This window comes from Hermetia illucens, chromosome 4 (genome assembly GCF_905115235.1).
Source record: "Hermetia illucens chromosome 4, iHerIll2.2.curated.20191125, whole genome shotgun sequence".
In the NCBI taxonomy this organism is placed as follows: domain Eukaryota; kingdom Metazoa; phylum Arthropoda; class Insecta; order Diptera; family Stratiomyidae; genus Hermetia; species Hermetia illucens.
In genome coordinates, this window is record NC_051852.1 from 126,116,172 (window position 1) to 126,188,260 (window position 72,089).

The window sequence follows — 72,089 nt, forward strand, 5'->3', positions numbered from 1 at the left end:
CCGCGGACGAGTTGAACAGAAGGAGGAAATGGCAGCGAATATTTCACATTAGTTTAGTTTACTGGGGGGAGCCGCAGCTCCGAGCACTCAGGCTCTTGTTAGGCCCATTGTACTGTCCCCGTACGGTGTTCGCAGGCTTTAACGAATCTGAGAACATTCTCCAGAGGCAGAGAGTGTGCAGATTCTTCATTGAAGAAAACCTTGCAAAGGTGTCTTCGTCTGAGATCTGAGGATGTCGGGCAGCTGCATAAAAACTGCAGGGCCGTCTCCTCCTCCTCCTCACATGGGCTGCACATAGCCGAAACCACTACCCCAATCTTTTCCATATGGTAGTTTAAGGAGCAGTGTCCTGTTAAAAGCCCTACTAGGGTTTTCATGTCCCACTTCTTAAAGGACAACAAAAATGCCGCTCTAGTGGCCCTAGGTTTTTTCACAAGGATTTTCGCCTGCCGACAAGAGTCCAGATTTCTCCATTCGGCTGCGTGAATCCTTGCAATTTCACTCTTCAGAGTAGACTTGACAGTAGATGGTCGGATTCTAGAGCTGGTTCTGACCCCACCATTGTGGATCCAGACCATCGGCGAGCCAGCCTCCTTATTACCAGCGATGTTGGAGTGCCCCAGCACCCACATCAGGAATGTTTCGTTCAGTCGGCCAAGTTTCAGCAGCACCTGATGACAACTCCACACCAACTGGCTTGATATGTCGTTGCTATTCAGTGCTGATAATGCCGCCCGACTGTCGGAACATACTCGAATGGTGCGACCCCACCATTTTTGTCGCAGACATTCTTCTGCTGCCAATAAAATGGCATATATCTCCGCCTGGAATATGGTCGTCATTTTTCCGAGGGGTTGGGCCAGTTCTATAATCGGATTCTCCGAGAACATCCCTGCACCCGATTCATCCTCCATGACTGACCCGTCGGTGAAGTTTATTAAGTCTGTAATCTGAAAATACTCATGGCCATTTGTCGACCATTCTTCTCTTTCGGTGATTACGACAGTGTATGTCTTTTCAAAGACGAATCTGGAAACCATATGATCGGTCGTCGTCAGGGCTACCGGATGTTTGTCAATGAATTTCCAGATAGACGCATGACCGTGTGATTGGCCGCCTTTCCACGCCCCAATGGTATCGAGCCTATATGCGTCACATTAAGCAGGAGTAATAATTCCATTACTGGCTACGTCATGCGTCCAGTTTTCTAAGATGACCGGCGAGTGGACCGCCAAAAGAGCACTTGAAGAGTGAAGCAGGAATGCAAGTGCTTTAGGAACGAATGTGTAGCTGTAGTAGATCGTTCTATATATATGTGGATGTATTTGTAAAACGGATTGAGCGCGGTGAAGGTTGCTTAATAACACTTTAATTAACACATGATTTAAAGCTGAGAATGTTCAGAAATACCTCCTGAATGAAAGAACAACACTGTCCCTCTGGTTTTTGTTCTCCATATATTTAAGAATAAAATTACTTTAAATAATGTATATACTTCGAACTTGTACATATCGTATGTTAGATCTATAACTTTTTTCTTCATTAATTGGTATTAAAAATAGTGTCATTAAATTAAATCGATTATATTCCAATTATTTATAATATTAACAAAAATTTAAAAATATCACTTGTAAAAGATAGAGATAGAAATCATTTTTACATAAAATTTGGGAATTTGCTTAACCTGTCAGCTATAGCTAGAGATAATTCTTTTTCTTATTGTATCGAAATGAAAAGTAGATAAGCATTTTGTCGCAGGGGTAAGGTGTTGGAATGGGATAAAATACTATACATAAACTCAATTAAAATATATCAGTGTACTCGGATAAATGTGGGAATTCAGAAAACTGAGCGTAACTGCCCAGGTTAATATTGGCGTTAGTGCTGTTTGCCATGGATTTCCGCCAATGAAGCAATAAACTCGCATTGTCAAACCAAGTGCCTGCTATTCTAGCTAGTGGGCGGGTTTTTTTGTATTTTCATCAACTTTGGTTAATTTTCAATGGTTGATAAGAATCGAATCTGCTTTCATAAATGAGCTAACATAGATTGTCTTCTCAAACCCAAGCCAATTTTTCGCGCATCTACTCCGAAACTTGAATCATATTCATACGGCACACTTGGGTCATTGGAAAAAATGCATGGATTATTGGCCCAACGTGTGTTAGAGATTACTTGATTCGTGTTCAGTTCGGGAAGGTACACGGACGATTGGATTTTCATTTCGAAATTTAAAACTCCAATATCTTTGCGTTTTAAAAATATGTTTCACGCAAATATTACTTCAACTTATGCTCGGTAATTGTTACTTTTTCTGATCCTTCTCTTCGTTCATGTAGTTAAAAATGATTATTGGATTATATCTTTGTTTTGGGGTTGAAATTCCGAAAAAAAGAGTTAAACTTAATAAACTGCCAAGTCTAATTAGAAAATAAATATAAGTTTTATCGTTAACAACTACAAGATGTCTCCTTGGCAAACATATTTCATAATTGCCTGGCGGAGATTTTAAACCCGACATCCACAGTCTGGCTGCTGTGCTTTTCTTTGTTTATTTTGTAGACCCCGTAAAGCCGAATCACCGTACTGAATTCCACTTCCAATACGCTCAGGATCCAATTCTCCTGTCTCGATTTTCGCCAAAATCGTTTTCGAACATTTCAAAAAAGCCTCTTCGACATTTTCTCCAGTCTTAGCACTTGTTTCGAGAAATATTAATTCTAACAAAGAAAAAAAAACAAAATATAACAACTTGTTCAGACATATTACATCTCCTATAAATACCATTTTCCTGTGCAAAAGTACTAGCTTCCAAGAACGTAATTTCTCGTGACTCCTCCAAATCCTTTTTGTTACCAACGAGGAGGATGACGATATTTGGGCTGGCTAGAGTTCGGGCATCGTTTAACCAATTTGTAAGGGCGTTGAAAGACTCACGTGATGTTGTGTCGTAAACCAATAAAGCCCCGGCGGCTCCACGATAATATGATCGTGTAACTGATCGGAATCGCTCTTGTCCAGCTGTATCCCAAATTTGAAGTTTAACTGATTTGCCGCCCACATTTACAATACGAGATCCAAATTCAACGCCAATTGTGTGCGAACTGTCGTCTTTGACTACAAAATGGAAAGAAAATTCTTGTTTAGTCTTACATAACACCAATGGAGGATTATTTATAATAAATAGCGAGACAAGACCTCACTTATCCTTGCGTCTATTACTATGCTATTATATGTAAATAGGAAGATTCCTGCGCATCTAATTCCTACGCTAGAATTGTAAATGTAAAAAATTCCAGGGTAAAAATCTAAACATCAAAGCAATTTTCGTTCTTATTCACTTTAACAACCGATTCGATTATTAAAATTGGAATTAGTAACGATATTTTCATTTAAGTGTGTCATAAAACTAAATGGCAACTTTTATTATTTTACAATATTTGTTGAGGTATGCACAACTCTCTTCAATATGTATTTATCTGATTTTAGTTTGCCTCATGTAAATTTACTTTAGATTATTTATACTTTGGATATTAGCAGCTGCAGTTGAACTTTGTTCGGGAAATTAAACAAGTAGGAGACCGGCAATTGCGCCCACGTAAAAACAACATTCTACACTATTCTATTTTCCCAATGTTCGGTGATTTAGGGGTGGGAAGTTTGGCAACCCAACGTTCCATAACAACGCAGATCCGCCCGCATTTAAATGCAACTCCATTAAAGAGTCTATTGACACTTGGTTATCATTTTGTAGTCAGTTTGACAGAGGGAATCCTTGGCATTTCAGCCTTAGCACATCAGAAATTACGTAGGGGTGCTTATAGGTGTGCACACAGGTGTCTTCGGAATATCGTCGGGAGCGACAGGGATTTGGTGATACGCCTTGACTAGATCAAAGGTCGTACAAACACGGCAGTTCGTTAGCGAGTGCGCAAAATCATGTACGAGTGGAATGGGATATCGGTCTGCAACTGTCTAAGCATTCAGACGCCTACAATCTCCACATCTCCATTCACCGTTTGGCTTAGGGACCAAATGAAGTCTTCAAACTCTCTCACAACAGCAAGCTTTTGGGGCGAAAGTGGATACACATTCTGAAAGGATTGGAGAGTCGGGAGGGTTGATGTGGTGCACACCGTGCTTAACCGCCTTGGAGAAACTACTTTCCGTAGTAATGTTGCGATACTTTCTGAGAAGTGCGCGGATGCGGTGGTCGGCAACGGCATTGAAAATTATCTAAAGAATGTTATTTTGGCAGGTAGAAATTTTCCCTGCCATCTGTAATGAGTTTGCGGGGTCTATCAAAGCCTTGTTCTGCAAATCCACCAGCAGCCAAATGGCGCGAGTGCTCTCCGGGAGTCGCAACCGGAGACTTCAGCAGCAATGAGGTAATCTTACCCCAGCCCAACTGCCTCATTTCACGGGGTACGGGGGTACAATCCCTTAAGCGCTTTCAACAAGAGATTCAATTTGCTTCCTCATACACTTAAAGGCACCGAATCAGCTGCTCCTTCAAGCGGGGCTACGAGCATTCCTCAAGTACGTTGGATACAGGCCCGATGGTCTCCTCGTCGAGACCGATCAGGGCGTGGTTGAACGGGGTGTCCGTCAGCTGTTTCTGCGGCCATTGAATGCAGCGGCGAAGACGAATTCATAATGGCGCCTAGGTCCGCACCTCCGATGTGCCACCACAAGGTTTTACTATTTTTCAAATTACGAATTATTATTTTTTTGCGATACATATGAGTAAATGTGACCTGAACAAATGGTTTTACAAAGAAATGCCATCATTTTAACTGCAGAATGTTGCAGTATGCTTTTGGTGAATCGAACATATTACAGAAAATGTTTACAAATGGTACAAAGACTCCAAAGAAGGCAAAGAACCTTTTGATGACTTCAAACGCCCCGGACAACCACCAACGTATACTGATGACCAACACGTCAAGAAAATCAAGAATTGGTACGCGAAAATTGACTGTCAATTGACATTTAGAGACCTTGTAAATGTGGTATGTATTTCAATTGCCCCGGTGAAGGTAATTTTGAAGAATTACATAGGCCTCAGAACAGTGAAATTTCATTCAATTTCTTCGAAAAAAAAGCACGTCACCTTAAAATTTGTGAGTAGATGATTTCTGACTATCATGACGTGTATGAAATAAAACCTTATTAAAATCAAATCAATGCATGTCTGTCCGCCTGTCACAACCAATTTACTCAGAGACAGCTGAAGTCTGTGTCTGAAATGGGTTGTATCACTTTAATAATAATAATCGTTGGAACAACAATCCATATTGGATCAGGGCCGCCTTGAAGTGTGTTAGAGCACTTCATTCAAGACCGTAACGGTACACTACAGAACACTGTAGGAGGCAATGTGATCAGCATTACACTCGCCCGAGTTTATTACCCTGATTTGCGTCAGGTACTCATTCACAGCTGAATCGACTGGTATCCGACGTCAAAGCACGATACAAATCCCACTGCCGCCAGCGAGATTTGAACCGCGACCTTCCGTACGACAGCCTTGTGCTCTAACCACTCAGCTATCCGGACACCCACTTGTATCACTTTGCTCCGTATAAATGTGAAAGTGTAATTTTTTTTTCACAGAATATGGTCCTGTGGTCATCATTAATTGAAAGGGCTCGATTAGTGCTTTTCAAAACTTATGTTATTTCTGATATTGGACTTGGAAGGATTAGGCCCTACATCTTCATAAATAAGGTGCAATTGGTACAGGAATTAAAGCCAACAAATTATTTTCAGTGTCGGTAATTCGTCGAACAAATCCTTGAGGAGAGTACTGCTTTTTTTGAAAAAATCTTAATCCGAAGCTTCCTCTCACAAGGGTAGACTGATGACAATAAAACGAAGATTTTTTGAGCGAGAGCCACATTGAACAACATTTGCAATGGGCTGCAGAGAATATTGATTGCGACGTTTTGAACGTCGTTTTTACTGATTTTAACTTTATTGCGTCTTTGGGCACGCATTATTGGAAAGCGAGCGTGTTCAATACACAGGGAATTGCACCCCCAGCGCACCGTCAAACATCCAGTTGAGGTTCACGTTTAAAGGTGCTTCAGCAAACAAAGGTTCGGTACCATTTATCTGATTACTTCCAATCTAAACACAGGAAAAATGAAGGAAATTTATCAAAAGTGTCCACTGAAGTCCACCGGTAAGTGGTTTGCCACAGACCCGAGTGCATGCATTCTTCTAAAGGATAACTATCCGAAGAACCGCAGCAGACTTTGCACAGAAAAAAAAACACAAAAATGGTGGTATACCTGGATATGAAATAAGTTAATAAAATAAATTGTTTTGTTATAATAGCTTGTTTTTCTTCCCCAACATACACGCTCTTTTCGTAATAACTGTTCAAACCTTTTCAAATCTATCTCGAGTTGAAATTTGAACCTCATTTCAGATATTATTACTTTATATACAAACTATGCAGACTACATTTCTGTACTCCAAAAATCCTAGACATATCTCATCCAATTTATCTTTTATAGCGTGTTAAAAAATCGACTAATCATTTTTCTGAAAGGCTAAAACCCAGGCCTTCCCCCAGAGTAGTGCAATATACCAAGGAGACCTTTAATTTCTTTTACCAATCTCATTCACAAATCTTTGATCACTATAGTTAGCCGCTCTGATTTCAATTTCATTGTTGAATGTTAACTTTAGAGTATCGATTTCTAACGAAATATTAGGAGTATTTTTCGGCCTCGGAATTTTCATTATATTATTGGCATGAAATTTAGAATGATTAGGAGCTAGTAATAACTTTCTGTGACCGTTTTTACCTTTAACGGAATTCAAGGCGGATGGTAATACTTCATTGTCATCAGGAAATTCATTTTGTGTTTCTCTAGCCGCAATCTGACAGTATCAACAAAATTTGGATCATCTGAATCTGGTTCTTCGCATCTCACACTGTTCTCTTTATTGTGTTACATCAACATACATATGCCATCTGACCCAATAAACAGGACTAGTCAAGTAAACCGAATCGGAAATTTTTTTCCTAGGTTGGTACAACCCTCTTTATATTCATATGAATTTCGCGCGAGATACGACCAGCCATTAATCGTTGACGCGACAATCCAACTGGATCAGGTCCTTGAAGTGTGTCAGAGCACTTCATTCAAGATCGTAACGGTACGCTGCAGTACACTGTAGGAGGCAATGTTCTCAGCATTGAGCTCACCCAAGAATATTACCCAGATTTGACTCAGGTACTTATTGACAGCTGAGTCGACTGGTATCCGACATCCAGTAATAATACAAATCCCACTGCCACTAGTGAGGTTTGAATCGCGACCGTCTGCTACGAGAGCCTAGCGCTCTAACCACTGAGACATCCGGACATCAATGTTTACCATTAAAAAAAATGAATTAGTTTGCTTGAAATTTTCCGTTGATAATGCAATTGCGGCTACATCATTGAAAATGTTGCGGAGAGCCTACTCCATCGAGAAAGCAAATATTTAAGTGTCATAAAGTATTCATTGAGAACTCCGCCATGCTATTAACATAGTATGCTGGTCCCAAGCCCAGGAGAAGGGTTTGAGGCAACGTACTCTGTACTATCCTCAGTAAAAAACAAAAATAAAATGCTGAGATCAGGGAAAGAGATAAATAGAGTATAGTTGGAGTTATTCTACTATGCGAAATCCTACCTGATCTCTCTTGGTGACAGGCCCCGCGACAGGTCGACCAAGAAAATGCATAGAATGTCGTTACAAACATGATGATCGGATTGAGTCACAAGCCTCGGAGAAATGCTAGGGCGTCCACCGCAGTCGACGTGGCAGGACGGGCCCCGGTCCTGTCGAGAAATGGGCAAGGGTTCTTGACGCATGGACGGCGTCAGGACGTAAGCAAGTTAGTCCGCACACAACGAACAAAACAAATACGTGACTGCACGCTAAATGTTGGTACCCTAACTGGAAAGACGGAGGAACTCGCAAGAGCCCTTCGGAAAAGGTGCATTGACATCTGCACTCTGCAAGAAACCCGATGGTCTGGTGCCAAAAGCTGCGACATTGAACGCGAACGCGGTAAAAATGGCTATAAACTTCTCTATTTTGGTAACCCACACACTCAATATGGTGTTGGCATTGCCATCTCAGAGGGTTTCCGTGATGCCATTAAAGAAGTCGAACGATTTGATGATCGGCTGATGAAGCTCACCATTATATCAGCTAATCGCACTATTCACTTCTTCACCGCGTATGCACCACAGACAGGTCGACCTGATGCCGAGAAAGATGCCTTCTGGCAACTTCTCGATGAAAAGTCTTGTCACGTGCCTGCTGACGATTATATAATCATTGCCGGCGACCTTAATGGTCATGTGGGTGAAAAGGCAGACGGTAACAGGTGCCATTGGGGAAAGGGGTTCGGAGCGCGCAATGAAGGTGGCGAGCGTATAATTGATTTTGCAGACACCCATGACCTTGTACTTATGAATACATGGTTCATCAAACGATTGTCTCATCTGCCCACATTTTAGAGTCGGAATAATAAAACGCAAATCGACTATATTCTCATAAGACGCCAACATGTTACCACAGTCACTGATTGCAAAGTCGTTCCCTATGAGACCATCGCACCTCAACATCGGCCGTTGATTGCCGTCCTGCGAATTAAGCCACCGATAAAACAGCATGAGGAACGCACTGGCCTGCCGCGCATTAAATGGTGGCGATTTGGTGAGAAGAAAGAAGAAACGGTCTCACTCATACGGTTGCCAACCATTACGAATGTGGAAGAATCATGGAACCAAATGAGAGACACGATCCACAAAGCGGCCTCTGCAACCCTCGGGGTCACCAAGCCGGGTAAGCGGTACATCAACCGAGATACTTGGCTGTGGAATGATGATGTTGAAATGAAGGTCCGTGAAAAGAAACGCCTCTACCACAAATTTATCGACGATAAAACGCCTGCTAATTGGCAAATTTATAAGAATGCCAACCGGGAAGCAAAGAAAGCGGTCGCTGTCACCCGAGCGAACCATTTCAAAAATCTTTACGATAAACTGGACACTCGGGATGGCGAGAGAGATCTGTATCGACTTGCTAAAAGCCGTGATGAACGCACACAGGATATCGAACACTTCTTTTGTGTTAATGACAAGAACGGTACTTTGCTTACCAACCGTCGAACCGCAACGGATAGATGGCGAGAATACTTCGAGCAGATTTCAACTGAAGAATTTGCTCATTCTCCACTTCCACAATCATTGCCGACATTGGGAGCAGTTCCACCAGTCAGCGCAACTGAACTCGAGGAGGCAATAAAACAAATGAAATCGGGAAAAGCAACAGGACCTGACAACACCGCATCTGAGCTCTGGAAAGCGAAGAGCTGGGACCCAACACTGTGGCACAGTGAATTCTTTAACCGAGTTATTCAGGAAGGAAGAACACCATCTGATTGGCAAGAAAGTACCACTGTTCCAATATGGAAAAAGAAAGGTAGCCCAGCAGAATGTTCAAATTACCGTCCGATCCGGTTACTTTCCCATACCATGAAGATTTTTGAACGCATTCTTGACAACCGTATTCGCGAAATCGTTGAAATAACCGTGAATCAAACCGGATTTGTCAAGAACTGCGAAACTACTGAGGCAATACACGCTGCGCGGTTACTCATGGAGAAACACCGTGAGAAGCATCGCCCTCTAGCCTTTCTGGATCTAGAGAAAGCGTTTGACCGTGTACCACACGAACTCATCTGGTATGCTTTACGACAACACCTCGTGCCAGAAGAACTCGTGCGCTGGGTTCAATTGCTCTACCACGATCCGAAAAGTAAAGTTCGAAGTATGGCGGGTGTATCAAAACCGCTTCGTGTATCTGTTGGAGTTCATCAAGGAAGTGCCCTCTCACCACTCCTCTTTGTCCTTGTTATGGACACCGTCACACGGGATATCCAACGTCCAGCGCTCTACACACTACTTTATGCAGATGATGTTTTCCTAGCATCTGATAGCAAAAATGATCTCGAGCAACTTGTTCAAAAATGGAATGATCGCCTCATGCAACACGGTCTCAGATTGAATTTAAACAAAACTGAATTTTTGACGACCGATCCCCATGAAACAGGCACAATCACTGTCAGCGGGAGTGATCTGCCCAGAACTGAGCGATTTAAATACCTCGGGTCAACGCTATCAGCCAATGGAGAACTGCGTTATGAAATTGCTTCACGCATTAACGCAACCTGGATGAGGTGGCGTTCCACAACTGGTGTTCTTTGTGATCGACGTATCAACGAACGTGTCAAATCTAAAATTTACCGCAATGTCGTCCGTCCAGTCGCTCTCTATGGTTCTGAGTGTTGGCCGACCATAAAAGACAATGAACGGCGTCTTGCGGTAATGGAGACGAAGATGCTACGTTGGACTAGTGGCGTCACACGTTCAGATCACATCCGAAATGAGGATATCCGCGATCGTTATGGGGTTGCACCAATCGTGGAAAAATTGCGAGAGAGGCGTCTTCGATGGTATGGTCACGCAATTCGTGCAAACGAGAATTCACTTGCCAAGATTGGTCTGAACATCGAAGTCGATGGTAAACGAACAAAAGGCAGACCTAAGCAACGGTGGCTTGATACGCTGGATGGGGATTTGAAAGCCTCGAGATTGCACCCAGATCAGGCATTCGATAGAGCCAAATGGCGATCACGACGAGCCGACCCCGCTTGTGAACGGGACAAAGGCTGAAGAAAAAGAAGAAAGAAAGATAAAGTATTCATTGAGTCTTTCATTCACCACGGTTAACAAAAACAACAATGAAAAATTGAAGAAAGGAGGCTATCAGCATTTGTTATGGATCAACTCGACACGTTTTGGATATCAAATGCGTCGACGTCAAATTCAAACCAAAAGACCTGAACTCTTTTTTCATGCGAAAATTAAACCAAACCGTAAGAAATCACATTGAACGAGACTGAACTTAGGAGAGAAAAGATAAAAGCACGTCGCCGCCGTTCAGTTTACCAGCATAATGAAACACGATTTCTCTTAGTCATTTGACGCATACCATCCCCCTGTAACCAACAAAATTCCACCACCTTAAAGAATTTCTAGTACCACTCAAGAAGACACTTAAATAGTAATTTTCTTTTTCCTGGTTGCGCCCAGGACGAGGAATGCTTGTAGCTGGTGGGGTTCGGTCTACTCAGTTTAATCTGTGAAACTTCCAAAGTGCCTTCTTTTGTTTGGTAGTCAATCTGGAGCTCTGCAGCTATATTTGAACTGGTTACGGGTCGCTATTTTTTAACGTTTTTCACGTTTTCATTGATTTTTGCACTGAAAGATCCACCAGAGCAAGGTACACATTTCTTGTTAAAATTTTTAGGACGAAAGCGAGTGGACAATCTTTTAGCTTTAGATAAAGTACAAGTAATTGTTTTCACACGATTGCTCCACATTCTTCATTTATCGTTGTAGAGTTGGTCACTCTAGGGGCTACGTGGCACAGAACAGTAGGGGAGTAGTATAGGAGTAGAAGTACCGGGGGCAACTAAAGCACATTGCCAGGAACCGATAGCGATGACACGTGGATGTGGTTGGCGTGCTATGACTCGTATGTCAGTTTGCCGCAAGCAAATACGAAATACAAAAAATCGATGATCAGCTGATCCGTCAACTGTTAAAGATAAAAAAAGATTTGGGAGACAACTAATAACTCACTTCAATGTCAAAAAAAAGGTGCAAAATTGTTATCTCAATTTCGCCTCTACACGATCAGGGAGGCCTGGACAGTCCACAATCCATCGGACTGAAAATCACATACACGTATCGGCCGGCCAGCACCATCAGTTTGATTCTGGCCGTGAAAGGTGTTGAGATGCAAATTTAAGATATTTTTATGTTTGCACATTCATAAAATATGTTTCCTAGCGATGAAGATGCACATGCAACCCTCGCTCAGTGCCTAAACGGCTTGTGTGATACCGGTTTGCCTAACCTACTTTCCAGTCAGAATCGTTTTTCAATTGATTTATTGGCCGCCTGTACAGTCTAAACTGATAGGCCAGCCTCATCCCACACACGTTCTGGCTGCCGGTTAACTGGGGACTGTTCAGACGTAACTGACACGCCGGTCTGATAGTGTATGGCAGCCATAAGGCCTCTTTTATTTCCAAAAATTTTATGCAGTAAGCTATACAGAACTAAATAAACAATTGAAAAGTAGAACAAGAGAAATTCATGAAGATTGAGGAATCTGATATCAGTAGATGTAAAACAAGTCGGAATACCGGAAGCTCGCGCTTCGGGTATAAAGGTTTTGTGTTCATCTTATGTAAGAAATTTCAACGCACATTTTTCTATCCGTATATAGCTAAAAATCCAACATAATCCTTCATATTTTTCCAAACTACGAGACATACGTACATATTACAGCCATAGATATTACGCTCACCCTAAACAAACAAACTGCCTATTTCCGAATACTGTACACATATATGCACGTATATAAATTGATCATACCCATATTTCGGATTTACTTCTTATATCTATTTGAATTAGGGACTACCCGCAAAGTTCATTAGCATATATTATATACCTAGATACACATATGTCTGGTTCACAAATAACTAAAAAACTAAAACAAAATAATTCTCTCCGACCCAATTCATAAGAACTCATTTCGTTGTAGTATTGACGAATTGATATGTGATGATGACGTCATGCAGGTTATAGAGTGCACAAAATTCAGGAAAAATTGTGAAGTTTCACCCCCTATAACTTTGTTAATAATAGTTGGGTTTTCTTCAAACTTGACCAAACTGTGCATTATGTTCTTTATTACACGCATGCCAAATTTTGTACTCCGGAAATGAATATAAGGGGGGTGCCGGGTAAATTTCTAAAATGAGGAAATATACTATTATTAACTTTATTTGTGCAAATATCGCAACCGGATATATTTTGAGGCCTAGATTTCGTAGAGATGCACCACTGTGATTTTTTTCAGATTTTTCGGTTGGCTAGGTTCTGAAAACGAGACCTGTTACACTTTCTGGGGGTCATATTTTGAGCCCTCACTCCCCTATGTTTCACCCAATAACAAATATTGAACCAGTTTCGAAAAGTGCTAATTGAGGCCTTTCATTTGATTTTCCCACATGGCTACATTCTGTGAAAAAAAAATTTGCACCCTTCATTCACACGTATGGGGAGCCCTCCCTTAAACTCAATACAAGATGGCGCCACTTACTGCATGTAAAGGGAACATCAGATTACATACTCTCACCGATTTTCGTGACAATCGGTCTAGCCGTTTCCGAATAAATCGGGTGTGACAGACAGACGGACAGACAGACACCGTCTCGATTCTAATAAGGTTTTGTTTCACACAAAACCTTAAAAAGATTAAAGTTTGCTACTCAATATTCTCTTCATCACCGGATAGGATATTTTACAGAATGAGAATTTCTCCATTGCGCACAAGCTTGTTGTAAATATTAAATCAGTTCAGCTTTTCAACCTAAATATCATAGCGATCGTTATCTGAAATGACAGTTCTGTTTACTTCACTTATGGAATACTTCATTTAAATTTTAATGCAAGCAATACGTTAAGTAAACAAAGAATGCAAACAAATGCCTCAAAGATAATTGAGTCGTGAGATGCGTCCCATATGTGTAAATACAATAGTTACTAGTATATTCCTTGGGATATTGTATAGAATGTATCTTCCCACCTTTTTGATAACTGGTAAATAGGAAAAAATATTTTTAACTAAAAATATACAAAACACATTTCGAAGAAGAATGATATGAATAAGGCGTTTTGCCGAATTGAATTCAATAGAAAAATAAGCTCAAGGCAACCATACCTTTGCGTTCAGGGACATTAGATCTATTGCAATTGTAGATATATACGATTGACAAAAATCAATATCAATAAGATCTTAATATAAAATAGAGGTTGACCTCATTCCTCTAAGTTTACTCGCTGAGTTGGGAATAAGGTTTTCACGAACGAAGAGGGAGAGATGATATTCAAATGATTGTTCAGCTTGAAGGCCGGCAACAGTTACATTTGATTTGACACTGCAAATATTTTGAATATTAGGAAATAAAATCTTCATGGAAGCCGAGGAAATTATTAAAAGTTGGCCAAACATTTGAACAAAGTAATACTAACCATATAATATAAATGAATCGCAAATATGTGAATGGTGATATGAATCTGTACCAACCTGAACAAGTCACCGAACACGAGCTTCAAATCTGCTAATTAACAACTCTATGTGATCGCCACTAACATTTTGTACACAAACGGGACCAAAATGACTTGAAAAACTCGGTTAGCCGCTTTGTTTGCTCTCTGATTAACTTTTCTAAACCATTTCAAAGATTATACTATGAAAACATAGTTACATTGTGATTTATTATACTGAAAACGATCGGCATTTCGTTGACTTGTCATGACGAGAGTCAGACGTTGCATCACCTTGGCACCAACATGATCACCAAGGCTGTCAACCAACCAGACTCTCCTGACAGGTTTGTCAGTCGTGAACACCGACTAGGCGAGATGATATATGGAACCGGACGGACGTGCTGGAGCTAACCCGATTGTTAGAAGTTCGGCGAGATGGCTGGGGTTCTTGGTTCTCAAATATTACCTGCCACACAGAGATTTTGTCACGTTTAGTAAAAAAAAAACTAAACCCAGCTGGGATAAACTACTCTAATAGAGACGTATAGTCTTGAGGCAGGTTGATACCACCGAAAATTTCTTCGCAGAAGGAGTTAAACTGTCAAAAGGCCTAATAAGAGAGGGAACTAAATCACAAAAACCTAACGCGCGCGGGATGGACGGGGAAGAACTAGTCCTGAGCCGATTCAGTCATTTACGCAACAAGTGGTCCCCTTCTTCCTTTCCTCTTCATGGGAGGCCAGATGACATGTTGGCCCTGGGGCTGTATTTTCCACTCTCTGCTGTTATCGGCTTTGGAAACATAAGCAAACGGCTATGCACTCTGCGCTTGTGAGGCAAATTTAGAAATATAAGTCTTATTAACACTCATGCCCCTATAGAGGATACTGCAGAGTCGGAGAAAGATACCTTCTACGAGACAGTAGAACGAACCCTCGAAGCCTGTCCCAGGTATGATATCGGAGGGAGCCCGTATTCATGCGATACGTTGGCTCCCATAGCTCATAAAAATACCAATGATAACGGAATGTGGATTATTCAATTAGCAGAGTCGCACGAAATGGTTGTTGCAAATATCTGGTTTGCGTGGAAAGCGGTGAAAAAACAAACCTGGGCGTCTCCAGACGGTACCACTTTCCACCAAATTGACCACATGTTGATCGAGCCCCGCCACCCCTCAGCCTTGATGAATGTCAGAACATATAGGGGGCCAATATAGACTCGGATTACTATCTCGTTGGCATGATGCTCCGGGCTCGAATAACAACTCCACCTAGAATCCCCTTTGACAATCAGATGAGAGTTAACACTGAAACCATCCACACTACAAAGTTTTACCACCTCGATGTTCATCCTGCCGAGACAAAGCGGAAAATCTGATTTCCGACAAAATGGGCATATTTGAGCGATGGGTTTGAATACTTTGATGAACTACAGAACAACCAGGACATCGGCGAGTTGGAGGTCCCGCCAACTGAAAGCGACGGATAAATACTGCCACCACCAAGTATAGAAGAAACAGTCCGTGCAATTCACCAGCTTAAAAATCATAAGTCGCCAGGAGCCGATGGAGTTACAGCCAAATTGGTTAAATATAGAGGCGACCAATTACACCAAGTGGTTCATCAACTTGTGCTCAAGGTGTGGGATGAAGTGGTGTTCAGGCGGCGCCATAAGTGCGCGAAGGACTTTCAATCAACCAGCGTGGTCTTAAACATCCATTTAAGGACGAGTATGGAAGAGTGGCCCTCCTCCAAATCTCAACAAGCCTACCTCAAAGGCAAATCCAGAAACCGCCTTCCACGAGAAAATAGCTCCGTTTAGCGTAACACCACAAACAACATATCCTAGCTGCCTTCCTGGATATGAAATGAGCATCCAATAAGGTTCGTGCCAAAGCCATTAAGGAGACTAACCAGAAGAGAATTGGAGGGATGTTTTACGCTTTGCTGTACTGTTGCATGATTTTAGAAATGTTCTCATTACTTAAAATACACAAACTGTATTTAGCACCAAGACAAAAATAGTTGCTGCGGCTAAAAGGCGATGTTTGGCAGTTGCTCCAATGTAAGGTATGTAGGGGTGATCCTGGATCCTAATTTAAATTGTAGACTAAGGATAGAAATGAAAGCAAAGGAGTCCTGTTCTACGCGTACAAGAGAAAGATGTTAATGGGTTCTCCGGTCAAGTATAGCCGTGGTTCGTCCAATCCTATTGTGTGGGAGTCGACGTTCAATAAGAAATACGATGGAACCCAGCTTAATAGGATTCAAAATTTGCTAACGATGCTGGAAGTATGTCGATGGCTCTAGAATGATCCAAGTTCCATACGTAATCCAGTGATTCTGACCTGGTCGGCGGCCAATAAGGCGACATCCTCCAGGCAATCGTGGACTTCTTTTGTACGTGTGTTAGATTGTGATTTTAATCATAAAAATAAAGAAAAGGTCTAATCAATATTTCTACACGTTTTCGTTATCCATTTGGTCACATCGACCAATGCCAATACGACATAGACGCAGCAGAAACTATTACTTCAGCGGCGCTACCAAGAATTACATCGACGTAGGTGCCCAACTTAGGGAACCCCATAGATACAATTCTAATTATTAAACCTAATTGTCTTAAAGTAGAAAGAGATCTTTTTTGAGTCAAATTCAAAATTAGCTCCCAGCCCTGATATAAATATTGTAAGTCCCCCAATTAATAGAAGAACAGTTGCTATTTACGTTCCATCAATTAATATATTAAACCGAATCAATAAATAAACTCCGGCAGTTATTGATGAGAAATATCGAGGCAACGTAGTAGTGGTCCTGTTCAATCATTCCAATAAGGATTTCAAGGTGAAAAGTAGGACGCGGGCTTAGAATGCAATAACAGTTAAAACCAAAAGTGACATTCGCCTCCGCGGGAGTTTGTGCGGCGGAACATCGGAAATATTTGTGGAAGCACAAAAGTCCCTCGGTGGACCAATCAGTGTCCCACAAGCAACTGTGAAGAATGGAATCTATTCGCACTATTTAACAGCCGTCGACTTTAGATGGCGAAGACTCACCACCTCCGCTCTATTAAAGATGATTTGCTCCTCTTTAACAAGAGTCGATTTTGGATCAGACGCGTGCAAATGCTTACAGGATTACGGCGGTTAGCCCCTGGGAATTGTCTATAAAGCATCACGCCGCTATATTCGGCAGACCCTACAGTTCGGGGACTTCAAAGAGATATCTGAATATAAAGTTTTGGAGCTTCTATTTTTTGTTAACGTTACCAACTGACTTTGGAGATTCGAGCCTTCCATGTCCTTTCGACGGCAGCCAAGGTCTTAGAAGTGTATGGTATCAAAACGGCGCTAATTGCACTCCTCGGAGTGGCCGCTAATGCCTATCACCCCAGAGTTTGAAAGAGCAAGGGAGTCACAATTGCCAAAGGGAGATCAAATTACAGAACAAAATCCAAGGATGTTTCTAACGAGAAAGTTGAAAGGTTTTAAGGAGAATTGGATTGAGATGAAATCAGAAGAGGGACGTAGGATAAGACTAGATAGTAGAAATTAAAATGAAGCTTATCGTGGAATATTACAGCGAGGTCCTGAAGAAAACTCATAAGTTATAGCCGTCCAGGGTTGGAAATACACCGAATGGCATCTGCTTCACCAATGCACCAAAGTGTCTAAATTGGATTGCAAGAAAGCACAGTGTGGTGGAAATGAAAAAAGCATGGCCGATGAAGATAAAAGCGAGACAATTAATAAATAATATAAATAATAGGGGGCCTAGGCAATCATTAAAAGGAGCGCTGTAGAATCTGTTAGAAAGATAGCCATATAATTATTGACGGAGGGAAGTTAACCAAAGGGAATTTGTAAGGGTCTATACTGTGATTGGCATGATGGAAGGTATATGAACCTCGTGCAGTAAATTAAGAGGTTTAGGAGCAAAATTGTCGAAATATTTTTAAACAGTGTTGCTTATTCGCTATAAAGTAACCAAATTGGGCGGTCAACCAATCGATGGCATATCTCTCGGAAATTTCGGAATGAAAGGAGAGGAGTCCGTGCGGAAGGGCCACCGCTTTGGGAATTGAGACAAGAGAATATCTTACTTTGACGCTTTTTTGAAAATTATACAAAAGCGATAGAAGCATTCTTCTCCTTTTTCTTCATGATCCGTTCCGCCATTTAGCTCTATCGAATGCCTGATCTGGGTGCAACCTCGAGGCTTTTAAATCACCATCCAGCGTATCAAGCCACCGTTGTTTCGGCCTGCCTTTTGGTCGTTTACCATCGACTTCGATGTTCAGACCAATCTTGGCAAGTGAATTCTTGTTAGCACGAATTGTGTGACCATAGCATCGAAGACGCCTCTCTCGCAATTTTTCCACGATCGGTGCAACGCCATAACGATCGCGAATATCCTCATTTCGAATGTGATCAAACCGTGTCACGCCACTAGTCCAAAGCAACATCTTCGTCTCCATTACCGCAAGATGCCGTTCATTGTCTTTTATAGTCACCCAACACTCAGAACCATAGAGAGCGGCAGGACGGACTATATTCCGGTAAATTTTAGATTTGAGACGTTCGTTGATACACCAGTTGTGGAACGCCACTTCATCCAAGTTGCATTGATGCGTGAAACAATTTCATAACGCAGTTCTCCATTGGCTGATAGCGATGTCCCGAGGTATTTAAATCGCTCAGTTCTGGGCAGATCACTGCGCGTGACGGTGAGTGTGCCTGAGGGTTTCATGGGGACGGTCGTCGAAAATTCAGTTTTGTTTAGATTCTATTTTTGCTATCAGATGTTAGGAAAACATCATCTGAATAAAGCAGTGTGTAAGGCGCTAGACGTTGGATAAACCGTGTGACGGTGTCCATAACAAGAACCAAGAGGAGTGGTGAGAGGGCGCTTCCTTGATGAACAGAGACAACAGAGATAAGAAGCGGTTTTGATACACCCGCTATACTTCGAACTTTACTTTTGGGATCGTGGTAGAGCAATTGAAGCCAGTGCACGAGTTCTCCTGGTACTAAGTGCTGTAAAACATACCAGATGAGTTCGTGTGGCACACGCTCAAACGCTTTCTCTAGATCCAGAAATGCAATGTAAAGAGGGCGGGTGTCAGCGACTAAATTTGCCAATTGGCCGGTGTTTTATCATCGAGAAATTTGTGGTAGAGGCGTTTCTTTTCTCGGGCCTTCATTTCAACATCATCATCCCAAAGGCAAGTATCTCAGTTGATGTACCGCTTACCCGGCTTGGTGACTCCAAGGGTTTCAGAGGCCGTTTTGTGGATCGTGTCTTTCATTTGATTTCACGATTCTTCCATATTCGTAACGGTCGGTAATCGTGTGAATGAGATCGTTTCTTCTCACCAAATCTCACCATTTAATGCGCCGCGGGCTAGTGCGTTCCTCACGCTGTTTTATCGGTGACTTAATTCGCAGGACGGCAATCAATGGCCGATGTTGAGGTGTGATGATCTCATAGAACGGCTTTGCTATCAGTGACAATGGTAAAATGTCAGCGTCTTATGAGAATTGCGTCGATTTGCGTTTCACTGTTCCCACCATCAAATGTAGGAAGATGAGACACTTATAAGTACAAGGTTATGGGTGTCCGCAAAATCGATTATACGCTCGCAACCCTCATTGCGCGCTCCGAACCCCTTCCCCACATGATCAATAAGGTCGCCAGCAATGATAATCGAAAAGTTGCCAGAAGGCATCCTTCTCGACGTCAAATCGACCTGTGTGTGGTGCATACGCGGTGAAAAAGCGAATATTGCGATCAGCTGATAGAATGGTAAGCTTCATCAGCCGGTCTTCAATTCGTTCGACTTCTTTAATGGCATCACGGAAACTCTCTGAGATGGCAATGCCAACACCCTATTGAGTGTGTAAGTTACTAAACTAGAGAAGTTTATAGCCATTTTTACCGCGTTCAATGTCGCAGCATTTGGCACCAGACCATCGGGTTTCTTGCAGAGCAGAGATATCAATACGCCTTTTTCGAAAGGCTTTTGAGAGTTCCTCGGTCTTTCAAGTTAGGGTGCCAACATTTAGCGTACAGACACGTATTTGTTTTGTTCGGACTAACTTGGTTACGTCCTGACGCCGTCCATGCATCAACCTGCTGCGTCGACTGTAGTGGACGTCCTAGCATTTCTCCGAGGCTTGTGACTCAATCCGATCATCATGTTTGTAACGACATTGTAGGCATTTTCTTGGTCGGCCTGTCACATGACCTGTCACCAAGAGAGATCAGGTAGCATTTAGCATAGTGAAATAACTCCAACTATACTCTATTTATCTCTTTCCCTGATCTCAGCATTTTATTTTTGTTTTATTGAGGATAGTACAAAGTAAGTTGCCTTAAACCCTCCTCCTTTACCTGGGCTTGGGACCAGCATACTATGTTGATAGCGATAGAAGCATTGTTTGTAATTAATTAAGAAAAGGTTAGAATGCCCATTGGGACAAGGCCCGATATTGATGTCAAATGTGTCCCTCCTTGGTTAAGGGAAGGAATATTCAGGACAGGCCTGCAGGAGGCGAAGAGCAGCAAAATTGACGGCTTGTAGTCTCTGCGAGACTTTTTAATTATTGATTGCACGGAGGTGCGCATAGCCTTGGAATGAGCAAAGTCGGTAACGAATATTGTCTTTGAAGTAAAACGTTCCTATTTGACTTAATTAAGAATGGTTGAATAGAGTTACTTTGCATTAACGCATTTATCTATATTTGGGCACCACTGTTAAAATCGGAAGAAGACGACTACCTGGAAAGCCCGAATAAAAATGCCAGAGTGCATTGGAAGCTACAGTTTGGTTCTACCAGGTTTTAAAATAACCAACATTTGAAATCTTGCCTTAGCATCACAGGAGAGAAAGAATTTAGCGTGATTCATGTCTAATAATAAATAACTCGATAAGAATATGTAGATTCTCAACTGTATTATTCATTATCGAGACCAAGATAACCCACATTTCTCTGTAAAATATTAACCATGAAGAAATGTGAACGCCCTGTCGACGCAATCAGATATTAACGAATTTGAAACGGCTCATTCTATGTTTATTTACGTATTTTGCGGCTCGCAACTGCACCAATATCTCGGCCATATCAGCGAGATATCAACACTTGCTTTGTTTACACATTTGCAACTGTATGTGGTGGATATACTCCCAACAGTCTCGGCGTTTGGCGTTCCTGACACTGACGCGATACCAAATAAATTGATTTTTGCCCGAATAACATATGACAAAACACCATTTTCATATACATGCAAATTTGTGGAGTAAATATTTCATTTCTTGCAAGCGATACTGAAATTTCGCATCCAGAATTTTGCGCTGTAGTTCTCGTTCTTTCCCCTAATATCCAGCTAATTGCCCGATAAACATCAAATGCGACTCTCCCGCACCGCACCGCGCCGTGTGCACATTTGTTGACTATTATTAATTTCACATACGAAGGAAATGCTATCACGGCATGTACGGGTGTAATTTACAAGCATGTGCAATTATCCGATATCGCCTCAAAGCCGATTAACTCCCACTGCGCCGGCAGAATTGTATCAAATGAATTACCCAATTGGGCGATTTTGGCAAAAGAAAAAAACGCCAGCGAAAGGCAATCAATGAATTAAATCGAAACGGCCTTAGACGATTATAGATTACGCGGCTTCTGCTGACGAAACGCCATCGCCTCTCTCCTCACCATCCAACCGACCAAGGTGCGGGGACGGCGTGAAGCGTTTTTGGTGCGTATCGCCCGCTATTGAAATCTTTTGCTGCACCTGCCACTCAATCGCCACCCTCGCAAAACACTACTTACACTTGCTCTCGATGAAATGATGCAATAGACAACTCTTCCCGCTGCCTGCACTTCCGATGATCAAGAATTTGAAAAGGTAATCTGAAAAACACGAAAGGGAAAAACACAAGTAAATACTGGTGCGGCCATTAGGCGAGAAACTTCTTTTCTTCGCTACGAAAACAATGGTTTTCCCGTACCGTACGATTCCGACATTTTCCTTTTGACTTTCCAACAATGTTTCACTCTTAAAAATGTAGGTAAATGCACTTAATTAAAATCACATAACAAAGAGTAGACGGCAGATTACGGTTTTCGGAAATTGCACACTCAACGCGATTGCCCCGTCCCGGAAATGTGTGAAAGAAAACTCCGCAGCTGTGAAAAATGACAATCGACAGCAGAAGAGAGATGCGCCGTGCTTTCTGTAATGTTTTGACGTTTTATCTTTTTTGTGTGTTGACATAACCCAACAGAAATTTAGATGGCCTGCCATGTGTGAGTATTTGCTGAATTAGAAGGCAGTGGTGTCGTTGGATGGTGTTGAATAGGGGGGGGGCGTCTCAACATTCAACGGACTTTATTCTAATTTGGGGGGGAATCTGAAAAAAGTTACACATTGCTGAGAAAGTATTCATATTAATAAACCCTTACTACAATTTACTCAAAATTTAACGATAACTAGACCACTTCTATCGCGGATAGTTTTACCATCTGTAATGACTTATTGGGATTGCGATGATCTTGAAAGGTTGGAGACGACCAAGAGGGGAGAGCTATCTAAAATTTTAAGTAGATAGCAAAATTGGCCGTGATAACAGCTCGACCGCGTGCGTGGAATGCGCGAGTCCCGCAACCGGAAACGGGGATCCACGACGGAGGACATCCCCGATCGATATTCCCCTGCCTCAGATGTATTGTGAGGCGCGGTCTTTGAGGTTCCCATCCTGCCTTGACATCCTCACGGAATTATATTGGAGGAGGGAGTTTTGTGGGATTAGAGATGAATGAAGTCCTCAAATTAAAAAGATTTAGCTGAAATTTATTCTCTATTTGACAAAAAAAAGCCAGGAGCATAATAAAATAAAATCAAAAAGTAGATAACAATTCATGAAAAAAATAAAATAAATTCGAGAATAAAAGAAAATTTTAAAAAAATATGAATAAAATAAGAGGAAAAATCAAAGAAACATAAAAAAATAATGCAAGAAATAAACTCAATTCTAATGAACAGACCCAAAAAACGAAGAAGAGGGAAAAGAGAAAAAAATTTCGAAGTATCTTCACCTAGGTATCCAAGATGACAATTTTTCACTCCACCAAGGCAAAATTATGTATGTGCATCATGTTTACGGAGTTAATGCTTTGTAGTTACCTGACATCTCAACCCAAGTTTACATTGCTCCCCTTTACGACTTACTTCTCCAGTAGCCTCGCGGTTTTCCTTCTGGTTATATTGCTCCTCTGAAAAATCGAAATTTCGACGGATTCAGCAAACAGTTGGAAATTATCGATGATGAAAAAATGCATTCCATCTTCAATTGGGAACGATCCTACTAATGTTATCATTTTTGTCTAGTTTACAAACGAGATTGTCCCCATTATAAAGTTCTGCCTGCATTGTTGCGGCGCATCCTCCTCCTCCTTCTCAATATTTCAAGTTTGTTCCTGAAGTCCGCAACGCTTATGTGTTTCGCGAACTTTCTCTCGAAAATAACACTATCCGCTGTCGAGTTATTTATGTTCACTTTGATAAAATCCAAAGTACTCCCTGTAATTTGATCACCTAAGTTTTGTTTTAAAATTCAGACTTCAGTAAGAAACCACCGGCCAACTGTCCATACACTTTCCAAGCACAAAAGGAACCCTCAACTACCAGAAAGAATCTACCTTCTAATTCCTACTAATTACGATTCAATACATCTAGCTTTCATTCGGTTCCTCCTTTGTTTTGCATTCAAACACCGTTACTGAATAATCCGTGGTCTTTGCAACAGTGCAAAAATGACGGCCATTATCCTCTGGCGAGGAGAATTGACACGACAAAAAAAGTTCTCCCGCTGTCGATGTTGTCTTTCCATTTTCTGCTGACTAGCTCTCTCAACGCAATCGTATCAAAGCGGGATCCTTCGTCGACTCCCACTCGCACTCCCAACTTTCGTGCATCTTCAGCAACGGCAAGAATTCTATCTCAAATCAATGATGAGATTGTGGCTTGACGTTGTGCTGACATGTTGCTGCTCCAATTGTAGTCGCTTGCGTATTACGGTGCAGTTGCTACTATCAGGATGCACGGCCAGAAAATCTACTTATGTATTATTAGTTTGAGTAGCCGAAGAGATCCACTATGAAAAAATCGTTTGGAACATTGGCACGAGCTATTGAGGCAGCAGTCGAGCGAAAAATAAAGTGCAAAGAGTTTACCGGAACTAAGCCATTCCCGGAAAAATCCTAATTGTTAAAACTCTGAACAAATTCAAAAAACCCTATGTTCTATGCGGCCAATTGCGAGGGTGGTGAAAGTTACTTTAGACATGTTCAGGATGCAACACATGCGAGCAAGCGGCGGAATTTTTTTTTCACATCACTCAATGAATCCTAGCGGAGCGCCCAGACAGTGCAGCTTTCAGTAAGGGAACAAAAGAGCATTGGGGTGGACTTTGGGACTACTCGTCCAGCATGCTGAGTAGATTACCATCGAAGGCACCCGTGAGTTTGCGGATATTAGCGAAAAGTTTGACGAGCCATAAACAGTTCGAAGAATAAGAGGCGCCTTGATCTTTAAAAAAAAGATATTTCAAATAATTAAGACTTGCTTTTTGCTATTTGCCAGCGATATTTATTATGATTGCAAATACCGATATTTCGAGAATCACTTGTTATTAATCGACCTAAATAATTTCCATCCTTCCTTACTATAGAGATTACCTACCTTGTTCCTAAAAATTCCAAGATGCAGGATCCCGCAGACATAACACCGATTGTTTGCTTGTCAATTCTTCACAAATTCATAACATCCGTTATTAGTGAGAGGATCAGAGCGGGCCATAAGACTAACGACATTTTGTCTGAGGAACAAAAAAACTGCCTATCAAGGGCCTGTAAACAGCAGTTTATTCTCCATTCTGCTGTTGTAGGACAGGCAACTAAGAGCAGAACAACTCTATTTAGGTGCAGTATTAATTACATCAAGGCTAGTAAAGTTTCTGGCGACGGTCATGCAGGATGTGGACTTATCAGAGGCTACCAGCAGTTCAGAACCTATCTGCATACGGAAAGGTATTTTGCAAAGGGACTTATTCACTCTTCTCTGGTTTTGTAAGGCACTGAACCAACTTTCATCGCTACTAGATGATGCGAGAGGGCATGATTTTATAATTAAATATGGTCTACATGCTAAGCGCGAGCTGGCAGACTAAATGTGCTTAGATAATATCACATTGTATGTTGATACGGATGATCATCTTAAAAGCCTGTTACGCATAGTTGAAATGTTCAGCTGTAATAGTTGGGTAGAATTTCGTTTAGACAAGTATTGGGTCCGAGCTATTAGCAAATGCCATCACAAGCCACATGCGCACAAAGGATTGTTGACTTACAAACAGAAGCTATGACCGAGAAGACTTTTACAAGTACTTAGGAATTCTGCCAGGACCCAATTCTCGAGTTGTTGATTTGAAGGATGTTCTGCTGTCCGAATTTCTGTGAAGTGTAAAGTTAGTGCTGAAATTGTTTCTTCCGGGAAAGAATAAAACGAATAAACGAGCTGAATATGTTTCTTAATCTTTTTGCTGCATATGCATTCGGAATATTGCCAAGGACGAAAAACGATCTGGGAAGCGTCCAGCGGTGGATATGGATTATTATGCTGAAATTCCAAATGAACCATCCAAATTTTGCCGCAGAGAGGATGAACCTGCCTCGTCACATCCGAGGTAGGGGTTTAGTTCACGTTGCGCACAACATCAGGACTTATTTTTATAGCAAAGAGCAGGCGAGTCCTTTGCAAGCGGCTGTTTGTAAAACAGATTGACTTCACTTAACATAAGAAAAAACAGATTGAGTCCACTTAACTTAAAGGATCGATTTTTTGTGTCGTGACTGGCGCATTTATAGTTTGTTTAATCGCAGTGAGAGTTTTACTTTTATTTTACATCATGGTCTTTCTTATTTCAACAGCGGATGATGCAAAATAAATTTTCAAACTTTTGTTTTCACGCAGATGATCTTGTGTTTTCTAAATGTAGAATTTATTTTGCATGTTGGCGTTTTAAGATATTACCGTTTAGAGTTCAAAAATAGCTTTATTTATTGTTTATATTCCCGCTAGTGTATGGTGAAAGTTTCGTCTTTCATACGCGAGTGAAGTGGGATTTGTATCGTGATTTGACGTCGGATATCAGTCGAGCTTTGAATGAGTACCTGAGTCAAATTTGGGTAATAATCTCGGGCGAGCGCAATGCTGAACACATTGCCTCACACATTGTACTGTAGTGTACCGTTTCGGTCTTGAATGCAGTGCTCTAACACACTTCAAGGCCCTGATCCAAAATGGATTGTTGCGCCAACGATTATTATTATATTATTATTATTAAAGAGTTAATATAGTAGAAAACAGCGGCTAGTTATTTAGCACTGTTACTACACGAAAGAGCTAGGCAAAATAGTACAACAAAGCTTTAATTTAATTTAACCTAGTCGTAGATTAAAATGAGGTCCTTTAAGAGGGAAGGAAGAGAAAATGAATTACTCTACGCACAGTTAAAATAGAAAGACCTCAATAAAATTTTATTAATTATGCAATTTTTTGGAGTTTAGTTAGTTAGTTGGTTAGTTTTCACTCCCGGCTCTGATTTTTTCCTAGGACCCTGCCTAAAATGATGTGATATCTCTAATTTTCCCACAGAATAACCAAAAATAAAATAATTCACTCGGGTTACCAATATCTTATTTAAAATAAATATTACTGACACCTTTAATATGTGGATCGGTGAGCAATTGGTACTGAAAGATTAACAATATGACGCCTCTTTCACAATTTCATTTCATACATTCAGGAAGCTAAAATATTGACTACCTTCGGTAAATTAACATCTACTCCATCGGGAATACAACAACATTTTGGCGATCCTGCTACGATTAGCTGCTTTCAAATTGTGAAAACTTCAATGAATATATAACGCAATTATGTGGATAGAACCTTTGGGCACCAAAACTGCACTTTGCATTAAAATCAATTTTATTTTTGTTTTTTTTGTTTCATCTTAACCTACAGCTTATGCAAATTACTATACTATACTATACGAAATTTATAGGGGTCTATTTAAGAAGTTCCTTTTCGAATACAATTCCTCCCTCTTTTCGTCTAAAAAAGTTATTGTTTTTTATTTAAAGTAAATTTTTCTTTATTCTTTCTTTTGCCTATTCTCTGTCGCATATTCATTTTCACAACTTTCATTTCCAAGCATTTATTCATTACGATTCAACAATAAAATTTCTAATTAACTTCCATCGCCTTTACTCCGGCTCTGCGCTATCACAATGCATATTCAGCACTGCGTAAACAGCATCTGACATTTTTCGCATAATGCCAAGCGAGATGTCAGTTGCCGGTTCCTATTTTGGTAAATTTTTCTTAAAATTCCGCAGTGGATCGATCCTGGAAAAATCCTATTAGTGGAAATCATCTTTAGGGATGCTAATCACACATTTTCGACTCCACACAACTTTCAAGTCCGCTCAACTGAACAATGTGCGGAACCTATGGACATATGTGGCGCGGGCGTTCAACTTGGTAGACTCTGCCCGCCTTCAGCAAGTTGGACCTGATCGGCTGTGCGCCGAGTGGGTCCTGAAGAACTCAGGAGCTGTGGCCTTCACAATTGCACCTGGCCAATATCTTCGTGACTACAATGCTCTTCCTCCGGAGAATATTCGCCTGCAGGTGAAGGAAATCGACGCTACTGACGCGACCATCATGAAAGTTGGCTTCGATCATTTGAAAGGTTGCAAGAAAGTCGACAAGATCATTTTGCACAGATGTAAACACTTGGAGGATAGTGGGTTGGAAGGACTAGCATACGCGACGGAACCGTTACGCCATTTGGAAGTTATAAATTGCCCGAATCTGACGGATAATTGCTTGATGGCCCTCAAATGTCTTAAGAACTTGGAGTACTTGAAAATCGCAAACATGCAATTTGTTAAAAATATACAAAATGTGAAGAGCGAACTGAGCAAAGCTCTTCCAAATTGTAAAATAGATATTTCATAGTTTTACTGACTAATCTTATTAAACTCGCAACTGGTTGGCATTTGTAATTGTTTGAATTCTTTCTTAATAATTCTGGAAGGAAGACTTTTAATGCAAAGAAGAACTGGTCATTTCTTTTTGCCCCATCGCTCAATCACAGACAGGGTCTGCCTCGTCTTCTATTTCTACTATAGGGTTGGATCATCCTCACCCATATGGATTAGGTGACCCGCCCACCGTAACCTATTGAGCCGGATTTTATCCACAAGCTGACGATCATGGTATTGCTCAGGGATTTCGTCCATCCTCATGTAGGGGGCCAAAAATTCTTCGGAGGATCCTTCTTTCGAACGCGGCCAACAGTTCGCGATTTTTCTTACCAAGTCTCCGAGGAATATATGAGGACTGGCAAGATTATTGTCTTGTACAATAAGAGCTTTGACCCTATGGTGAGACCTTCTGGGCAGAACAGTTTTTGTAAGCCGAAAAAGGCTCTGTTAGCTGCCAACAACCATGCGCGTATTTCATCGTCGTAGCTGTTATTCGGTTGTGAGTTTCGACGCTAGATAGGAGAAATTAACGGTCTCAGAGTTGTAGTCTCCTATCTTTATTCTTCCCGTTTGGTTGATCGACGCCTTCCGCGCCTGGTGCGGGTGCTCCCTGCATTTTCGAGCTCACAGACCTGTTCATTCTCCTAGGCTTCGTCTTTGAAGTCGCTTCTTCCATCGACGGAGTTTGTGATAAGTCTCCGCGCGTGCCCGCGTTCTTTGAGAATGCAACATTACTCAGTATGTAGCATTCTTCCGTTCCGTTGCTAGCTTACATTTATCGTCTTACCAGCCATTCCGACTTTTTTTGCGATTAGGACCAAGTATGTTTATGGCCATATCATAAGCACAAACACACCAGTGTAATGATAACGTTCTTCAGGTGATTGTGAAGACCATTTGTTGATGCTTCATCTCCAGGATCTCTGTTGGCTGCGGTTATTGCGGCATTGACTATTGACTAAAAAACCTACTCCGAGCACATGATTTACTGGATGGCCACTGTAATATATGGTATACTGCCTCTTCTCCAGGAAACCGTTTCTTGTCCAACGCATCTCCTGCGACGCTATTACATTAGCCTTATATTGGGGCAGTGTATCAGTTAGCTGTTTGGCATCTCCTTCTCTGTACAGAGAGCGCACGTTCCATGACAAAATGCGCAAATCATTATTCCGTTTTCGTTGCAGGGTTCGTTGTTGTGTTGTCAGTCCAGTCCGAGGCTTCTTTTGTGGCTTCTTAAAAAGTTGTTTTCCGTGTAGGGTTTTTAGCCTTACCCAACCCCTAACCTGGAGGACTAGTCGAGTTGTCGCGTTGGTAGTAGAGCTGTTGGTGTTGGTTCAGCAGGCGTTTCCCAGGTTTTATTCTCTATCGTGGAATCCAACCCACATTTCGTCCTGGCGCTTATACTACCCTTTGACCACGGCTTTATTAAATATTCAAACAATGTACTTATTTGCTGGGTGGAATATACCAATTGGTGGTTTTCGGAGGAATTGTTATCTTCATTATTGGAACAAATTGGAGAATTGCATTTGGTAAAAGGAGGGAGAAATTTTGTAAAGCTTTTGTGTGGTGTAATAACATTTTAAGCGAAAAACAGGAACATTTGAAAAGGACATGAAGGGAGAAGTAGTTGTTGAGATCAAACGATTTTATTTGAAAATACAAATATAAAAATGTGAATAATTTTGAATAAGAAGGTGCGTCTTCACAAACAAAATTGTAGTGCAAAAGCAGCAAATGTTGTACGAACCCCCTCCTTTCATGAAATTTCGAATCAATTTCCAAGCGTTTTAGGATGCGGTCCGGTTTAGAGTTAATACCGCTGCTCTCATAAGGATATTCGGATTCTTAGAGCACTTCATTGAAGACCGGAACGGAACATTACTAGACTTCAGTACCTTATAGGAGACAATGCGCTTAATTCGCTTGTGATTTATTACCCCGATTTGACTCAGCTAGTCATTCACAACTGAGTCAAAGGTAGGCAGGCACTTCGAGAATCCCACCTAGTACTTTGGTGCACCGTTTTATGTCACAAACACAAGTAAAAGAAGCAGAAAAGCAGAATTCAACTGGCTCCAGGAATCAGAGACCTCTTTGAAGTTCCCAAAAAATGCTTACTTTGTGTTCCTGGCCTGATTCTTTTTAGAGCTGGGGAATCGCAAAGGAAGTGTTCCTTCCTCCTATATGCAACTTCGGCAATGGAAAAATTTGTAATTCTGCACGATGCAAGTAAAATAGTAACCTTTGTCACATCAAGCCTATTTTATACGACAAGAGAGAAACGTTGAAAATCAGTCGAAAAATTGTCCACTTCCACATAAAGAAACTTGGATATCTAAGCAATATTTGGATTTCTCATGAACTCATAGAAGTTCATTTGACGGCTCGTACGGACATCTGCGTTTGATGCTGAAAAGTGAAGAAAACAATCGTTTTTGAAAAAAAATTGGTAATGAAAAATGGATTGTTTTAAATGTGCAATGCAAAACATTTTCAACCCGACATGATAATGATTACAACGGCAAAATTTCATCAAAGGAACGTTATGTTCTCAGTGTGGTGAGACTTTAGTGTGTCGTATTATTTGAGCTTAAACAAAGGAACCGAACAATCAATATGGAGGAGTACTGTCGACAATTGAACAAATCTGACATCCAGAAACGGCCAGGACGACAATGTAAGACCACACACATCTTTGGAGACTTGTAAAAAAATATTGGATCCTGGATGTGATGTGTTGCCCCATTGAGCCTATTCGTCTGACCTTTCGTTGGCAGAGTTACACTTGTTATCATCATCATCAACGGGCCAACTACCAGTATTCGGTCTAGATATGCCTTAGTAAGAAACTCTAGATATCCCGGTTTTGCGCCGAGGTCCACCAGTCAATATACCTACAAGTTGTCCTGGCCTACGATATCATTCCATCTCAGGCAAGATTTGCCACATCTTCTTTTTATTGCTCATACATTTCGACGTTGTGTAGACTACGGAATCGTTAATCTTCCTGTAGGGGTCTGAAAGTTTTTCGAATGATTCTTCTCTCGAAAGCGGCTAAGAGTTTCCAATTTTTCCTGCTAAGAGCCCCAGTCTCCCAGAGGGCTGAAAGCATGATTGCTTACTACAGTAAAAACTTTGATCCTATGGACAGACGTTTCGACCGGAATAGTTTTTATAATCTGAAAGAGACTCTCTTGGCTGCCACAAATCGTACACGGATTTCATTGTCAAAGCAGTTATCGGTTGGGATTTTTGACCGTAGATAAGAGAAATTATCTACAAAATTGTATTCTCCTATTAACAACAATAACTGTTTCCAGTTGAGCAGTGGCATCTTTGGTGGGGTTGGGCATTTTTGGTGCTGATGTTACCATCATGTATTTCGTTTTGTCTTCATTAATGGGCAGCCCAAGATATCACATAGATCACCGCCTGCTCGATTTGGATGAATGCCAAGCGCAACTCGTTATGTTCTTCCCGTAATACTGATATCGTCAGTACGGGCCAGTAGTTGGATTGACTTGAAAAGGATGGTGGGTCTCGCATATACATTAGCATCACGATCAGATTAAAAACGATGCTTGATACGGAATTTTTGTCTTAGACGATGGTGTCGAGAGTGAGTGATCCTGTTGTTTATATTGGGCCTCACATAGTGGTCAGGGTCAGTCTTATAAATTTAGTCGGCGCGCAGAATTCCTCACGGTTATATACAGCTTTACTCTGGCTATACCTGGCCTTGAAGTGGATGAAAAGATGATGGTATAACTGATGGCCATATTCCAACAGATTTTCTATCACTTGCACTATTACTGATTCGCGTGCAATGAAGCTTCTTTGGTATGGGCGGATAACATATCCCCCGTTGTCATCCAGGGGGCATTGATGCGCTGCCCCAAATCTTGAACATAAGTTGATGAGCCGCCTAGTGTAGCTGGTGTTCTTAATATTAAATAAGTTTGAATGTGATCCCATCGGCCGATGATGTGCACTGACCGTTTCTTCCATGCTTGGCGGTGGTAGCTTTTGTCCGTCATCGTCAGTTGGCGGGACCTCCAACTCGCCGATATCCTGGTTTTTGAGCAGTTCTTCAAAATATTCAACCCATCCCTCCAATATACCCATTATTTTGTTAAGGGAAGTTGCACTGCGCGTCTCATACCGTCAGAAAATATATTTCGCTTTTTATTTGAATGATGAATGTATAACTTAATCTTACTGACTTGTAGGTAAAACTTGTTCACAGTTCACAGATCTTTTGATTGTCTTAGACTTTCTTTTTCTGTCTGCAAAATCATCTCTTCGCTTAATGGAATTCGTGATGCGTGCCCGCGTTTTTTGAGATTGTTGCATTGATCGATATGCTAGCTTGAAATTATCGTCGAACTGAGGCCAAATGTGTTTGTGCCTGGATTAATGATAACGTCCTTCGGGTGCTTTTGAGGATCATTTGTCAAGACTTTTGTCAGCGGCGATTATTGCGACATCCATTTCTCTTTTACAAGCATTGCGGAGAACTTTGCTATGGATAGCTTCAGTGTATACTCTCATCTGATTGCTATAGGAGATTCGGAGTGGTGTTGTTACATGAGCTTGGAGATTCATGCCAATAAGATAGTGGTCCTCCCCGCATATGTTCTGACATTCGTCAAGGCTGACAGGCGGCGTAAACCTAATTCCTGCTATTGGATGGCTGCTGAAATATTTTTTCCTCATAGGACGCAAAACAAAAGCTTGTATGCAAATTCCTGCATCGATTTTTGCTCTGTCAGACCCGTCGGACAGTCCTACAACAGAGCAAAATTGCAATGGCCATCACCAAAGTCAGGCAAGTATCTAAAGAAGGACTGTTGGAATATAGTGGATTATCGACTAATTTCTCTGAAAACAAACAAAAATCATCATTATCGACAAAACCAATCTATATTTGATATCATTTTAACTTTTATTTAATGAATATGTATCCATTTTACATATATTTCGTACATAATATTACAGTGCAATATAAATTCTAAATATAGATTACAAACTATGTATTATTCCTCCCTCAAAAAAGCTGAGGTTTCCAAATAATCTCAACATTTACAACTACAGTTTCCAATCACATCTATGACTAACCACTGTTCACTATTGGCTTTCGTTATTAGTAGCGGCGTCATTACTTCCACTACTACTGGTGCTCGTCACACTCGCTGCTGCTGTACTCGTGCTCACTGCACTTGATGCCGCCACAATTTGACCGGTTGCTGACGATACAACGATGGTCTTTGCAATTTCGCCACTTTGTCCAGTTGCCGGCGAAATTGTTGCTGTTATTGTGGGTTTGCCTTGAACGAGATTCACAACTTTTCTGACCGTCACATTGCGATTTAGGATTCCTGGTTTCAGCACGGGTATTGACTTCAGACCACCCGGTTTAAGGAGAATTGTGGGCTTCATCTGACTCGTGGAGTCACCCACTTTTATCATGTTTTTAATTGTCGTTTTGTCTGAATCCACATTGATGATTATCGGTTGGAATTGCTTGTTGAGATTTTGCATGGTGCCGATGACTGTTTGTTGGGCTGGTGATTGATTGGAAGTTGTTATCTGGCCGGAACTTGTTTTAATGATGTTCGCAAGGCCAGGTTTTTGAATGGTTACGGTGGTCATGGGTTTGTCAACAACTGCATCGCCACTGCCGTGTGGACCTGCCGGTCGTGTTACCAAACTTGGCGTTGATGTTTTGGGATTGGTGACAACTACTTTAGCGTACTTGAGAGGCGGAACGCTTTTTGAAATTATATTTGGACACGGTTTCATTGTATTTCTATTAATGAACACGACCTTATTTGCTTTTGGTTTCTGAAGGGTTCCAGCTGTGTTTAGGATGAAGCTCTTCGCTTGTGAAACATTTGGAGTTTGCTCGGATCCAGTGACTTGGTGGGGTTGCGAAGTGATTATGATTTGAGAGGCAGAAGGCGTTGATGACGTCGACGGGAGCGTACTGGCTGTATTTGATCCAGATCCAGATAGGGAAGTGTCATGAATATTTCCGTCGTTATCAGCGAATATAATTGGAATATCGAAGATGTTAGTATTTGAGAGATCACTTGTAGTTTTTTGCACATCACTTTCATTGCTGACGATTGTAGACGATCCTGTTGCTGACTTTAGAACTGTGTACTTTGTCGGGCTTATGACTAAGGGACTTGTCGTTGGCCCCTGTAAATATTGTTGTCCAGAAGGCGTAGATTTGACCGTAAATATCTGTCCTTGACCTCTTAAAGTATCACTTCCAAGCCCAGATGATGTTTTGATCGTATAGATTTTTTGCGTATTTGCTTGCGGCGGTTTTATCTGCACGAATTGATTCGAAGGTATCATTTTGACTTTCTGTACAGTTCCTGTTGCACTTCCAGCAGGCCGTTGCATCATTGGAACCACCATTGGAGAGCTACGAATATTTGAAATGGCCCCAGTCGATGTCTGACGGATTTCAAGTTTCGGTTGCGAGATAATTTCATATTGCATCATCTGGCCGTCGTCTCCGATTTCTTCTATTTGTGATGTATTTTTATCGTCATCGGGAAGAATGCTTTGGATAGCCATGTTCAGAACTTCAGGCGAAGGCTGGGAAATTAACTTTTGTTTCGCTGAGACGGCGGACGCCGTTGTTATAAGAGGACGAGTGCGCGGCCGACCGACTGTGATAAGGAAAGTAATGGGTTAGAAAGTGTCATGCATAGAAAATAACTTAAAAAATCAAAATATATCAAGTTCTAAACTAGTGCAATAGCAAAATACCGTAACTGGCTGGAAATATGAACTTTCAAAATTCTGGCCAATTTTCAAAATCATAGTAATATGCTAGAATATTTTGAAGCTTGGACACTGTGTAGGCGCAATTTCATGGTTTTTTCTTTGAGGTTTTCCGATTGTGTATTTACTGAGAATGAATCCGGTCCCTGCACTCTCCATCTTTCAACAGAGGTCGAAATTGAGACCAACTTCGGAAAGTCCTAATCGAGAACTTCGATGAAAAACATTGCATACCATCCCTTTTGCATGTTGGTGACCCTCCCCAAGTTTTTCAAAAAAGGTTGACTGACGGTTTCGTCCAGGACAGAACAATACATCAGGCTTTGTCTCTGCCCTAGGAGTAGCGTGACCGAAAGTGGCGACGGATGGTAATCACCCCATTTTTATATAATCATAAATACAACATGAGTGTGAATTATATTGAAGTGAAATCCGTCATATGTTCAGACTTAAACTAAACCGAAGTGAAATGTTTGTTGAGAATGCAGCGAGTCCTAAGTCCGCATCCACTTGATGACAAACCGGGCCACTTGGGAGCAACTTATTTCCTACTGGTCAACGTACCTCTCTTTTTGAGTGAAACACCCAATTTTTTTGTAGAAAAGGTTGATTGACGGTTTCCGGGTCCGTCATAAATTGCATGCGGGCTCAAGATTCCCTGCATTCTAAAATACGTCCCCGTGTATAACCATTTCTGAAGCAAGTGCGTGTGACAACCCGAGAGACCTGTCCTTAGTTTGCCAGATCTCCGGTGGATGCATATGATATATTCATTTGATGGTGTGCATGCATGGGCATGTTTATGCACAGGTCGGGTAGGTGGGAGGAAAACGCGCATCCGTCAGCAAAAATGGTTAGGGGAGGTCACCCAGAATAATAAACCAATGTACAAAGAAAGAAGGTGTAAAGCTACGGTGCAGTGAGTTTTGAGAGTGGGCAAGCAGGCTCCCGGTCGTCGATATCCTTCGACTGCAGTGCCTCGGTGGTGGGCACCTTGTCTACCGTGGCATCCAATGTTATAAGCAGCTTAGAGAAGGATGTGTTTAAACCGAGCACGTCGCTTCTAAGAACACGTATGACAAAAGCGCAGAAGGATGCGCAATCCGAGCGTAAAAGGTCACAGGCGGCTCCTCAGGATCGAGAGCGGCACTAATTACTTTTACACCGTGTACGCATCACAGGCAGGTTGACCTAATGCCGAGAAAGATGCCAGAAGGCAACTTCTCGATGCAAAGACCTGTAACGTGCCTGCTGATGACTACATCATTGCAGGCGGCCTTAATGGTCATGTGGGTAAAAACGCAGACGGCAACAGGGGTCACGGAGGAAAAGGCTTTAGAGCGCGCAATGAGGATGGCGAGCGGACACCCATTACGTCATTGTAAATATGAACACATGGTTCATCAAACGATTGTCTCATCTTCCTACATTTTATAGTGGGAACAGTAGATTCAAATCGACTATATTCTCATAAGACGCCATTTTACCACCGTCACTGTCTGCAAAGCCGTTCCGTATGAGATAATCGCACCTCAATATCGGCCGTTGATTGCTGTCTTGCACCGAGAAAACAGCATATCAGTGCGGCTCAAGTTGAAGAAGCAATAAAACCAATAAAATCGGGGGAAGTAACAGGATCTGACGACATCGCATCTAAGCTTTGGAAAGCGAAGAGTAGGGACCTAACACTGGGTTATTAAGGATAATAAACTACAGTTCCAATAAGAAAAAAGAAAGGTAGTCCAGCCCTCTTTACATTGCATTCTGGAACTGAAAAAAGCGTTTGATCGTGGGCTGCATGAACTCGTCTGGTATGCTCTATGACAATATCTAATGCCAGAAGAACTTTTCCACTGGGTTCAGTTGATGCAAAAGGTAGAGTTCGAAGTGTGGCGGGTGTATCAAAACCGCTTCGTGTCTCTGTTGATGTTCATCAAGGAAGCGCCCTCTCACTATTCCATTTTGTTCTTATTACGGACACAGTCACACGGGACATATAACATCTAGCACCCTATTCACTGCTTTATGCAGATGTTGTTTTCCTTGCTTTTCCTAAAAATGGAATGATCGCTTCATGCAACACGGTCTCAAATGTAATCTGAATAAAACAGAATTTTTGACTACCGCTCCCCATGACATAGGCGTATCATTGTCAATGGCAGTGATCTGCCCAAAACCCAGCTATTTAAATATCTCCGGTGAAAGCTATTAGCCAATGGAGAACTATGTTGTGAAATTGCTTCTCGTATTAACGCAACATGGATGAAGTGGCATTTCACAACTGGTGTTCATTGTGATCGGCGTATTAACGAACGTCTCGTCTAAAATTTACTCTAATGTCTTCTGTCCTTTATGGTCCTGAGTGTTGGCCGACTATGAAAAGACAATGACGGCGTCTCGCGATAATGGAGACGAATTCAGGCCTTTGATAGTACAAAATGGCGCAACCGATCAGGACTAACCGAGCCCGCTTGTGAATGGGACAAAGGCTAAAAAAAAAAGAAAGGTAAGGGACCTGGACCATAGTAGTTCCTTAAACATACCAAAATGTATAGAAACAAGAATGGCAATCACTCTGGAGAAAATGGCTGTGGAATAGAAGTGCAGTATGGAAGAGTTTCACCATTTATTTTACTTGGCGTGAAAATTATTGAGCTGTAGGAATTTATTAAAGAACCAAGTAATCAAGCATATGATTAGAGTAATGAGGATTCTATACAACAAATCGTAGGAACATGAGAAAGAATCGAAGGAGATCTCTAAAATTACTCCTTCGATCGTAACAGAGTCAACGTGAAATCCAGCCGTATACTGGGCCGAAACAAGGGGATTCATGAAAAAGGGAGGCGAACACCCAGGAAACTAGCAGTTTCCCAAAAACAATGCGTGTTACCCACTTTGAGGAAGGGTCCTAAAATCTCGGTAGGTAGGAAAATAGTGCCTAAAATATACTAGAGTCGCCAAGGGAGCTGAAGTAAAATGCAATCCAAGTCCGTGACGGTTGGGTCAAAAACTGTAAAAAGAAGGAGAGAATGAGAATCCGTCCCAAGGCGATCATCATTTCGAGCACGGGTTGTATGTCTTACGGAGACATACTAAGAAAGATGAAAGCTCAATCTGATCTCAAAAACCTGGAGGGAAATTTAAGTAGAAACCGGAGGAACCAAAAGGCGATCTCATGTTCAGCTGAAAAAGTCCAAAGAGAGCAATTCCGAAGGCTTCTGTAACCAGGTCAAGAATTTAATTTGGTAAAATTCTGCGGTGCGTGTTCAAAATGACGAGCTCGCTATACAGTGTAGGACTAGATGAGATCATTTCTAAGGCAACAATCTGCAAGTTATAAAACTTGTTTTAAGCATTGTAAGCCTCAGCTTATGGAGATACACAGACGGCGATCAACCGGTTACTAGCAGAGGCAGTGTGCAAGCTGCTGAATGTCAAGAAGGTTCGTATCAGTTGATCGGTTTGACTGATGTGGAGAAAAGAGTCATATTGCCCGGAGATGTAACAAGAATCCCAAACGCAAGCTGTATGATGAAAAGCAGGGTCTGGACAGAGAGCATATTGTTGAAACCGTCAAGTGTTCTGAGTTCGAAAATGCGATCAATGCGGTAGGAAAATGAATTTGATCCAAATCAATCCCAATCACTGTGAGGTCGCTAAGGGCCTGTTCCCGCAAACCACCTACGAATCGGAGTTGCAAGCGGCTATAATAAGCCAACCTTTTAGAAATCCTAAAAATGTCTCGGAATGGAGAGTCCGATTCGATTGTGGATCTAACTTTTCTTAGTCCTTCACATACGTTGTCCTGGGACGTCAGCGTACACTACAATGCACAATGACCATCAGAAAATCGTCTTTGATCTGAAGAACAGTTCGTTCAACAATGAGAACCCCAAGCTGGTCTATGCTTTCAATTGATGAGCAAACATTTATAGATGTATGGTTGGACTAGGACCTATACAAAGCACATCTTTGGAAAAAGGTGACGACACGCGTTGCTTAGATGCCGAAACGCTTTGGTCTCCATAGAAGAACATCCAATTGTTGGTGGAATAGTGAACTTCGGTCGCCGTGCCATCGGACCAAGCTGCCCAGAGAGTAATGGGCGGGATGGAGCAGTGTGTCTACAAGAAGAAACTTCAGCTTTATAGCGAAGCAAGAGAGTCTACTTCAAAGAACTCTTTGCAGAGGCGGACATAAATCCATGGGGAAGCACCTACAGGGTTGCAATGTAGTGATTTAAAGGTCAGACGGCTCCGCAAATTAGATGTACTCATCTTCTACTGAAAATTATTTAGGGTTTGTTTCCTCAGGAGAGCCAGGGCGGTAACGGTCTCCAAAGATTTTTAGATATGGCTGTAATACGAAACAAGTACTGGAAGTACTGGAAATTTGCAGTAGGTTGAAAAACAACAAAGCACCGGGCCTTGGCGGTATACGAAACAAAGCCCTTAAGCTGGCTACTACTCGGCTAGGTGGATTTTTATACTCAATGCGCAACTAAGTTCCCAGGTTTCACACATAGACTACTTTAAATATTTAAAGTTCTTATTTTTTACTGCTTAGACATTTGTCAATAATAAATTGCCATAATACCAACACATGGCAACGCATTTGAGAAAATCGATCTGCAAGCGTTATTGGATGAACACCATACGCAAGCCCAAAACCAACTTGCGGAGGCATTAGACATAACTCGCCAAGGCATCAACAAATCGCTGAGGAAAGACAATGCTCTGCGTGAATAGTGTATCATGAGGTGCTGAAATCGCACGTCAAGGAAGATCCCTATCGACAACAACTCATCAATTTGAACCATGCATTGCTCGAAAAATGGCCACAATGTAATACGAGGCACGAATGTGTGATATTTCAGCACGACAACGTTCCGTGGCATCACACTCCCATCGTTCCCCCTCTGATTATCATTTATTTCGGTCGAGAGCGGCTTGGCTGAGCTACACTTCACTAATTTCGAAGAAGTTCAGAATAGATTGGTTGAATGGTTTCGATTCAAAGACACTTCATTTTATCGTCGCGGTGTATATGTATTGCCGGAGAAATGATTAAAACAACTTGAAATTTAGTTGTGCACCTAGTAAGCTTTGCCGTTGATTGCCGCACCCAATTACTTACTCCGCTTGTAGACAGCGATTTAATAGGCAGAAAGCTCTTTAACAAGCCACACAATGGACCCAGGGAATACATTGTCTTCACGGCTGTTCCAGGGGGGCCTGTGCTAGGATCACTATTGTGGAACATCTTATATAATAATGTCCTCAAAGTCCCAGTTGCTAGCGAAGCCATAATCGTGGGTTACATTGATGACATAGGGATGATTGTTGTTGCAAAATATCTCGCGGACGTGGAGTTGTATTCATCCGAAGCAACCGCTGTTATAAAGTGGCAGAAAGATGCAGGTTTTGCATTCGCCGTGAATGAAACAGAGGCGGTGCTTATTACCAAGTGGCGGCTGGAAACAGCCGCTCACACCAGAATGGGGAACTACATGATTACTTCAAAACCAGCAATCAAATACTTTAACGTGATAATTCCGAGATTGAACTTCAAGCAGCATTTACAACATGCTTGCAATGGCCACAATGCACCCGTTAGCTGCTTATAGCTAGAGTGATGATCTCTGCATACCACATGAAATGCTGAAAAGAAGAACGCGGTTTATAGACTGCCTTAAGGGTGCGCTTTGGTTTTATAACAATCACGGACGAGGCAGCCTACGCAGTAGCTGGAATGATGCTGATCGACATTTACAACAAGCGGACCCGATTCTTCCTCTCCTCAGTGGCAACAACGGTTGGAACTGGCTGAAAAAGGTCGATGGACTCCCAGCATCAAGGTGTTGACGCAGAGAGCGCATGGTAATAAAAATTATGATCTGACGCAATTTATCACTGGATATGGCGGATGCTGTATAGGTTTGAATTGAACAGAGGACCCGAAGCATGTCCTCTTCTATTGCCCTAAATTCGCAGAGAAAAGGAAGAATAATCGAGAAATGCTTGCGTACCAGAAGAATTGGAATGCAGTTAACCACTTGGTGGGACGGATTCACTACAGGCTGAGCGATTCAGAGGAACCGAGAGAGACGCGATTGCGAATACAATTGACGGGCAGAGGGAGAGGCTACAGGTAAAACCTTGCGGTGGTTCTGAGGGGAAGAGGACCAGAGTGAGGGAGTAGTTCTCGTGAATAAGACTCATACACGGTGGTATATTTCTGTATCTTTTAAGAATTTTCACTTCTGAAAAAGACATACATCGACCAAATTTTGATAAGATTTTGTTTTATACAAAACCTTAGGCGAATAATCCTTAAAAGTTTGTTTCCTTGTTCTTACTATTCCAGCCAATTAGAATCAAATAACGAACAACACAAAAGTAATTAAAAATTGATACCTTTTCGTTTAACTTGAAAGGGATCGTCATTTTTCAATTTTTTAGGAGGTTCTTGATTAATATGCGATTAGAAATTAATGAAATGAAATGGACACGACATAAAGACATGCATTAAATTCTTAAGTAACTTACTGATGGTGGTTTGACGATTGGCAATAAATTTGCCACTCTTTGCCGGTGTAAGAGCTTCTGTATCGGATCCTTGACTCTGTTTTCGCTTTCGAATTGCTGGATTTCGAACTCCACCTGCTATAACCCTCGTCTGTTGGGCATCATGCGTATTCACGTAGCTTATATTGTTCGTTGGCTGTCGGGGACCAGGTGGATTTGTGATACAATTCCGGATGAATTCATAAATTTCGTCCTAAATTAAGTTTGGTGCAATTAATATTTCAGATTTCAAGAAGGACTTTTCTTAGCTTACCGTCACCATGTTGTCAACCATTGATTGGGTGACATTGTCGATCCTTCTTTTATTCTTGGGAACACGAAGCGCATCGTCGGCTGATCCAACAACGACCAAGGAAGTTTGTGATTGCATCTTTTCACGTAATGATTCGATCTCTTCTTGGCTGAAAATGGACAAGCAAATCCATATTATTTTGAAATAGTTGCATTATTTCTTTTTGTTTGGATTGTGCTGGATAGGATTTTACCTCGATCTCGCTGAATTCTGTCCAATAACAAACATAATTGGAGTTGTTATATCGAGGATGTGATCATCAGGAGCACCTCGCACTCCATTTACTGTGTTGTATGCAAAACCCATGCACACGATGCTGTTTACATTTTCAGCTAATGCGATTTGCAAAGCTAGAGCAGCGCCAGCATTGAATCCAATCAAAATGATGTGGCGACTGGGTTGTTCTGTGCGAAGTTCCTGGATTTTGGCTCGCGATATCGACACTATGTGCTCGGCCACTTGATCAATTGGTTGTTTGTGTAAAGCGTTTGCTGCAAGATATAGGGATCAGAGGTTGAAATCGAATGTTGAAGGTACAGTTTTTCCAAATTTACGGTTAACATAAGAGGATACAGCCTAAATTTAAGAATTTCAGTCCTAGCTTTGTAATTCTACGAAAAAAACAACTTCAAAAACGCACTAAACTACTTACCAACTGTTTGAGGATTGATTTGGACTATTGGTGCAATAGTTGAGAATAACTGGTACCACTTTTGCAGCCTTGAAGGCAATGGACCAGTTAAAGCTGTTGAAGGAACTATCACAATAACACAATTAGCGGGGATTTTTCTATTCTGAAAAGAAAGCAACATTTCTATTCAAAGCAAATGTATTTCAAGACAATATGAAACTTACTTTTTGTGAAACAATTGGATCCCATTGTTTCTTCATCACAGGCGTGAGCAATTCTTGGTTCACATTCATAGGACGACCGAAAAGCATTTTATCCATTAGAGTAGGGAGTTTTGTTTTAAGCGTTTGCAATATATCAAGATATGAAGCCATATATGTTGGCGGCAGATTGTCCATCAGTATTCCGTGGATCCACTGTGTAAGTTTTGGCTCCCATGATACGGACGCCAACGCCTGACGTACTCTGTCCACTGATCTGTCAATTATAACACGACGTTGAACAGGTTCATGTTGTCGTCCGTTTGTCGCGAGTCGAGCTAAGTGATCCATGTCAAGTACACGAGCTATGCGTGCGAATAAACGCTCTTGTACTAATGTCCATCCGGTTCTAGAATGAAATAGGTGGAGTGCTATACTCACTTTCAAAAAGAATGTTTACTGAATAGAAATTTGACCAGAAATTAAGTTAAGTGGCAAATAGTGAGTAGTGAGATCACTATCGAGTCCAAGCCGACGGTAAAATACTTTGGTATAATGAGAGACTCGAAACTGAATCTATTCAAGCAGATTAGGAATTATGTGTCCGACTAATGGCCAATGGCGGGGATTACGTTGTGTGCCAGTGTGGCTTAGTCCGTTTTTAAGGTTTTGTTTGTAAAACAAAACCTTATTAAAATCGGTTTACTGTCTGTCTGTCTGTCCGTCGCACGCATTTTTCTCGGAGACGGTTGTAGCGATTGGCACCAAATTTGGTAGAAAGGTGGGAACTGTGAACGCTCACGTATATAGTGAGTTACATCCTTTTACGTCGAATTTAAGGGGGGGTCCCCATACATGCAAAAGGAGGGTGTAAATTTTTTTTTCATCAAATATAGTCATGTGGGGTATCAAATTAAAGGTCTCGATTAGTACTTTTCGAAGCCAGTCTTAATTTTGACATTTGTTGAAAAGGTGGGGGGTGTGGGGAGTTGAAAGTGGTCATTTTTTTAACGAACCCATTCTCAGAAACTACCCAACCGAAAAATCTGGAAAAAATCAGGGGGCTGTCACTATATGGTGCCTAGGCTCTGAAATACCCTCCAGACCGATACCTATTCAAATAAAGTTAATAATAGTACATTACTATAATTTTTAGTAATTGACAGGAAAACCCCCCTTAAGTTCAACCTAGAATCGCAAAATTTTGCAACAATATAGGCTACAGTATAGAGCATGATCCTGCCAAATTTGGTGAAAATCGCACTATTACTAACAAGGTAATACTAAGTCAAAGCTGTCGCTTCTCTGCAAATTCGAGACTATGAATGTCAATATCACTTGAAAGTGGCTATTTTCACATAATATATGCATATTTTACGTGTTACATGCTAATGGGACAAATGCATACCCAAATCTCTTTATAAAAGAAATACACAAAACCTTTCATACCTGAAGCGTCTAGCTTCCGGTTTCCCGACTTGTTCTTTGTAGCTGCGAAGTAAACAGATGTATTTTAATTACCTAGCGCATATTCAATAGTGAGAGACGTTGCGAATAGCGTTCGTCTACCGCACTGATTGCAAGCCGATAGCAGGAGTAATTCTGATTAGTCTACATGCCACGGAATAGGTAAGAAAGCCTTCGTTCGTGATGGCTCGTACTTTCAGCAATCTTGGGAGAGCGAATCGAGAGTAGATGACTGCGAAACTCGTTAGAGTGGGAATAATTATTAGCTAATGCAGCTGGTCAACGGGGCGGGTATTTTTTATCGTACCTGCACAAAATGGAGAAATGACAATGCTTGCCACTCTTTCTTTTCTGCAGAGGGCGGGATCCCTATTGATTAATGCCGTATTGCGAAGTGAAGGACATATGGAGTAGAGCGGCGCGAAAACAATGGAGATAGATGTGTGAGATGGCAGGATAACTGAACTATAAATTCTGCCCTGAGTAATCCTAGCTCGAAGTAATATGACAAACGATCCCGTTGTTTTAGCCGGAAATCTGCTGCTATAAATGTCGCTCTTCACCTCCCTATTTTAAAAATTAGAAGTGAATTCTTAGAATTGGAGTCATACAAATTATTTTCTGTTTGTCGCAAAAGGCGATTAAATAAGATAGAAAGTCGTGGCCCAGAAGCCTGAATATCGCCTTGAATAGGAACTGACCACACAACTATGAAATCTTGCTATTGAAAATTGCTCATGATCTTTTCTGTGATAAGCGGACTATTCAAGATAACGATATTGAGGGCCACCAGGATACTCGCTTTCTTCATTCCGAACGAGAATTCAAGCGATATAAGCTGAACATTTTGAGCCTAAGTGAAATGGGGTGGTGGATTTCCGATGCGGTGGAGAGAGATGCGTTGTATGAGCAACTGCAAACAGTTCAGGAGGGGCTTCCTCAGTACGACATTGCGATGGGCAATGTTATCGCTGGCCGTAGCAACAATGGTGAATGATTTATAGACATCTGTAACTTCCACCCCCTCATCATCGGCGGTATATTCTACGAGTACAAGGCTGCCACATGGTCAGTTGGGCTTCGGTTGACAGTTTAAAAACTTTTAATCATATTGACCGTATCGCGATCAGCAGTAAATTTTGGAGTGCTGACATTGGTCTTGAAAGGGACAATCATCTGATGATCACTTAGCTTCGTTTGCGTGTCGCTATTATATTTGCTCGCAGAACAGAACGCTGGCTCCACAAATCCAATATGAGCCTCTTCCGCAATCCGGCTGTCGTTCAGCCATGGCTGCTTAAGCGACGCAAACTCTAAAAAACACGTCCTAAAATATTGATGAGCACTGGCCCGTCGTCTGTACGGCCAGGTCCGAATTACGGAAATTTGATTGCTGATTAATGCAGTTGACAGGCTTCTTGTTGGCTGCAAGTGGAGCTGACTACAACGCGTTAGAGCGCCGTTACCGTGAAAAAGTGGTAGAAGTTTAACGTAACATAGCCCGTGGCGAAAGGAATTTCACTATTGCATTGGTGAGGCAAGCAGAAGTTGCCCTAAATAACAACGAATTCGCCACCGTATAATGCATAGCAAAAGAGATCGCAACTGGTTGTAAACCTTTGGGTGGTCCTGTAAGGGCCGGGCTTCTCGATTGCTATGATGAGCAGCAGCTGAGGAGACCGGAGTAGCACTTCGCAAATTTGAATCGTAAAATATTCGGGAAAGTCCAAAAAAGGGGATGATATGGTAAGCCACCTACTTGTGAATACGGACTGTTCCTCCAAACAAGCAAAATTATCTTCCACGCACTCAAATCGATATTTACGTGCTTCCTGCTGTTGCGAATTTACTAGCTGAACTCATTCAGGAAATTATTAGTGAGTATTTTATTTTGTGGCTGACACTTTTGGGTGGAGGCCGAGGAGTGATTCAATGGACCATGTCGTCTTTCCTCAAACACCAAAACTATGTTGATGGCAACTTCTTGCTCTCTTACTGAGTCATGACTCTGGCCGAAGACTGAAGATAAATACTAACAAAACACCCCAAAATGTACAAAGAAACACAGGTGGTCTGCAAAGCTGAAACCTCTTTTCCGGGCAAAATACCAAGCTTTCAGAAACTTTCGAACAATAGCGAATCAGTAAAATTTCTATCGAGGCAAGAAATAACTGGTTACAGATTGTGAGGGAGGCAAAGTGGAAATCCTGGCATAACACGTGGATGGACATTTCGGACTGCAAATCTTCCAAAGATTTCTGAAGATCATCTGGCGCAAAACTCTTCAGGATCCAAAGTAGCATCTCGATGCATGAGACGACACGAAACTCTAAACCTCATAAAAGAATACTATAACAATGAATCCGTTTCCTTCCCCTTGGCTCAGGCTATCTCCTTTGCCTCCCAACCTTTTCCCTGCAAGTATTCCAGAAGGTTCTCGACAAACACAAAAAGCGCTCCACACCAGGCAAAAATGGGATCATTTACACCTATGTCCAGTGGCTGAACCAATTGGCACGAGAAGTTCTTCTGGATGCGTTAAATGATGTATAACTATTTCAGAATGCACCAGATGATTGGCGTGAGATCAAACTAGTCCCGATCCCCAAGAAGGATAATTCTCAAAATGATCTCAACGACTTTAGGCCGATCTCTTTCTTCAATATTTTCTCCTAGTTAACAAATGCCATAGTGAAATCCAGGCTTGTCCTATCTCTGGAGAATCTCCGCCTGTTCCCAGAGAAAAGTTTTGCTTACAGGAAACACAGGTCTACCTCCTCGTGTCTACATATCTTATTACTTCACACTGCCATTGAAGAGCCACAACATGTTCTGTTCCTGGTCTATCAGCAAAGCCTAAGAGAGGATGGACTTGTCGCTCCTTATAGAAATCATGGCTGAAATGTATCTTCCCGGTGACATCATCCTATGGATATGGAACGCATGCGCAATAGGAAGTTAACAATGCAGGGCCATTATGCCCTGATAAACAACCGCATTCCCAAAGTGTGTGTCCTTAGCCCGTTCTCGGCTTAACATCAACAATGTCTATCTTGAGCATAAAAAGTGAATTACATTCTTAGGAAGAATCATCTCTGCCTCTCTCACAATGAAGGAGCACATTAAATACACCTCGGATAAGGCCATGAAGGCGACCAGGGGTATGAATGTTGCCATCGGAGCTGTTTACCAATCCTTGACTATGCCTCCTCTTCAGTATTCGCTCCCAAATACCTTGAGACGAAAATCGAATCTCTCACGGCAGCTTCGTTGAGGCGTTGTCTTGGCCTCACGAGACCCCCAATGCATGTCATCATTGCGCTAGTGGGCGAACCTCCTCCCTCTTTCAGGAGATCTTTACTAGCAATCAAAATGTTTAACCCCTCTTTTTATGCCCTCATTAGGGACAATTACATCACCTCACACTAACGACTGTTTTCAAAAATGTTTACTCTATCCTAGAAAACTCACACGCGTTCAAGCATTTCTCCATATGGGGATGACGACCCCCCTACAGAGCGGATCTTGCCACATGTGGTGAAATCGAAGTTTAAAAATGAGAAGCTCTTGGCTTTACAATCCTGGCAACTGATGCCTCGGTCGAAGCGGTAAACGCTGGATGTGCGGTTTTCTCAAAGATATAACAACTCTGCTCTATACTCAGAACAACCAAAACCTCTGTTCTCTCGGCTGAGCTACTAGCCATTGTCCAAGCAATCAAACTATCAGGTACGGCTAAGCTAAAGAAAATCCGCCACCTCTGTTAGAACATATAAGGGGGCCAATATAGACTCGGATCACTATCTCGTTGGCATGGTGCTCCGAGCTCGAATTACGACACCACCTACAATCCCCTCTGACAATCAGGTGAGAGTGAATACTGAAGCCATTCACAACACAGCCCTCCGTAACACATATAAGGGGAAAATAGATGCCGCAATAACCGCAGCTAACAGATGTCCTGGAGATGCATCAACAAATGATCTTCACAACTACTTGAAGGGCGTTGTTATTCATACGGCCATATACATACTTGGCCCCAGCAACGGAAGGGAAGAATGTTGCATTCTCAAAGAACGATTTGTTTAAATATGCAGGCGATCAACTACACCAAGTGGTTCATCAACTGACGCTCAAGGTATGGGGCAGCGAATCAGTGCTTGACGATTGCCATCTACCCCATATACAATATAAAAAGGGGAATATCACGCAGTGCAGCAATTAACAAGGTACCACGTTGCTGAGTACTATCTATAAGATGGAAAAACTGTTGGAATATGGACATCAGTTGCACCATCTCTTTATCGATATTAAAGCCGTCTATGACAGCATAGCCAGAGAATTCGGTATCCCGACGAAATTAATAAGACTGACTAGGTTGACCCTGACCAATGTGTGAGGCCAGATAAAAGCAGCAGGATCACTCTCAACATCAACAGCGGTCTAAGACAAGGCGATGCCCTGTCATGTGTACTCTTCAATCTGGCCCTGGAGAAGGTGATTCGCGATGCAGATGTAAATGTGAGAGGCACCATCCTCTTCAAGTCCACCCAACTACTGGCCTAAGCTGACGATATTCACATGAGATGTACAGTTTACCTTCATCCAGATCAAGCAGGCGGTATGAGATTTCGGACTGCAGATTAATGAAGGCAAGACGTAGTACATGGTGGCAACGTCAGTGCCAAAAACCAAAGAACGAACAACATCAAATCGCATTGGTCAAATGAAAGCAATAAAGATAGGAGACTACAACTTTGAGCCCGTTGAAAATTTCTCCTATCTGGGGTCGAAAATCTCAACCGATAACAGCTACGATGATGAAATCCGCGCACGGTTGTTGCCAGCCAACAGAGCCTATTTCAGCTTACAAAACCCTGTTCCACTCGAAAAGTCACTTACTCTACAAGGTAATGATCTTGCTAGCCCTTCTGTATTCCTCGCAGACCTGGGTTCTCAGCAAGAAAAATTGCAGACTCTTGGCCGCGTTCGACAGAAGAATCCTCCGAAGAATTTTTGGCCCCCTACATGAGGATGGACGATTCCATAGCCTACATAACGAAGAAATCTATGAGCGATACTATGACCGTCCGGTTGTGGATAAAATCCGGCTCAATAGGTTACGGTGGGCGGGTCATTTAATGATGAGGATGATCCAGTCCGGAAAGTCTATAAGGGTAATATCTATGGTAGAAAAAGAAAACGAAGCAGACCCTGCCTGAGATTGAGCGATGACGTAGGTCAGGACGCCAGACAGCTTTTAGGGATATCGAATTGGTGGACTTCGGCGCAAAACCGGGATGTTTGGAGTTCCTTATTAAGGCAGGCCTAGACCGAATACCGGTGGATGATGGACAACAAGGTAGTCGCTAATACTAAAATGGAAAATTGAAATTTAAGGCGAAAAACCATTTACTTACTTGTTAATTCGCTCTTCCCAGTTCTCATCGTCTGAATTCAAGTTCCGTACACTGTTTGCCACACGTGTACATTCATCCATTGCTTCCTTGGCGGCTGTTTCATTGTACGAAGGGATCGGTGGATGGTTTGCTTCATCCAAATCAATTCCCTCGTCGATTGGATGACTGTGACATGACGGACACTGTGGAGGTCGGTGCACCATCAGCGTTCTTGTGGTTAATCCATTGGCGCCCTCGATGGGCCGGGAATCCCGTGAGTAGCTGTGCTCCATTTGTATTGCGTATTCAGAGTAAACCTGAAGATAAGGAAGTGGACCTCAGTCATTAGAACGAACTTATCAGACAAAGTGAGGTTAGAAAGAGTTTCAACTGCAACAAAGTATAGAAAGGTCTGAAAATCATGCGATATTATATAAATTTAGTTGTAGTCACTATCCCAATTCCTTTACTAATCGAAATGGACATCCAAATATTCAAACTTGCCACTTATTTGAGAAATGCTTATCACGACTAAAAAGGCCAAATTTTTCACTTTTTTACACAAAACGGTTCACGTACTGGTGATACAAATATGATAAAACAATAGTTAAATAATTCATGCACAATTCAATTGTTTTATAGCGAAAGCTGAACGTAATAACAGCGAATACGAATATTCTGATTAAATAAACAAAAATATTTTGCTATTTGCCAATATGGCTACAATCGCATCATTGAGGTATTTCCCTTCTCATCAGGCAAGACTGACAAGAACAGCTGATGTCTGGTTGGGAAGATTTTTGGGAAATTTTTTGTAACATAGTTGTGTAGGGTGTTTTGGAAATTGATTATTTGGAAAGTTGAATGTTGAGAATGGAATTTTTTATAATTGATACTAATATTGAGTTTCTCCATTTGTGGGATTAATTATGAGCAAGTAAAATTTTTTATTTTATGAGGGCATTCAAGCAAAATGTATGATTAGAATAGTACAAAAGTATTCAAATATCTTTTGAAAAAAAAAATGTGTGCGTATTGACTTTAACTAAAGTTTTTAACATGTGACAATTAAATACATAAGTTCCAACAGAAGTAGAGGATACTTTACTAAATGACTAACACTACAGGTGCCCTTTGCCAATATTTGTATGCTCATGAACTATGTTAAATATGTTGTACTGGGTGATTTCAGCGCTAAGCGTGAGAAAGAGTAGTTTACTAAAGAATTAGTGGGGCGGTTTCTACGATGTTATTAATGGGAAAAGAGTCGGGGCCATACCCTTTACATATAGCAGCAAAATGTGCCACACCATCGATATGTTTCTCTAATAAGAAAATACTCAGGAAAACGCTGGGCTCAGCAGTTGGGAGGATTACTAACCGTTCGACCTCAAAATCCCATTTAAGGCCGCTTCTACTTTGGTAAAAAGATGTTCATTTTTTTTTTGTAATAGAGTTCTATTATAGAACCTCCGGCGATTTGGGTTTTGACACAGTGTTGCTATACCCTCTTCGAATATTTGAGATTTTTCACTTTTCATAATGGGTAAATCTGCGGAGAGAGCAATGACACTTCCGAGTTTCAAGGATCAAGAAAAATCTTAGACACAATGAGGGAGGATGGTTATTGCGTATTTTATTTAACAAAATTCAAAAGGTCGGTGGACTTGGTTGGATGACAGAATTTCCAGATAGCTACTCGAAGATAAAGTTGAAGATAGACCACCAGCTCCAAATCCTCGAAATAGACCATTTCGTATGATAGTAAGAAGAGAAGAATTTTAATTAATTGGTTATTTGGATAAAGGGGCTTCAATGATCTGCCAATACTACGCTAGTTTATTGGGCCAGGTGTACTGCGGAATGCTGCTTCTGCAATACGATGGGCCCGTTCACACTGCTTGGGTTATGAGGGACACCCTAAATGCTATAGCATTCACAGAAGGTGTTTCGTGGACTCAGATTTTTGGCCGACAGTGAGATTAAGGCGACCGTAGAAAACCAGCTTGAAGAGAAATCTAGTGAATACTTTTTTTCGGAAGCGTAAAGACGTTATATTGGTATCGGATGGTTTCCATTTTGCATTCTACTGTGCCGATCATATTAAAATCCCTTGGATGGTGATGTAGTAAAGGGCAGAGTTTGAGATAGGATCTAAGAGGTATTGAAATCCAAAGTGTAGTCCAACATGAGTGTATCTTACCACCGGTCATTTGTCATCTCGTTATCGATCTCGAACCTTGGTAAAGAATTTTGATCGCTTCATGGATGTTGGTGCAAGTACCTATTTATTTATTTGCATGTCGCTATGTGTCTTCACAGAATTAAAAAACAAATTCAAAGAAAATGAAATGAAGAAAATCATCAATATCTGAAGCGCCGAACTTATGGTTTCCCAGGTCTCACTTTTAATGTCAGATTTGCGGCCAGCTTTTCTGCTCTTCGCAGTTTGACAAACGAATTCCAGAATTTGAGAGTCGCCAAGAATATCAGCTATTAGGGATCATCTTTAATCTGGGTATAGTACAGGCTCATTGGAGGTCATCCTACTCAAATTTCTCGAAAACTTCGCAACAATTTGTATTTATAGTAGGAGTAGCATCTTGAGTACGGGCTGTATTTTTTTATTTCCAAACTTACAGATTTTTTTGACTTGATGATTTCCATGGACCTTTTATTGAATTTTACCCCATAATATTCTTGTCCTCACCGATCAACCAACTTGTAGAAATATCCTCTGCCACTCATGACCGCTTGCTTCCCATATAATCGACAGGTAGGTAGTTTATTCGTTAAAAACGATGAAATTTGTTACTTCTCCCTATTATTGAAGACTACTTTGACTCGGCCACGTTGTACTTGCAAAAAAGACTGTTTTTTAAGGTTTTGGGTAAAACAAAACTTTATTAAAACCGATTTGCTGCCTGTCCCACGCCCTTTTTTCCAAAACGGCTTAACTGATCCGAACGAAATTCGGTGGACAGATTTGAACTATGAAATCCCGCGCGTGCAGTGAGTGACATAAATTTACGTTTAAAAGGCGGCTACCCACACATACAGAGGGAGGATGTAAAGACTTTTTTCATCGAATATAGTCATATGAGGAGCCAAATGGAAGGTCTCGATTAGTACTTTCTGAATCTGGTATGGTTTTGAAGTAAATTGTGAAATCAGCGGGTAAAGAGTCAAAATGTACACACTTAAAGTGAGACAGGAGTCGTTTTCGGAAACAACTCAACCCAAAAATCCAAAAAAAATCAGAATGGAGGCTTGTATGAAATCTAGGCCCCAAAATATCTCCCATTCGGATATCAGCTCGAATAAACTTACTAATAGTATATTTCAAACTCTTGGAAATTGACTAAAAAAACTTCTTAAGTTCATCCTACGAGCACTAAATTTTGCAACAGCATAGGGGACAGTATGTCGTATGCCAAGTTTCATGAAAATCCGACTACTAGTATCAAAGTTATAGCAGTTCAAACTTTCCAATTTCACGCGAATTTACTGCATCTGAAGCTATGCTGACATCATAGTTAACGAGAATAGTTGACATTCGAGTGAAATATTAAAGAACCATATATGAAGAAATTAATTCTTCCCAGCCTTTTACTTTTTGCTGCTATTAGGTGGACCTTTTTCGGAATTTGTTTTTAGTGAACTTCTTCATATTTGCTAAAAATGTTGAACGCCTAGTGTGAAGTAATCGATGGAGCATTTTGCGGAGCAAATTATTTGTGTAAAAACTGCTGAATTTTAAATTATTATTCAAGTGCCACGTACTCAAAGTTCCTCACATTGGGACACACGAAACCTTTTATACCTGAAGCGTCCAGCTTCCGGTTTCCCAACTTATATTCAGCAGTTGGATTATAGGACAATATTGAAGGGTGAAGTGGCGTTCCACAGCTGGTGTTCTTTATGATCGCCGTATCACTGAACGTCTCAAATCTAAAATTTACCCCAATGTCATCCGTCCTGTCGCTATCTACAGTTCTGAGGGTTCGCCGACTATAAAAGGCAATGAATGGCGTCTTTGGAGACGAAAATGTTGCGTTGGACTAGTGGCGTGACAAGTTTTAATGAAATCCGAAGTGAGGATAACTGCGATCAATATGGGGTTGCACCGATTGTGGTAAAATTGTAAGAGAGGCGTCTTCGATGGTATGGTCACATACATCGAAGTCGACGGTAAGCGTCCAAAAGGCCGGTCGAAACAACAGTGGCTTTATACACTGGATGGGGATTTGAAAGCCTCGCTATTACATCCAGATCAGGCATTTGATAGAACCAAATGGGGAAACTCATGAGCCGACCCTGCTTGTGAACGGGACAAATGCTGAAGAAAAAGAAGAAGATTCAAGGAAGTCTTCTAAACCAGTCATCTAAAGCTGCTTGATTGCTACACTTTTCGCAGACTGAACCAGTCCGTTTTATGAACTGTTTGGCATTTGCACGCTCCCTTCCTTTCAATCCTCCTCCTCCTCTTTAGAGCTAGCATTCCAAAACCTTACGCCCTTATCTGTCCAAATGAGAGATAAAGTGCTAAGGAGAATTCACAATTTGACAATATGTTCTTTTCATCACCCCTGGCGCTTCAGGTATGAAATGTTTTGTTTGCTTCTTCTGTGAGTATATTTGAGTGCAGAACTATCCCGTTTGTATGTAGCCCGTTATGTACATGCATTGAGCATGTCAGGCTACTCACTTTAGTGTGACATTGATATTTAGTTGCAGTAAATTTACACGACAAAGTCAACTTTGAGCTACTGTAATTTTGTTAGTAATAGCATGATTTTGATCAAAGTTGCAGATAACATGCTTCATATTATATTCTATATTATTACAAAGTTTTCTATCTCTAGGATAAGCTCAAGGGGGGTTTTTACTCAATTTACCCAAAAATATGGTAATATACTATTATCAACTTAAGTTGAGCAGATAACGATATCGTATTTTGAGGCCTGAACATCATATAGAGGCAGGTTCGTGATTTTTTTCAGATTTTTCGGTTGGGTAGTTTCTGAGAATGGGTTCGTTAAAGAAATCATCAGTTTCCACCCCTCCCACTTCCCGCCTTTTTAACAAATCTCAAAACAAAAATCGACTTCGAAAAGTACTAATCGAAACTTTTCATTTGATACCAAAAATCACTATATTCGATGAAATTTAAATTTACTAAACATCTTTATCGATGGCCCATCTATTTATATAGTCGAGGACGTTATCATTTCATAATCTATCATCTGAAGTGTCATAAAATGTATGAACGTACATTGTATTCTCTACACCACGAGGTCATCCCCAATAAAAACTACAAAAAGAGGAAATAAAACAATTGCCAATAGCGTTATTTGCATAACGCTGTCAACAATTGGTTAGTTCAGCTAAATTATAAAAGACTCATCCCAATTCGACTCTATTTCATCTATTTTCTAGATTGCATTTCCTACCTAGTGGCACCCTCCAATGAACGGCCAAACAGGTAACTCCAGTCTTTTGGAACGGTGAGTATCAACCTCATTTAAACCTATAGTGTTTGCTTTGGGGCTCCACGAAAATCTTACTGCGGAGGGAACCACCCCCAGTTCAGCAGTTACTAACAACCTTTGTATATAATCTCCAAATTTATTGAAACTGAAGGAAAATATTCATAGTATAGCAAATGGTGGCCTGCCAAAAAAACACACCTTTTGCCTCTCATATTTGGAGTAAATCCATAAATAAATAAATATAAATTGATTAATTGCACAGATGTCAAGCAAAAGTATCAATTTTTCTTCATCAACCTTCGGTAGCCATAAAGCGATTCCTGTGGACCAGCCTATACGAAACCCCGTTTAATTAATCTAATGTCGCACATCTGTTGGGATGGAATGTATGACTCTCTAATCGCACACTAATCGCAGTAGCTAATGTTTGTAAACAATGGGTTACGATCAATTTAGATCTGGCAACCCCATGCGAGCGAGATTCTAGAACAGAAAGGGAAAGTCATCCGCGGGATTCAATGTAGATGCAGACAAGGCGACCTTACTGACATCGATGTTCACTTGTTTGTCCCCAGCGAAAGGCCGGCTCTGTCCCATGAGGCGAAGAATTCCTGGAAGAATGCGGATTAGGAAACTACGCAGCAATGCACTTGCATGAACTGTCCGTTCTCAAAATAGAATCTTGGATTTCGCTGCCATTCCGACACAGGCTCACTATGGCGCAATGTGACATTTGGAAACTGCAATGGTTCATCAGCGGCCACCGGCGCATTATATTCACCCCGGTAGTAGCACCGCTGACCACCCCTGAACATTTACTTTCCGCCTGATTTCCGCAAGGTACCTAAGTAATGATGCTTGGGGTGCACTTACTCGCTTCCAGTCATCCAGAAAATTGTTATTGTTGTTGACCACTTCGTCGATTATGCACTTCCTGAAACCATTTTGTGTTTTCCGACTTTTCCAAATTGGCATCGTCTGTCCCTGCACGGACATTTTCGCGAAACTTGTTTCCTCGTTATCTCCCGGCTGAGGCGACCGGGCCAAAAACAAAACACCACAGACACGGAAGACGACGACCCCGCGCCCGTTACTGAACCGCGTCGATGTTCACAGCACAATTTCCGACGATTTCGGGAGGCGACACTTTTTTCTTCGTAGCAAAACCACTTCCATCACTGATTTTAGCCCATGACAGCGGCGAGGCGGCAACGATAGGGGCGCAATTCTAGTCGTCACGCTATTTCACAACCCGCGGTGGCACTTTCAGAAGCTGTCCTTTCGTAATGTTCTGTCGTCTTCGAATTTGACACGGCGCGCGCGAGACAACAAATCGCAAGCCTTCGCGGTCCACCAACACGTGAGTGAATTCGCTTGTTCGCTCGTTCTTGAGATCTGTCATTGGCAGTGAATTGGGGAAGGGAGCAAGAAGTAGGTGGGGTAGCTTTTTTCAAAGGCGGTGAACTTGTGTGGTTTGAATCTGTGGCTAAAGCTCTATGTGTGGTGGTGTTGTGCAATATTCGTAATAATATTTAAAACGGTTTTAAAAACTAGAAAAACTCAAAATTCAACAAAAAATTTCGGTTCTCGCCTGTTCTGTTAAAAGTGGAAAAACGAATCATTTTGTTTTTTTGTCGAAATAAGAAAAACGGAAGGTCGCGGTTCAAATCTCGCTGGTGGCAGTGGGATTTGTATCGTGATTTGACGTCGACACCAGTCGACTCAGCTGTGAATGAGTACCTAAGTCAAATCGGGGTAATAATCTCGGGCGAGTGCAATGCTGACCACATTGCCTCCTACAGTGTTCTGTAGTGTACCGTTACGGTCTTGAATGAAGTTCTCTAACACACTTCAAGACCCTGATCCAACATGGATTGTTGCGCCAATGATTATTATTATTATTAAGAAAAACTGATTTTTGAAAATCGGGCCCCACTTCATTTTTGCAAAAATTCATATTCTGATAAACGTGACATTCTTGTCTCATCTTAAACAAGTCGGAATACCGGAAGCTGGCGCTTCAGGTATAAAAGTTTTGTGTTCATCTTATGTAAGAAAGTTTCTACGCACATTTTTCCAATCGTATATTGCTAAAAACCCAAGATATTCCTTCATATTTTTCATCAAACTTCAAACTGCTTACCCTAGACAAATATTGCCTATTACCGATTACTATGCTTATATCTGCACGTACATAAGTTGATAGTACACACACTTCCGATTTACTTCGTGCAAAAAAAAAAAAATCCATATTTACATATGAAGTACGTTGGTTAAATGTACAAAGATATTATATCTACCTGAATTCGGCACTACCCCAAAGCTTCATTTACATTCACTTACCGTATAAATACATACATATATCTGTCTGGAGTAATTGATATTGATATATAAATGATTAAAAAACAAAAACGAACTGTTTCCCTGCGACCCCCCATTCAGATGAGTTCACTTTGTGTGGTATTGATGAATTGATATGTTATGATGACGCCATACACGTTTTAGAATGCACGAAATTCACACAAAATGTCAAAGTTTCAGCTTCTATAACTTTGTTAATAATAGTTAGATTTTCTTCAAACTTCCCAAAGTTATGCCCTATGTTATCTCTTATGCAAGCGCCTAACATGAACTTAAAGGGGGTTTCCGGCTAAATTTTATTTGTGCAGATATCGGAACAGGATGTATTTTGAGAACTAGATTTCGTTTAGATACACCACTGTGATTTTTTTTTCGGATTTTCGGTTGGATAGGTTCTGAGAAAGAGACCTGTTACCCTTTTTGGGGGTCATATTTTAAGCCCTCATTCTCCTACGTTTCACCCACATGGCAATATTCTATGGAAAAAAAATTTGCACGCTCCATATGTATGGGGAGTCCCTCTCTTAAACTAAACACAAAATGGCACCACTTACTGTATGTAAAAGGAACAACAGACCACATGCTCCTTTTCGAATAAATCGGGTGTGACAGAGAGACAGACCTGTGAGGAGTTGCCAGATTTCCCAACAGGCGTGACCACAGTTGGCGGATATTGATGTGTAAATATGTGTTCATGCATTTTTTTTTTACTCTGCATGGAATAGTGTTTGCTCCTCTCTGGTGCGTGGACCAAAATGGCTATGGGAAGGATACCCAGAACATAAAACCACCATGGAAGACGAGAGTAGGAGGAAACTTACAGTGCAGGTGCGCGGAACCCCAGTACCGGCGGCTTTTAGGAGGGAGCTAGCGGGCTCCCGGTCGTCGATATCCCTCGACCGCAGTGCCGCGGTGGTGGACAACTTGGCCACCTTGATGATGATTTGGATCTGGAGAAGGAGGTGTTCAAGCGAAGTACGACCTTACCGAGAACGCCGGTAACAAGACCAAACAAAGATGAACTGAAGGCAGCTCGTTGAACGACAAAAACTGTGATAACACCCACTGCATATGTTCAAGATGCGCGACAGCAGGAGGTACTCCAGGACCAAGAAAGGGATCCATTTAAAAGAAGCTCGTCAACTATGAGATCTCCACCAATATCAAAGGCGGTAAAGGATAAGGTACAGGCAAGGTCAATAAACGCTAAAGTGAAGGAGCGTATAAAAGGCGTAACCTTGTCGGGGCTTATAGCAGAGCAGCAGAGTCCCGATCCGGAGAAATTACCCTTGACCCAGCTTGAGGCAAAAATAGTTGTTAGTTGTCTGAGTTTATTAAGGACAAGTACAACTTGCACCAAACCATAAAGAATGTGGTGAGGGCTATTAGAGGCCTTTATAAGAGAACGCAGATGGAGGAATAGAATACTAAGAATACGCCGAACCCTGTTGTGCCAACAGTGCCACAAGCGATCCAAATGGCACTTAACTGTACTACCATCGAATCACGGTGAAATAAACGAATACGTGAAAAACAGGGGGATCCTCTAAACAATCAGCAGGCGCCTAAGAGAAAAAAAGGCGGACAGGACATTCTGAAAACCAGCACCAATAGCTCAGAAGGAGGAAAGCGTACAGCGAATGTAAGAAAGTCGACCAGCGTTGCGAAACCCAAGACGAACGAAAACAGTGCATGGACTAAAGTTACCAGCAAAAAAGCGAAAGGAAAGGCAAAAGTGCGAACTTATTCAGATTGTTATCTCCAGTAAGGGCAATCTGTCTTACGCGGAAATACTTAAAAAGGTCAAAACTGATCCCGACCTAAAAGATTTGAGCGGAAATGTGAGCAGAATCCGAAAAACCCAGAAAGAGAATCTCATTTTAGAGCTGAAAAGATTCAGTGCAGGCAAGACTGATGACTTTCGCGCTCAAGTCAAAAACTCACTTGCGGAGAATACTGCAGTGCGTGCCCAAAAACATGAGATCTACATACAATGTTAGGAAGTGACATCGAAAGGAGAAATTTGTACTGCTCTGAAGGAGCAATTCAGGTTGGAAGAACTTACCGAGGAGTTTGTTGTGGGTTTACGAAAAGCCAATGCCGATACAATACGAGTACCAGCGGAGGCAGCGTAGATGTTGTTGGCGGCCGGAAAAGTTCGGGTTGGATGGGTTGTCAGCCGTTTAAGAGAACAAATTGCCATATTGCCAGGGAGGGCAATAGGGACCCCTATTGTGCGAAGTAAAAGAGGGACAGGATAACCGGCATACTGCCGGATTTTAGGAAGGCGCTCACGGCATTAAAAACAAGTCGGAATACCGGAAGCTCGCGCTTCGGATATAAAGGTTTTGTGTCCATCTTACGTAATAAATTTCAACGCACATTTTTCTATCCGTATATAGCTACAAATCCAACATAATCCTTCAAATTTTTCCAAACTACGAGACATACGTACATATTACAGCCATAGATATTACGCTCACCCTAAACAAACAAACTGCCAATTTCCGAATACTGTACACATATATGCACGTATATAAATTGATCGTACCCATATTTCCGATTTACTTCTTATATCTATTTGAATTAGGCACTACCCCCAAAGTTCATTAGCACGCATATATTATATACCTACATGCACACATGTCTGGTTGGCAAATAACTAAAAAAACTAAAACAAAATAATTCTCTGCTACCCAATTCATAAGAACTCATTTCGTTGTGGTATTGACGAATTGATATGTGATGATGACGTCATGTAGGTTGTAGAGTGCACGAAATTCACAAAAAATTGTAAAGTTTCACCTCCTATAACTTTGTTAGTAATAATTGGATTTTCTTCAAACTTGACCAAATTGTGCATTATATTCTTCATTACACGCATGCCAAATTTTGTACTTCTGGGATGAACATAAGGGGGGGTGCCGGGTAAATTTCTAAAATGTGGAAATATACTATTATTAACTTTATTTGTGTAGATATCGGAACCGGATATATTTTGAGGCCTAGATTTCGTAGAGATGCGCCACTGTGATTTTTTTCAGATTTTTCGGTTGGATAGGTTCTGAGAACGAGACCTGTTACACTTTTTGGGGGTCATATTTTGAGCGCTCACTCCTCCATGTTTCACCCAATATCAAATATTGCACCAGTTTCGGAAAGTACTAATTGAGACCTTTCATTTGATATCCCACATGGCTACATTCTATGAAAAAAAATTCGCACCCTCCATTCACATGTATGGGGAGCCCCCCCTTAAACTTAACACAAGATGGCGCCATTTACTGCATGTAAAGGGAACACCAGATTACATACTGTCACCAAGTTTCGTGACAATCGGTCCAGCCGTTTCCGAATAAATCGGGTGTGACAGACAGACAGACAGACAGACAGACGGACAGACGGACAGACAGACTCCGTCTCGATTCTAATAAGGTTTTGTTTCACACAAAACCTTAAAAAGAGGTTTATTCAAACAAAGCTCAATCATTGCAGGGTCACTTAGGATTTACTTGAGCAGACCACGTTTGAATCTGAGATGGAAATTGCCATCATAAGTGAACCGCATAGAAATCGTCACGGTGGCATATCGGTCACAGATTCGACTGGTGGAGCGGCGATATGGGCTTACGTGTGACGGACAGACAGACAGACAGACAATAAACCGATTTTAATAAGGTTTTGTTTCACACAAAAGAAGTTCGAAATTAAAACGTCTTCTGACAGGTATCACATGGAGGCGTGTTAAATCACTTAATTTCGAAATTCTAACAGTACGTGAAGAGTTAATATGATTATTATTTTGATTTAACTCGGGTACTCATTCGTAGCCGAGTCGATTGGTATCCGATATGTACTTAGCATGCAGTAGAGGTGCATTGATTTCTTGATGGGCAACTATTCTATATCAGAATCCACAGAAGACAAATTGGGCGACGTATAAAATAGAACTGAACGCCCGTGTTCTGATCCCTGGGATCGCATTAAATCTATTGCTAGAATGGAGAAAACAATTTAGAAGCAGAGTAAAGCACCAAAGTGGAACTCGGATTTGGCAAAAAGGAACGACAAGGGTATTCTTTAGCCAAGCTCAACTGTGCTTCAGCCCCTGGCTGAAATCGCCACAAAGAGGCTCAAAAACTAAGCTAATCATAAGATCGGCGAAATGATAATCATAGAGACGTTTCTGCGAAGAAACCAACTCTTTTGCGGCAACCTCAAAGCTGAAGTGGATCCTTGTCAAAGATCGTAGCCAGAAGCTAAGTTGTCTAAATTTTTAGAGCTGCAGATACACAAAAAGGATGGAGAAAAGGCAAACCATTCGCTTGAAGTGCACTTCCCAACCAGCATCTAAAATCTCAGCCCAGGGCCGACAGGTACATATCGCCACCAACCTCGACAAGGATACCCACTTGGATCCACTTCGGATGTGTTGACCTCCAATGTCGCGTCTTCGGACGGTAGAGTTTGCCGCATTTTCGAAATCGCGTTCTTAATCAGATGCAGCATTCCCGAGTCGTTTAACCCTGCACTGATGTCCAGAACAGGATCGGCGGGGAGGCGTAGATTCTCCCCGTAAACCATCTTCGCTCGGCTGGCCGCGAAGTCCTTTCGCTGGACTGTACGGAGGCTGATGAGGACGAAAGGCAAGGACCGCGACCACGACGGATCGTCGTGAGCCATTAGATCGAATCTCAGCGTCCGATGCCAAAGTTCCAGCAAACCATTGGACTGTGGATGGTATGCAGTAGTCCTATGCCGTTTAAAGCCAAGGAGCTTTCCTAACGCCGCGAAAAGAGTAGATTCGAATTGCATTCCCTGGTCCGTGATGATGACGGCTGGAACACCAAACCACGGAATCCATTCTCGACAGAGGGCCTCGGCACATGATTGCGCCAGACATCGCGTAAACCTGTCGATGATTGTGAGGCAATACTTGAATCGGTGCGAATCTTGCAAAGGGCTGATGATGTCGCCGGAGGAATTTCCTTCATTATTGCCGGCATTACCTACGTTGTCCCTAAAAGAATACGGCGCATGACTCCGCAGACACGAGGTGACAGTTATGGAAGGGTGTCATTGCGTTCATATGAGGGCATCAATACCTCAGACCTAATCCGCAAATGAAAAGCCAAGTTCCAAGGGAATTTTTTGAGTCCTCTTGTCGACCATCTTAGAAGTCTGTTGTACCTAGTTGACATGCTCAGCCATGATATTCGGATGGAACTTGGTCTAGACAAGTGTCGAATACAACCCATCTGCAAAGGTCGTTACGAGCCGCAGGCCGAACATAGTATTGGTGACCTCCAAAGCCAAGCTATGACCTTGACAGACTTTTACAAGTCCCTACGAATTCTGCAAGGATCCGATGCTGAACAAAGGCCGATTTGGAAAACCTTCAGCAGTAGATACGACTATGTCCAAATTCCGAGTGCACCATATAAAATCTGCTATGCAGCGGATGAGCCTACGTCATGATATTGGAAGCAGGTGCGTGGTTGGCGTAGAAGCACAATATCAAGCCGACTCACTATGCATTCATTTCATTTCATTACAACAAGGACTGAGCGAGTTTTTTTTATATTACCGTTTGTAAGTGAGATTGTGGCCTGACTCAATTTAACTTGATGGATCTATCATTAAATCGTCTGAGTGGAGTGAAGTCAGACTAAGAGGGGATTGCTGAGTGGAAGTCGTAGGGAATACACGGTAGACACGTGAGTTGTCTCTAGCACCCGTTGCCGATCTCCATTTCTCGGACAGATGGTTATGCGCTGAGGAGCTTTTTTGCTAAGACGGATGGATTTATGTGCGCGGTCCAAGGTGCCAGAATGCAGAATGATTAATTTGGTGTTAGAGAGGTTGAAGACCAGACCAGAAATGAGACGCGATTATCATTCCCACCATGACCGTAAAGTCTTTCTTAGTAGGGGTCCCATAAGCACACTGCGCAGTTCCATTACTGGTAAGCTCACTCAGTATCAGTTCGTTCAATCTATCCTCGTCTTTCCTGAGTGTCGTGACCTTGAACCCCCAGTTCATTCAGTGCTTCATCGGTCTTTCTTCCAATGGAACTCATAGAATTCAGTCCTTTTAGTAAGCGCCAAGCATATGTAATTTATCAAGGCATCTATAGCCGCCTGAGCGTTAGTTAGAAATGCAATCTGAAATAATAAAAACTTGTTGTTTATTTTTCGTTGGTGTAGATATTTATTCTTGCAAATACCGATATTTCGGGAACCACTTGATCCCTTCATTAGTGCTAACAAGTCCCACTGATGAAGGGAACAAGCGGTTCCCGAAATATCGGTATTTGCAAGAATAAATATCTACACCAACGAAAAAGAAACAACAAGTTTTTTATTCTTTCAGATAATTAATCGTTGGAAACACCGCATAATTACACTCAGATAGAAATGCAATGTTTTGCCTCCTACAGTTCCTTTAGAGGTGAAAGTAGGCATATCTGTCAATGGCGTGTGTTTCCGCCCGAAATCTGCTGGTGTTATTACCCATTGGTTCGAAGTTCTTTTTTCTTGGAGGAATGGCCCCTACGTTCTTGCCATCTGCTGGGAAAGACACGTCGGTATATCAGTTATTCAATTGCTGGTCTAGGTCGTTCCTGGACTCTCTTAGTTTGTCTTATTGCCGAGTTGTAACAATCTCGACAGACGTTAGATTTTACCTAATATCAGCACTAAGTGCCAAGCATTTAGGCTCGCACGATCGTACCTACTTAAAAGATAAAGCGGCGCTGGTGGTGGTGGCCGGTGGTAGGTTAATGGGAGAATCCGTCCAGAACTCTCCGCAACATTAAACACCAATGCAGAATGGTATATTTCTGCATGGTTTGAACCAGACTGTGTGAGAGTCCCAGGACATCAAGGTGAGGGATTTTGGAAGAATACCTGTAGCTGACAATGTTATGGGAACTATAACAACTCGAGACGCCAAATTTCTTTGCTTTTCCGAGCCAGCGGCTCATAGTTCACTTTCTTCTCCACGTATTTCCGTTCAATGTCGCTATCATTTTTTTTTATTTTATTATTTCTTTATTTTCATAATTTTTTATTTTGATTTCTTTGGATAATGAATTTTCTTCTTTCTTCTTCTTCTAGTCATGAATTCTAGACAATTTTCTTCGATTTGAGGTCTTCTTTCTTCTCTCCTCCTCCTTAGCCCGCAAAACTCACATAATTGGACTGAGGATGTCAAGGAAGGGTGGGAACCTCAGAGACCGCGCTTCACTAACTCTCTGAAGCAGGAGGAATAATGATTGAGGGTGTGACCCGTGGTGGATCCTTCCTTTCGATCGCGGTACTTGTGTTCGGGCATTTACGGCTCCTAGTGCGCGGTCGAGCCGTCTTTTTTAAACCTTATTAAAATCGATTTACTATTTGTTTGTCTGTTTTTTTTTGTCGATGGAAGGTGGAAAACTTCAAAAGTTACCGCTGGCTCCTGCCACACGATTATGTGGGACTCTTACCCATTAAAACCACCTCCTTCATCTTCCACTCTCCCTGCGGGACTCCCATTTGGTATTACGTCGCGGGCAGGATCAGAATTTATGCTGCACTCGTGTTAAAATTCGTGTTTCTCTCGCGTTCATTTTTCCGACTGACTTCTTCCTGCCTGAGCTTCTTAGCAATGGCTGCAGTCATCTTTTCGATTTCGGTCCATATTCTCTTTGCTTTCACTATATGTTCCATTATATTTTCGGGAGTAAAGTGCTTCCCAGTTGTAACTTCCAATGCACCTCTGCAATATTCGGGCACTTTGGACAATATGGCGAATCATCATGTCCAAATCGATACAGATATGCTCGATAGCCTCCGTGTCCGCTCAAGAATTGAATTAGGTAGAAACCTACTTAGCTGTGGGGTCGCTTGATCCATTTTCGGATATCCCATAGATTCTGTGAGTCCAGTGGGTTTTTTCTGACTCATCCCACTCCTCCTGCATTCTGCGACAGTTTTAGTTCGTGGGAACTGTCGCCGACGAGCAAGAGATTCTCCCGTGAGATACACTCGACCGTAAAGTTGTTGTCTTTCTTTCGCCAGAATCTCAATCGGAACCATTCCTGATATCATGCAAGCTGCTTGCTTGGATATTGTTCCTGAAGCACAACATGTTCGGAGTGCATTTATGCGATACACATTTTTTTTTTCAGTGTATCTGGCCATTCTGAGGCTGCATACAATAGGATCGCACTGACCACCTTCGAAATAAGGAGTCGGCGGCTCGGTCTTGGGCCACCTATATTTGGTAGCATTCTCGCAATCGGCACACCGATGTTATATGCCTTGGTTGCTGCACACTCCACATGCAATCTGAAGTTTAGTCTCTGGTATGTCTCTGTCTGTCCATCACGCTCATTTTTCTCGGAGGCAGTTATGGCGATTGAGATCAAATTTGTTGGAAAGGTGGGAACTTTGAATGCATACAGTGAGTTACATCCTTTTACATGCAAAAGCGGGGTATCATTTTTTTTCACCAAATATGGTCATATGGGGTATTAAATGAAAGGTCTTAGTCTTAGTTTTGACATTTGTTGGAAAAGTGGGAAGTGCGGGGGTTCGAAAGAGATCATCTCTTTAACGGACCCATTCTCAGAAACTATCCAACCAAACTATCAAGAGGCTCTCACTATATGGTGCCTACGCTCCGAAATACCCTCGATACAGATGTTCTTTCAAATAAAGTTAGTAATATTATGTTACTATAATTTTTAGTAATTGGCAGCAAAACCCCCTTTAAGTTCATCCTAGTACCACGATCGAAGCGCCTAAAGGATATCGCGCCCACCCTCACCCACATTCCCGAGCCTGACTAGCACAGAGGCGTGTAAGCACGTGTCGTCGGAGCGCTTCGATGGAGCTTCAATATTTGCATGCCGACCTTCGCGGTTTGTTTACCCAATTTCTTTTAGGTTTTAGGATAGCTCTTCGATCTAGGTCGTCTTCGGCCACTCAGGATGGTCGTTTGATTATCTCAAATCTATCTCAATTAAATCATAACAATCTCTTCTCTCCTCTTTCCTCGCAGGCAGAGACTTTGCCGAAAAGCAAGAGGAAAGCTGGAATACCAGGAGCTGAGGGGGGTATCGGTTATCTTCGAAGTAACCTCAAGAAAAATATACGAAGAAGTAAACGGCATTGCTACAGGTAGAACCCGCGGGGCACTCCTAATAGAGTGTAATGAACAAGATAATATTAATAATAATCGTTGGTGCAACAATCCAATTGGATCAGGGCCTTGAAGTGTGTTAAAGCACTTCATTCAAGACAGTAACGGTACACTACAGGATTACAGTACCCTGTAGGAGAAAATGTGGTCAGCATTTTGCTCGCCCGAGATAATTACTCTCATTTGGCTCAGGTACTCATTAACAGCTGAGTCGGCTGGTATCCGACGTCAAATCACGATACAAATTCCACTGCCACCAATGAGATTTGAACCGAGGCCTTCCGTACGACATGAGCAAGATAGTTGGGCAAAAATCATTGCAATTGATAAGCCTGCAGAAAGTGGATTTCACCCAACGGTCCAAATGAATATCTTCTCGATTCTTAAGGTTACTGAGGAGGAGTTGCCGGAGGTCTGCGACGTATTGGGGATATGGAGGTTCTTGGATTCAACCAGATTTCAAAAACAAGGCTTCCAGGAGTTAAAATTTAGTAATGTTACCTAAGCCCCAAAGACCACCTCGTGTGCTTTCTTTCTGTCGCTCTATCTGTCTTTTAGATACTATGGGGAAAATGTTGGAGAGGGTGGTATAACACAGGCTGTTTCCATTTATCGAGCTTGCAGGCTGACTTTCAAAGTGGCGATATGGATTTCCAAAAAGCCCATTTTCCTGTCTACGTGATAGCAATGGCCATGAATCTGGTTGGGGACGCGATGTCTGTTGACAAGTGTTGGACGATGGTGACGCTAGATGTCAGTAATGTCTTCAATTCAGTCAACTTAGATTGGGTTAAAGGCACTTTGTCTGTGTGTTCCTCGATACTTGGCTCTGTTATTTCAGAGGGAGCTCTCGAAGAGGCTTTTCTAGCACGCGATGCATGACGGGTCCAAAGAGTACATTGTGACAGTGGGTGTTTCTCAAGGTTCTGTATTGAGGACCCTGCTGTGGAGCGTCATGTATGATGGAGTCGTTAATATTCACACCCAGAAGAGACAATATTATTTGGTTTTGCAGACGACCTTGCGGTGGTTATAATTGTGAAACACACCGAGGACAATTATATGGAAGCGAAACCACTTAAAGCATTTAATCATGGTTACGTTAATCTGAACGTTAGATCTGGTGGACAAAAGACGGAGGCGGTCTTCATTAGCAGGAAAAGAAGTACTAAGCTGTGGTGAATACGAGGCCGTCTCAACATCAACCGTCAAATACCTGAGGGTATTTAAGGGATACTTGGGTTATGCATAAGAGAAAACAACAGAGGCTAGTTTGTGTTTAGCGCAGATGATGCCTTACATCGGGGTACCAAAATGCGCGACTAGAAAGGAACTATATAGAAGATTGCAGCAATGATAGCATGATTCGAAAAAAATGTAGCTGGATCCGTTCACTGATCTCGTGCATTCCGAAATGGGTCGAGCAAAAGCATTGCGCAATATGGAATTGCATAGTGGTTTTAGGGAGTACTTGAGTTGTTTTGGATTGGACGAATTTACTGACTGCCCCGAATGTGCCGTTAAACCTGACTACCCGGAGCACATTATGTACCATTTTTTGAATTTTATGAAGGAGAGAAAAAGGCTGAGCAACGTTCTCGATGCAGACATAAGACCCTACAACCTTGTCGAGGAGACACTACATACACTGTAGCACGGTACGATCAAACTTGCTTCCTGAGACTCAGGCTGCTCAGTAAGGTTCCGTTTGAGCGTAATCAGTTATCTTATTCAGTGGGCACGGTTTGGATAACATCCTGGATTGAAGGCATTTTCCGACTCCCCAAACTAGATCCGTAGCGTTTTGTTAATAGTAGTGTCACGTCATACATAGTGTTGCTATAAACACAACAGGGGTTTTGGTAGCCAAGAAGCTTGACTATAAGATTTATTGTCCTCCAGAGGGCTATATTTTGCATGAGTCTACCCTTCAGTCTAGTGTTTCTTCTTTCTCTTCTGCAACCTTTGTCGTGTATAGAAGCGAGTCGGCTCGGTTTGATCGGTTTCATCATTTTGCCCGCTCAAAAGCCTGATCCGGTTGGAGTGGCGATGATTTCAAATCACCACCCAGCGTATCAATCTATTTACAGTGCTCGATTATTATTATTCTGTTAAGGGAAAGTTGCACCGCGTCCTTGAAGAACAATGACAATGACCAGTGAGAATTCCCACTATAATTCGGAGGTTCTTTTGGTGAGGTTTAAGCAATCCTTTGTGCATATGGGTTTGTATCCCCCAATAAGCACCCTGAACTGCTCCATCCTCGGTAGGCCCGCCCAGTATAGTTCCCTCAAGCGTTCCTCTTCATTTCTTAGGTTCATAGCCATGAAACCGTTTCCGATTCCACAGAAGAGTTCTGCCCGTGTAAAGGCGTCCCTGCTCCCTTCTTGCTAATTCGTCCGCTGCCTTGTTGCCTTCCAACCCAGCATGGCCTGGAACCTAAAGTATCCAGACCTTGTTGGACGAGCCGAGTGTATTCAGTCTCTCAAGGCGTTCCCATACCAGTTTAGAGTTCACCTGGTTGGACCTAAGTGCCTTGATCGCTGCTTGGCTATCGGTGAGAATAGCTATGTCCTGCCCCCTATTGTTCCTTTCCAGATTAAAAGAGGCACATTTGTCAATGGCGTATATTTCCGCCTGGAATATGCTAGTGTACCTGCTCATTGGTTAAAAGTACATTTTCCTTAGACCAATAACACCGGCATCCGCTCCCTCTGCCTCTGGCGGATCCCTCAGTCAGTGTACCAAATAATCAGTTGCTGGTTTAAGCCGTATGTCGCAGCCACGCTCTTCCTGTTTGCCTTGTTACTCCAACGTGTTTCAAACTTCTTATCGAAGTGAAACCTCGTTGTCATGTTATCCCTTGGTATCAGTAATTCAGGATACCGCCTAGAAAGAATATCGATCTTCCTTCGATTTAGGCAGCTGCCCGCCTCACTCATACTACCGGCCATCCTGAATATTGTCGTCCTTGCATGCATCTGTATGTGTAGATGGAGAGAGGTTAATCCCAGAAGGACCTTGGGTATGTCCTCATTGCCTCACTGATACACACGCAAGCCAGCCTTTGGACCTTATGTAATTCCCTGGCTTGTGTGCTGAGTTCGGTTCTTTCTGCCCATATTACCGCTCTATAGGTAATCATTGGCCTTACTATTGCAGTATATATCCAAAGTAGTATCTTCGGGCTGCAACCCCATTTTTTTCTTGCTATGGATCTGCAAGTCATCAGAGCCGTCGTGGTTTTCCGACAAGTGTTTCCGACATGTGTCTTCCAGAGTAATTTTTGGTCTAGTGTAATTCCCAAATATTTGACCTCTGTTTCTCGTTTCACCTCCATATGATGTAATGTTATGGCTCAATGGCTGGATCAAGTTTACGCCTCCTAGTGAATGGTACTATGGTGGTTTTGGCTGGGTTGATCCGCAGTCCAACCTTCCTGCACCAGGCACTAGTAATCCTTAGTCCAGTTTGGATTCTATCACATAGGGTATCTTCCTATTTGCCTCTACAAATTAGAACAATATCGTCCGCGTAACCCTGGACTTGTATTCCAGTATTTGTTAACACGTCCAGGAGTTCATCCACTACCATCCACTCCACATCAGCGGCGATAATACCCCACCTTGTGGACAGCCTTGAGTGGTGTTCATGATAATAGAATTTGTACCTGTCGGTACCTCTATTTGCTTGCTTTCTAGCATTTTGCCCATCCAGAATGCCAGGGTGTTTCCCACTCTTTTGCGGCTCAGGGCATCTTGTATCTCTGTGTTCGATGTGTTGTCGAATGCTCCTTCGATATCCATAAACGCGCACAGTGCAATTTCTTTTGTTTCTATGGCATCCCGTAGTACCTCTGTCAGCTGATACAGAGCAGTTTCAGTGCTCGATGTTACTAACCCTTTCGGTTGCAGGATTCCATGCCTTTTGCAGAAAATATTTTGTTCATTTGCATCTAGAAATTATTTCATTCCATAAATTTAACTGCAACGGGAAGAGATTGTTTAAAATTGGGAAGGTATTTTGGCTAATCACATTTTATGTTGAGCATCTGTACGTGTTCCAAAATAATTTGCTCCCTTGAATCCCTTTTGACTCCATGCAAACTGGAAATAAAGCGTAAAAAGTGAAAGGAAAATATTATGAAATTCACTAATGGAATTTTCCTATTGAAAATAATTTCCCCTTTTGAATTTTCAGATGACAAGTGAAAAACTTGAACGAACAACTGCCGGAGCAAGTGAAACAAGGAGCCGGACGAGAAGTGCAGGACGAATCAATCGACCGCAGTGAGCCCACTCCTCGATCGGGTGCTCTCCTGATAGATAGACTCAAGAGATAAAAGCCAACCCACATCAGAACAGTTTCTGGGCTTATACTTCCTGCCTAGCCTTACCCAGTTTTCTTCTTCCTCTTAAAAGTCCTTTTCTCTTCGACTCTCTTTGAACCTTAATTGGATGAAATTGATGCTATTCAAATGTCATTTACAGCATCCCGAATCAAATCGTAGGAACAACTTATTTCAAAGTGCCGGCACATAATCATATTCGCAATATTCACCCAGTTCGCACCCGAACGGGACTAGTACGTACTCAGAAATGGGGCCAGGAAGGGAAGGAACCCAGGAACCCAACTTGTCGGCAGGAATAAAAAATGTCCTCGGACTCGTAGCTGCCTCGAGCGTGTCAACGGAAATGAGGAAAGGAGTATGCTTAGGGAAATAGATGTAAATTCACACAAATTAGAAAATTTTTCCGATGCAGAAGAAAAAAATTGAAGAGTGAAAGAAATGAGCTGGAAGTGTGAGCCTCACTTCGGAACTATGAAGGATGTCCCCGAAAATCCTTTTGAGGGAAGTTTTAATTGAACAGTTTCGCCGAAAAACTCTTCAAGGGCCCACTTTTGTGAGGTGAGGTGATGCACCCGCTAATGACTGTATTCAGCAAAAAACCGCTTTTCTTCCACTTCCATCTGCGTTTTGATTTTGATTTAATGTATTTTGATTTTTTCTGGATAAATTTCCGCAGTGCGAGCCCCCTCCCACACCGACAGAATTTTATGGTGGCTATTACGAACTAGTCGCTAAATTGAATTAATTTTCTATTATTGTTGGAGCTATATTTTTTGCAGATACCACCTCTTTGGACGGATTCCTTCAGATTGATGATGGACGTCAGGCACTTGACTTGAAGAAAAGTGGCTCCCTTTAATTTGTTTGCAAGTGAGAGACCTATGTTTTCATTAGACTATTGATTTCAAGGACGGTTTTTCGGGGTCTAATTGATATATCATGTCAGGAGTGTTGTAAGGGTAAGGCCGTTGAAGATGCCTTGTAGTTT

General features: G+C 41.8%; 3 protein-coding genes across 5 annotated transcripts; 1 reads left to right on the forward strand and 2 right to left on the reverse strand.

The window, feature by feature from the left end:
- Positions 1-1,438: 1,438 nt before the first annotated feature.
- On the reverse strand, positions 1,439-22,467 carry LOC119654733 (ras-related protein Rab-4B). Its single transcript, XM_038060264.1, has 4 exons — positions 22,223-22,467; positions 22,044-22,124; positions 2,785-3,117; positions 1,439-2,720 (listed from the first exon to the last, which is right to left on the reverse strand). The coding sequence occupies exons 1-4, from the start codon at positions 22,236-22,238 to the stop codon at positions 2,509-2,511; spliced, it is 642 nt and encodes a 213-aa protein (XP_037916192.1). The 5' UTR covers positions 22,239-22,467; the 3' UTR covers positions 1,439-2,508.
- A 5,113-nt stretch (positions 22,468-27,580) lies between these two features.
- LOC119654368 (ATP synthase subunit s, mitochondrial) lies at positions 27,581-28,343 on the forward strand. Its single transcript, XM_038059714.1, has one exon. It carries the CDS (start codon positions 27,718-27,720, stop codon positions 28,294-28,296), a length of 579 nt encoding a protein of 192 aa, XP_037915642.1. The 5' UTR covers positions 27,581-27,717; the 3' UTR covers positions 28,297-28,343.
- A 4,888-nt stretch (positions 28,344-33,231) lies between these two features.
- LOC119654857 (KAT8 regulatory NSL complex subunit 3) lies at positions 33,232-56,569 on the reverse strand. Of its 3 annotated transcripts, none has more exons than XM_038060439.1 (8): positions 56,077-56,569; positions 49,733-50,028; positions 42,870-43,254; positions 42,667-42,808; positions 42,208-42,505; positions 41,976-42,123; positions 41,684-41,915; positions 33,232-35,017 (listed from the first exon to the last, which is right to left on the reverse strand). In XM_038060439.1, the coding sequence occupies exons 1-8, from the start codon at positions 56,197-56,199 to the stop codon at positions 33,459-33,461; spliced, it is 3,183 nt and encodes a 1,060-aa protein (XP_037916367.1). In that variant the 5' UTR covers positions 56,200-56,569; the 3' UTR covers positions 33,232-33,458. The 3 variants fall into 3 exon arrangements, with proteins under 3 accessions (XP_037916367.1, XP_037916368.1, XP_037916370.1); XM_038060440.1 differs by lacking the exon at positions 56,077-56,569 and adding an exon at positions 50,216-50,426; XM_038060442.1 differs by lacking the exon at positions 56,077-56,569 and adding an exon at positions 50,137-50,426.
- Positions 56,570-72,089: the final 15,520 nt, after the last annotated feature.

Excerpts from the sequence above, each read along its gene's own strand:
- LOC119654733 (XM_038060264.1), bottom strand. Across the intron at positions 3,118-22,043 it reads TCATTTCATCGAGAGCAAGT|TCAAAGACGACAGTTCGCAC; the intron begins GTAAGTAGTGTT and ends TCCATTTTGTAG. Across the intron at positions 2,721-2,784 it reads TACTTTTGCACAGGAAAATG|AATTAATATTTCTCGAAACA; the intron begins GTATTTATAGGA and ends TTTCTTTGTTAG.
- LOC119654857 (XM_038060439.1), bottom strand. The coding sequence starts at position 56,199 with ATGTCCGTGCAGGGACAGACGATGCCAATTTGGAAAAGTCGGAAAACA. Across the intron at positions 42,809-42,869 it reads ATCCAATTGTTTCACAAAAA|AATAGAAAAATCCCCGCTAA; the intron begins GTAAGTTTCATA and ends CTTTCTTTTCAG. Across the intron at positions 41,916-41,975 it reads TGGTTGACAACATGGTGACG|GACGAAATTTATGAATTCAT; the intron begins GTAAGCTAAGAA and ends AACTTAATTTAG.
- LOC119654368 (XM_038059714.1), top strand. The coding sequence starts at position 27,718 with ATGCTAATCACACATTTTCGACTCCACACAACTTTCAAGTCCGCTCAA.